Raw genomic sequence first — 66,624 nt, forward strand, 5'->3', positions numbered from 1 at the left:
ACAAAACTATTGAAAAACATTCAAGGCCACCTTTATTTATTTAATTTATTTATTTATTTATTTATCTGAGACAGAGTCTTGTTCTGTTGCCCAGGCTGGAGTGCAGTGGCACAATCTTCCCTTAATGCAACCTCTGCCTCCCGGGTTCAAGTGATTTTCCGGCCTCAGCCTCCCAAGTAGCTGGGATTACAGGTGTGCACCGCCACACCCAGCTAATTTTTGTATTTTTAATAGAGATGGGGTTTCACCATGTTGGCAGGCTGATCTTGAACTCTTGACCTCAAGGCCCACCTCAGTCTCCCAAAGTGCTGGGATTACACACTTGAGCCACCATACCCAGCTAAGACCTATTTATTTAGGTCTTGAATTTCTGTCAACAGTTCTGTAGTTTTCAATCTACAAGTGTTCGTAGATTGGAAAATTTATTATTAAAATGGTAACACTTCCCAGAGCAACCTATAGATTCCATACAATTCCTATTAAAATTCCATTATCCTTTTTTTTTGCAGAAATGGCCAAGAAAAATTCATAAGGAATTACAAAGATCATGAATAACAAAAACAATCTTGAAAAAGCTACAGTACTCAAGACAATGTGATAATGACATAGGCTAGACATAGAAATCAATGGGATAGAATTGAGAGTCTGGATATAAACCCAAGCAAATATGGTCAATTGGTTTTCAACAAGGGTGCCAAGACCATTCAATGGGGGAAAAATAGTCTTTTCAACAAATGGTGCTGGGACAACTTAGATATCCACATGCAAAGTAATAAATTAGGAACACTATCTCACGCTACGTAAAAATTAAAATGGATCAAAGGCCTAAATGTAAGCTAAAACTAAAAAGCTCTTAGAGCATAAGGAGAAATCTTTGTGACCTTGGATTAAGCAACAGTTTCTTAAATATGACACCAATGCACAAGCAAGCAAAAGAAATAAGTTGGTCTTCGTCAAAATTTAAAACTCTTGGCCGGGTGTGGTGGCTCACGCCTGTAATTCCAGCACTTTGGGAGCCAGAGGCAGGCAGATCATCTGAGGTCAGGAGTTTGAGACCAGCCTGGCCAACATGGTGAAACCCCATCTCTACCAAAAATATGAAAAATTAGCCAGGCGTGGTGGCATTTGCCTGTAATTCCAGCTACTCAGGAGGCTAAGGCCTGAGACTGACTAACAAATCTCGGCAAAGATATGGACAAATAAAAATCCTCACACATTGCTAGTGCGAATATGAAGTGGTGCAGCTGCTTTGGAAAAGCTTGGCAGTTCCTCAAATAGTTGAACATAAGAGTTATCAGGACCTAGCAATTCCACTACTAGGTGTATAACCAAGAGAATAAAAAAGAAATGTTCACACAAAAATTTGTACATGCATATTGATAGCAACAATATTTATAATAGCCAAGAAGTAGAAACACTCCAAACGTCCATCAACCAATAAATGGATAAACAAAATGTGGTTTATTCCTGTTAGATATGTTAACTATCTTGACCGTGGTAATAATTTTATTAATATATATATATGTCAAGCTTTATCGAATTGTGTATTTTAAATATGTGTGGTTTATTGCATGCCAATCATAACTCAATAAAGCTGTAAAAACATAAAATGTATATCCATCCAATGCAATATTATTCCGTCATAAAATGGAATGAAGTACTGATATTGCATGGATGAACCTTGAAAACATTATTCTAATTGAAAGAAGCCACACAGGTCACATATTATATGATTCCATTTATCCGAAATGTCCAGACTAGGCAAATTCATAGATACAGAAAGTAGATTAGTGGTTGCCAGTGGCTGGAGGAAGAGAGAGGGGAGTGATTGCTAATGGAGTCAAGGTTTCTTGGTGGGGTGATTAAAATGTTCCGGGATTAGCGGTAATGGTTGCATAATTTGTGAATATACTAAGAACCACAGAACCGTACACTTCATAAGGGTGAAAATGAATTACAGGCCAGGCACGGTGGCTTACGCCTGTAATCCCAGCATTTTGGGAGGCCAGGGCGGGTGAATCACTTGAGGCCAGGAGTTCAAGACCAGCCCGGCCAACATGGTGAAACCCTGTCTCTACTAAAAATACAAAAATTAGCTGGGCATGATGGCACATGCCTGTAATCCCAGCTAGTCAGGAGGCTGAAGCAGGAGAATGGCTTGAACCCAGGAGGCGGAGGTTGCAGTGAGCCAAGATCACACCACTGTACTCCAGCCTGGGCAACAGAGTAAGACCCTGTCTCAAAAAAACCAGACAAACAAACAAACAACAACAAAAAGAAAATGAATTATATCACAATAAAAATATACCAAGTTTTTGTAATATATATATATATATATATGGGGATCACTTGAACCCAGGAGTTTGAGAGTACAGTGAGATCTGATCATGTACTGCACTCCAGCCTGGGTGACAGAGCAAGATCCAGTCTCAAAAAAAGAAAGGAAATCAGAAATAATTTCAATAACTAAATGTCAAAGGGAAATAGAAAATATCAGGGAAAATGGAGGTGAATAGAAAATCATGATTAGAAAACCGCACTAATAATACTGCAGTCAAGATCCATGGATGAATGCTAAGATTAGTCGGGAAAATGATATTTGCATAGCCTCAAAAAACCTACCTCCAGATGTATAAATTTCTTTGATACCTCTCTCTTCTAGAGGTTTTCTTTCCTTCCCCTTGAGTATGGGCTGGACTTAGTGACCTGCTTCTAACAGAAGGTATGGCAAAAATACCTGGCAAATATCACTTTAACTTTAAAAGTGATCAAGGTTAACAACACCAGTTATAAGTTATGTTAATATCATATGCACCCAATAGGATGCAGTATGAAGGCACATCATCTCTTGAATTCATCCATTAAATCCATAATCTCAGCCTATTCATGAAAAAACAGAAAACAAAACCAAACTGAAGAACATTCTACGACATTCTTCACTCTTGTTGCCTAGGCTGGAGTGCAGTGATGTGATACTCGGGAGGCTGGGGCAGGAGGATCACTGAGCCCTAGAGGCATGGGTTGCGGTGAGCTGTGATTGCACCACCACGCTCCAGCTTGGGCAACAGACTGAGACCCTGTCTCAAGAATAAATAAATAAATAAATAAATTTATTTTTTAAAAGTGTCAAGATTTTGAAAAGACTGAAAATCTGTCACAGTTGGAGGAGACTGAGAAAACGCAATGACTAACTGCAATGTGGGATCCTGGATTGGCTTCTGGAACAAAACAAAGTCGTTAGCGGAAAAATTGGGCAAATCCAAATCCTGACTGTAATTTAATTAACATTTTTAAATTAACTTACTGGTAATTTAATTAACAAATGTTAATTTCCTAGTTTTGATAAATGTAGCATGGTTATGTAAGATGTTAACATTAGAAGAAGCTGGGTGAAGGGTATCGAGGAACACTTTGTACTATCTTTGCAACTCTTCTGTAAATCTTACATTTTTTTTTTATTTTTTAGAGACGGAATTTTGCTCTTGTTGCTGAGGCTGGAGTGCAATGGCGTGATCTCAGCTCACTGCAACCTCCGCCTCCCAAGTTCAAGCGATTCTACTGCCTCAGCCCCCAGAGTAGCTGGGATTACAGGTGCATGCCACCACGCCCAGCTAATTTTTATATTTTTAATAGAGACAGGGTTTCACCATGTTGGCCAGACTGGTCTTGAACCCCTGACCTCAGGTGATCTGCCCTCCTCAGCCTCCCAAAGTGCTGGGATTACAGGCTTGAGCCACTGCGCCCAGCCTAAATCTTACATTATTAAAAAAGGATTAAGAGCCATTCTAGTGGGAAAGCACCAACACAGATATGTTCTTTGGGGATGTCATCTGTGTATTGGCTCCTGGTTCTTCTTTCAGACACATCGTAGGATACTTCCTCCCCATCCCTTGACATTAGGTATGGCCACGTGACTTGCTTTGCTTGTATTTATTAAATATGAGTGGAAGTGATGTGTTTTATTTCGAAGTGGAAGATTGAAGAGTTACTCGCCACGTGAAGCACAGAGCTCAAAATATGCACAAAGTAGAGCAGGGCCTTCTTGCTGACCCTTAACGGGCCATGTGGCATGATTTAGAAATAAATCTTTGCTATTTTAAGTTGTTGAGATTTTGGGGTTGTTATGATAGCATAACTTTAATATTGTAACTGATAAAGAAACATACCCATCGTTCTGGATGAGAAGATTAGGTATTTGGAGGGTGGGAGGAGGGAGAAGATCAAGAAAAACAACTAATGGGTACTAGGCTTAATACCTGGGTGATGAAATAAACTGTACAACAAACCTCCATGACACAAGTTTACCTATGTAACAGACCTGCACTTGTACCCCTGAACTTAGAAAGAATACTAGTTTCACATTTTTTTGAAAACTAAAAAATTCGGTCCAGATTTTCTGATTGATTAAATATATACTAATAAATAAGACATTTATGAGAAAGAATAATGAGGTGATACTCGTACTGCTAGGTAACAAAAAGAACAGTCAAGTTAGCACTTATTGAATACTTACCACAAAAGTGTCACTGTTCTGTGTTTTACACCTTAACTCATTTAGTCCTTAAAACACTCCCATGAAGTAAGCACCATTATTATGGCTGTTGTACAAATGGGGGAAAGGAGGCATGAAGATTTGAACTCAGGCAGTCTTATTCCAAGTCCATGCTTTTTGCTGCTGTTACCCAGTCTCTCTAGAGTAGTGCTTCTCAAACCTTCTGAGATGAAGGACTAATTGTTCCTTTGTCTTTCTTTCTTCCTTCCTGCCTCCCTCCCGCCCTCCCTCTCTCTCTCTTTCTTTCTTTTTTTCTTTTTTTTGACCAAGTTTCATTCTTGTTGCCCAGCCTGGAGTGCAATGATGCGATCTCGGCTCACTGCAACCTCTGCCCCCCCGAGTTCAAGCGATTCTCCTGCCTCAGCCCCCCAAGTAGCTGGGATTACAGGTGCCTGCCACCATGCCCAGCTAATTTTTTGTATTTTTAGTAGAGACGGGGTTTCACCATATTGGCCAGGCTCGCCTCGAACTCCAGACCCCAGGTGATCCACCCGCCTCGGCCTTTCAAAGTGCTGGGATTATAGGCGTGAGCCACCGTGCCTGGCCTGTTTTAATTTCTTATCTGTCATGGAATAATACTTTTATAAAATATAATCAAAATGGATTATTAAGAAAATGAAATTAAAAAGCACACAAAATACAAGCCTCCATTTTTATTATTAAATTTGTCAGATATTACTTTTTAAATTCCTATACAGTTTCTAAATGGTTACTCTCAACTTCCGTACTTATCTCATTATAAAACATTAACAATTTGTGAACTGGCACTAGTCCATGAACCAAACTTTGAGTACCTCTGCTCTAGATTTCAAAAACAGATGTGGATATACGTGTAAAAATTTGGCATATAAAAAAGATGCTTTTCTAATGTCCTATGGTCTCACAATCCAGTGGTTATAACTGTAAAACTCATCCAGCCTTTGGGAGACACTGAAACTCCATTTAAAGATAAGAACTTGAAGGATGTTTAATGTAAACCTAAATTGATTTTCCCTTCAACTCCTTTTGGGTACATAATTACTTTTACCTAGAAGCTGTTCTTGACTTTACTCATAACAATTATACCATGACCTCACTGTCCTTCTCCAAGATGAAACAAAAAACCCTTCAAGTGGGCCTGGCCAACAAGACTGAATCTATTGAGCCTATTGGTAAGTTAGCCTTTGCTTAACTTTCCCCAACCCCTTCACTCCAGCCTTAGCTGGGATGCTTTTATATAATTTTCAGAGCATGGAAGACAGACAAATAGAGCTTCCTCCTGTAATTGGCCCAAGATTTTAGGGGAGCAAAAGGCAAAAGATTGAAATCAATGACTAGGATGATGCCATGCCATGGTTCGCTGCAGGATTTCTGGCAAGGATTATGGATCGTAAATTTCAAAATACCATAACTAGGACTTCTAGTCACAAGGTAGATGTGGAAATGATGGTCCAGAAGGTATATTTTGAGGCTTGGCATGAGGCACATAAGAGAAGACAGAAGCATGGCCTATCAGCTGATGTCATCATCCTCTGGTCAGGATGGAAACCAGGGCATTGGATAGAAATTAAGTCCCTCAGGTGATTTCTACATGTAAAACCTGGAATCAGGGTACAGTGAGAGCAAAACTCAGTGCCCTTTAACTCCCCAAGTCTTCAAAACTCATTTCTAGACCAGGGTGTAGTGGTATTTCTCCAAGAGAAACCTACCAAACCAGGACAAAATCCCTGTAATAGCCTTCACTTATCTCCTACAAATCCTTGAATTCTTGGCCACAGAAGACATTTCCTTCTTCTTTAACCCTCAGAAAGAAAGGGCCTGAGGAAACTAAAGTCACTGGTTTCAATCTTTTGCCTTTTGCTCTCCTAAAAGCATGGGCCAAGGGCAGGAGGAAGCTCTAGTTGTCTGTCTTCCATGCTCTGAAAATTCTACAAAACACCCCAGCTAAGGCTGGAGTAACAGAGAGGAGGAAAGTTAAGCAAAGGCTAACCTGCTCAATAGATTCTTCCATATGATTGAATTTTAGAAATATAATAAAGTTCTTTTATGGGCCGGGCATAATGGCTCACGCCTGTAATCCCAGAACTTTAAGAGGCTGAGGTGTGCAGATAACCTGAGGTCAGGAGTTTGAGACCCACCTGGCCAACATGGTGAAACTTCGTCTCTACTAAAATACAAAAATTAGCTGGGCGTGGTGGTGGGCACCTGTAATCCCAGCTACTCGGGAGGCTAAGGCAGGAGAATCGCTTGAACCCAGGAAGCAGAGGTTGCACTGAGCTGAGATTGCACCATTGCACTCCAGCCTAGGTGACAGAGCCAGACTCTGTCTCAAAAAAAAAAAAAAAAAAGGGTTTTTACTTAAGAAAATCAGAGTTCATGGCTATGATTGTGCCACCTCTCAATTAGTTTTAATCTTTGTGAATTTCAATTTGAGAGAGAGTAAGACACTTTCGTGATCTCTTCTGAGAATGCCAATTACCATATTGACTAAAGTTGAAAGTCGTGTCAGAAGTTGGGAAAACCAGAAGGTTTGTTCCGCTTTCAATGGCTTGGCTCCTCCCTCTCATCTGGGTAGTTCTTTTTTTTTTTTTAGACAGAGTCTCGCTCTGTCGCCCAGGCTGGAGTGCAGTGGTGTCTCGGCTCACTGCAAGCTCCGCCTCCTGGGTTCACGCCATCCTCCTGCCTCAGCCTCCCAAGTAGCTGGGACTACAGGTGCCCGCCGCCACACCTGGCTAACTTTTTGTATTTTTTAGTAGAGACAGGGTTTCACCAAGTTAGCCAGGATGGTCTTGATCTCCTGACCTCGTGATCTGCCCACCTCGGCCTCCCAAATTGCTGGGATTACAAGCGTGAGCCACCATGCCCGGCCTCCTCTGGGTAGTTCTGAGAAAAGGGCTGTCTCTGTGACAGAAACATAGCTCTTTCTAAATGCCCTGATGCATGACTGACTTATTCTCCCTCCCTCATTCTTTCCCGATGAACTGAAAGGTCTTCCATGCTCTGTTCAAATTGAATGTTGGCCAACATCACTCTCATTCCTCCTCCTGGCAAGAATGGCATCCTAGGGTCCTAGGGCCCGCGAGTGATGCAAGAATTCTAAAACCTAGTTTCAAAAGAGTACCTACTAAAGATTTCATTCACTTTCTTGTGGTTCTAGTAAGGATTAATGTTGAATAAGAAGAGACACACATTAGAATGTACATATACATACACATAGACTATCCTCCTGTTCTAAATCCACATGAGAACACAGGCAGGCCTACACTTGAGATTTTTTGACACTTCATTTTTATAATTATCAAGAAATTATTAATTTTATAATTATTAAAAGCTACCAGTGTCTTCAGGCTTTGCATCTCTAGCACAAGGGGTATCATTATTCCCGAGTGGCACATCTTCATTCCCAGTTCAGAAAGTACACATTGCCCTGCACGTCTCCCACGGCAAGCTGCAGGGTGGAGTTAGCGCCCAGCCAAGGTTCCAGGCAGCTCACTGACCCTTCGCATCGGAACAGGCCCAGCTACGATGGGAACAAAAATAGGGGAGGTCAGGGCTACAAGCCTCCTTACTAACTTATTTTTTCTCACATTAATGCCTTTTATTTAGAAACAGGTTAGTCATACATTGCAAGTGATTGAAGAAAACAGAATTTTGATCTTTTGCCCTTTCTTACTCTAAGTTTGCTGTCTTGTGACATCCCTCTGGAATAGGTGTGCATGCGCACGCACACACACACACACACACACACTTACCAGCTGCATACTGGGTCTCTCCCATAGCTTAACATCTCTGTCCTTCGAAGCTGTCACCAGCAACTCAGGTAGCACATGGAGGGCTGTGACAGAGCCCGAGTGAATCTCAAAGAGGAAAGGGGAGAGCAGGATGGTGAGTTCTCAGGGGCCCCTCTTCAGAGAAGCATCACAATGTGCTGTGTCAGACCTACAGCCCTCCTCCCTTAGTATTTCTTTTTTTTTTTTTGAGACGGAGTCTCGCTCTGTCGCCCAGGCTGGAGTGCAGTGGCGCAATCTCGGCTCACCGCAAGCTCCGCCTCCCGGGTTCACACCATTCTCCTGCCTCAGACTCCCGAGTAGCTGGGACTACAGGCACCCGCCACCACGCCCAGCTAATTTTTTGTATTTTTTAGTAGAGATGGGGTTTCACCGTGTTAGCCAGGATGGTCTTGATCTCCTGACCTCATTATCTGCCCGCCTCGGCCTCCCAAAGTGCTGGGATTATAGGCGTGAGCCACTGCTCCCAGCCCTCCCCTAGTATTTCTGACCCTTCCTTCAAACTCACCTTTCTACGCTGCCGTGTCTTTAGATGTGGTGTTGGCTCACTATCCATGCTGGCATGACTATCCATGCTGGCATCAGATTCCCAGCAGGTAGATGGGTCTGTCCCTGGAGTTTGGGTTTCTGGAGTGTTTGCTTTTTTCTGCCAGATGTTACCTGTGGTCCATTCTCCTTCTGGGCTGCATTTGGCCAGGTTCCATAGCATCCCATCAGAGCTGGCACACAAAAATGAGGACTCTGCCATTTTAAGGACAGAATTAGAGCCAAGTCTCAGGGATCTGCCATCCACCCTGGGCCATCTCCCGGCTCCTCAGGTCCTCCTGTTACCACTCACCAGATTCAGGTTTGGCTTGAGTTATCGATATTAGGGTCCTACTAGGATTCTCTAAGTTTATATCAAAGTTCAGCCTCTCTTCAAACTCTCCTGATTCCTTTTGCCTCTGTGAAAGAATAGGTAATTTTGTTTAGCCTACCCATATGAGTCAACTTGTACCAGACAAAACAACAGTTTTCTGCTCTGGGCTGGTCAGGAATTTTTTTTTTTTTTTTTTAACTATAACTTAGATACAATCAAGTGTGCAGATCTTTTTTTTTTTTTTTTTTTGAGACGGAGTCTCACTCTGTCGCCCAGGCTGGAGTACAGTGGCGCGATCTCGGTTCACTGCAACCTCTGCCTCCTGGGTTCAAGCGATTATCCTGCCTCAGCCTCCCAAGTAGCTGGGAACACCGGCGTGCGCCACCACACCCAGCTGATTTTTTTATTTTTAGTAAAGATGGGGTTTCACCATGTGGGCCAGGCTGGTCTCGAACTCCTGGCCTCAGGTGATCCACTGGCCTTGGCCTCCCAAAGTGCTGGGATTACAGGCGTAAGCCACTACACCTGGCTAAGTGCACAAATCTTAAATGTACATCGCGATGTATTTTTACATGTGCATCCACCCATGCAGTCACCCGACAGATCAAGATGTAGAGCATTTCCATCACCTCAGAAAATTGCCCTTATGTCCCTTTCCCATCAATACCAGACCATCACCACAAAAGCTAAAAATATTCTAATGTCTGTCAACTGAAATTAGTCTTGCTTGTTCTTGAAACTTCATTTAGGTGAAATCATATAGTATGTACTCCTTTGTAACTGGCTTCCTTTGCCCAGAATAATGTCTACGAGGTATGTCTGTATTATTCCATTCATCAGCATGCAGTATCACATTAATTTTTTTGCCATGTAGTATTCCATTGTATAGATATACCACAAATTATTTATCCCCTTTCTATTTATTAATATTTAGCTATGATGAATAAAGCTGCTATGAAGATTCTTGTACCCGGCTTTGCAGAATGTATGTACTCCTTTCTCTTAGGTATATATTTAGGAGTGGAATCACTGGGTCAAGCATAGGCTTTAGTAGGTAACTTTAGTGGGTAGCAGGTCAGGATTTAATAACCTTCCCAATAACAAGTGGCTCCCAGGAAACTGCATTTGAAGTGAACAGCTAGCTTTGGCACACTCAATACAAAAAGTGTTGAACATCTATTAAGTAACTGCTAAGTATGATGACAAAAACAAGATGGAGTCCTTGCCCTCAAGATGCTATTATTCATAGGGGCAAGACAAGAGAGACATGGGAAAAAATGCAATTGAGAAAACTTCTAGGTTTATGGTTTCCCATGGCTTTCTAAAACGGTAGAGTCCTTTCTTGTACCAGCGAAATCTTACATGGGAACCCAATACACAATGTCCTAAATTAGAACTGCTCCAGTTGAAGGAGGCTAAGAGGATTTGCAGCCAACTGCCTTTCCCTTCCCTATCCTCCATGACGGGCCCCAAGGTGTAAAAACACTGGTCCTAGACGAATGTTTGCTTTAGCACACACTCAAATAGGACTTACCAAGAAAGAAAGAACTCCAGGATCCTTGGGCTGCAGGACAAATATGCCATACTCCTTGTGGGTGGACAATATCATAGGATTTTCTGTATAGTTGCTCCTGGTTTGTGAGAAAGGAATAGGTTGAGCCCAGGATTTAAAGAGAGGTAAAGAGAAGAACACCTCTCTTTAAGACTCCAGAGTTTTCTTCTAAGTTAGACTCAACCTCAGGATAACCACTAACTCAGGTTTCCTTTTTCCCCAGCTCAGGAGGAAATGGCATTTTGGATCTTACCAGATTTCAGATGGAGCATCCCCGGGCTTCATGCAAAGTAACTTCAAATCTGCTTTGGCCAAGATGAGAAAGTGACCATCAGGAGCCCAATCCAGACTTGTCAGCACCCCTAAGTCCTCCTGTAGAATTCGGTTCAGGTGAAGACTAGCTCAAAAAAGTACATGGACAGAGAAAGATCCTATTTTAGTTAACCTTTCTCAGGCTCCTCAATCCCACATGAATTCCTCAGGAATGAAGTACAAAGCAAAACGTATCACCTTCCCTGAAAATCCTGTTCCACTTTCTGGTTTTTTTTTTTTAACAGTATTCATCAGTGCCATCCCATTACTTGCTCAAACTAGGAATCTCTAACATTCTTGGCTTTTCCTTCCCTCTCTACCTCCAACTCACCAGTAAGGCCTGTGGATGCAACACATGCCTAAATCCGTATCTCCCGTTCTCATCTCCACAGCCCAGGTCAGGCCCACATTACGTCTTTCCTAGGCTATAGCTACAGGTGTAAATGTGGTCTCCTTACCTTTAGTATCTCTCTACTACCATCCATCTTCCATACTGCCACCAGTTCTCTTTATAAAATCCAGATAATTATTCCACCCAAAATTCTTAGCACTGTGCCCTCTACAGCCTGACCCCAGTTTATCTATTCAATTACATTTCCCTTACTCCCACCAGGAATCCAAGGAGCTGGCTATACCCAGAATATACTACATACTCTCAACATCTCCATATCTTCTGTACATGTTCCTTCCTCTTCCTGAAACACTGTTCCCTTCTCTTACTGGTCCAGAAAACTCCTACTCATTCTGTAAGTGTCCAACCTTAAATACCAACTCCTTCCCACAATTTCTCAAATTTTGAAGCCCCAGGAATATGTGTGTGTGTGTGTGTGTGTGTGTGTGTGTATCTTCATTATAGCACTAGTCAGTCTGAATAGTGCTGCTGGTTTAAATATATGCACATTCCTCTACTGTGAGCTTCCTTAATTAAAGGATGAATTTGATCTGTAACTGGTTCATACTGCCTGGCCCAGAGCTTGGCATCAAGTAGGCACCTGAGAATTATTCATTTACATTGCCATGGACAGAAGCAGAAAATAATGTCCCTCTCAGTAACTAACATCCAATTGACCTAGTTCAGAAGCAGAAGTGCAGTAATTTGGGTAAAATGCCAGGAGTGAGGAGACTGCTGTTTCTATCCCATTAACCCATCAGCCTGTTTCACCTCAAATTTCCGGGTGCCGAACCCTTCCGCAGTTTCACTTGCCACTCGCTGATTTTCTCATCAGCACTGAGGACAAAAAAGGTGTGTGCCGAGGACCAGATCAGAGCACCAATGTGGCCTGGAGCCTGGTGTACACAACAAGTTCAATTCAGTGCTTCTGATGAGCCAGGATGCACCATCTTTTCCCTCCCAGGCACATATGCAACCTCTAACGCCCAGTAAATACACAGCCAGGGTAGAATTCACATAGACAAAGAACCAAGGGTACACCGACTCACCTGTGCTGTGGCCACAGCCTTAGCTTCCTGCCACAAGATTAGTTCCCCAGCTTGATTTCCAGATACTGCCATGGAACCATCTGGTGCCCAAGCCACAGCAGCGACGGCTGCAGAACTCCTTGGTATACATGTGTCATCTGGAGAAGAAAGGACGTGTTTCATTAGGAGCTGGGATCCTGCTGGGATAAGAGATATCAGGCCACCCTTGACCTTTTTTTGTGCCAGTAACACACCCTGTCTCTCTCCAAGCCTCACTCACCTGCTTCCTTAGGAACCTGCCAGAGCCGTACAGAACCATCCTCAGAGGCGGTCAGCATGAGGCCTGAGGTTTCTGAAACAGCAGCAGCACGGACTGGGCCACTGTGTCCCAGGAGGGTGTGGGTTTGGCACACCTAGGAGGAAGGGATGGAGATGGGCTCATGAGAGTGGGCACAACAGAAGGTTATTCCACATACCTTCCCCACCTCCCTTGACTCTGGTCCTTGCAGGAACTCACCAAGAGTGGATGCCATAACCGTGTGGCCCCATCTAGCCCGATGGTTACCACCAGAAGCTCTGACCCAGGCTGTCCAGCTGATAAGACACAGAGACTGAGTCAGAAGAAGGGACGGAGCAGGGGAGAAAAGAAGAGACAGCAGGGAAGGGGAGGTGGCTGACGTTTTGTTACCTGCACGGGGCTCCATGGCAGCTGCACAGTGGCTAATGGGTCCTGAGTGAGCAGGGATGCTGGTCAGCTCCACGCCTTGATGGTCCCACACTTTCAAGGTCCCATCCCGGCTCACAGACACCACGTGCTCCTCCTGCCCACAGAGCACAAGATCAGAGCAGAGTCATATTGAGCAGGACATGGGAAACAGAACTTCCTCCACAGAGGTGGGTGGAGCATTAGGAGCATGGAAGATGTCAATGAGGGAGGAGAACTCAGGAACAGTGGGGTTGGGTGGCTCAGGAGAGTGGGGTCGGGTGGCTCAGGACAGTGGGGTCGGGTGGCTCAAGTTCATGATACCAAGAGGCTGTGTTTTCATGCTCTCCTCTCTCCCTTTACACCAACCCTTAGCCTCAACACCATAATCCAATCCCAAGTATCTCATTTTCTTTTTCTCCTTTTTTTTTTTTTAAAGATAGGGTCTCACTCTGTTACACTGGAGGCTGGAGTGCAGTGGTTTGATCATAGCTCACTGTAGCCTTGAAATCCTGGGCTCAAGTGATCTCTCGCCTCAGCCTCCTGAGTAGCTAGAACTACAGGCATGTACCATGGTACCCAGCTAATTTTTATTTTTATTTTTTATAGAGATGGGGGGTCTTACTATGTTGCCTAATCTCCAGGTATCTCATTTTTATGCTCATTTTGCCTCTGGGATTAGATACTCCATGCACCGTCTCCCAAAGCCCCCTTAGCCCTTCCAGAGACCCCCCAGTGGGGTCTCCATTGCTTTCTCACCACAGCTGCCACAGCGCTCACAGCACTCTGATGACCCAGGAACTGACCAAGCCGCTGTCCCGACTCTGGGTCCCAGAGCCCCACAGAGCCATCACTGGAGCAGGATATCTGCAGAGTCAGAAGTCAGAGGAGTGGGATTATCGGCATCCCTCCAGCATTTTGGTATATCTGTAGTGTAGGGTGGAAGGCAGTAAGCCACGTAATTAAGGGCCTGGGTTCTCCTGGGTTCAAATCCTAGCTCTGTCACTCATTACTTTCTGCTTTGTGGTCTGTTTCTCTTTCTGAGCCTTGGGTTTCCCAACTATTTAATGAGTATAATGATAATGTACCTATCTGATATGGTGGTTGTGGGGCTGAGTGCGTCTACATAAAGGACTTAGGCTGGGCACGGTGGCTCATGCCTGTAATCCCAACACTTTGGGAGGCCGAGGCAGGTGGATCGCCTGAGGTCAGGAGTTCGAGACCAGCCTGGCCAACATGAGGAAACCCCATCTCTACTAAAAATACAAAAAATTAGCTGGGCATGGTGGCAGGTGCCTATAATCTCAGCTACTCAGGAGGCTGAGGCAGAAGAATCATTCGAACCTGGGAGGTGGAGATTGCAGTGAGCAGAGATTGCGCCACTGCACTCCAGCCTGGGCAACAAGAGCGAAACTCTGACTCAAAAAAAAAAAAAAAAAAGGACTTAGCATGCTGCCTGGCACACAGTGAGCATACAATAAATGGTAGCTATTGTCCATATTATTATTATTATTATTTTGAGATGGAGTTTCACTCTTGTTGCCCAGGCTGGAGTGCAATGGCGTGACCTCTGCCTCCCGGGTTCAAGTTAGTCTCCTGCCTCAGCCTCCTGAGTAGCTGGGATTACAGGCATGTGTCCCCATGCCTGGCTAATTTTGTATCTTTAGTAGAGACAGGGTTTCTCCACGTTGGTCAGCCTGGTCTTGAACTCCTGGCCTCGTGATCCACTCGCCTCGGCCTCCCAAAGTGCTAGGATTACAGGTGTGAGCCACCGTGCCCAGCCCTAGGCTTTCTTATTAGAGAGTTCCCTGGCTCAGCTTCATAAATGACCTTGGAAATGTTCTGAGTTCAATTTCCTTATCTGAAAAATAGAGATAAAAGGAGTATCTACTTTACAGGGTGTTGTAAAGATTAAGTGAAGCAATATATGAAAAGAGCTTAGTTCAATGCCTGGCACATATCAAGTTTGACAAATATTAGCTATCACTATTATTAATGGGTGCCAGAAAAAGGACGAGGTGGGGAGTGTTGTCTTGCCCCAGGAACCCAGCTGGGCTCTGTGCCACCCCTGGCCCTTTACTCACCAGTAGGTTATCTTTGGTCCAGGCACAGCCAGTGACCCAGTCACGGTGACAGGCAGGGAAGGAGTGGATCAAAACAGGGGTTTTGGGTGTCCTCACGTCCCAGCAGAGGAGACTCTGGATAGGCCCCAAGGAGAGGGAGCAATCAGGACCAAAGGAAGGATGGGAACCCTGGAGCCATTTCAGGCAGGAAATTTCAAGGAAAGAGGGGGCACAAGGAAGCACAGGCAGACAGATCTATACTAGATTTGGCAAAACAAAAAGCAGGAGGAAGCAATGGGAAATGGGTTGTTAAGAAATCTAGGAACTAGAGAGGCTATGGGACCCCAGGGTTGCATCCTTCTGCAGCTCACCCGATCCCGGCCCCCGGTGGCCAGGCTGCCTCCATCAGTGCTGAAACTACAGCAGCTCACAGGGCCCTCATGTCCCCGCAGCTCAGTGCCACAGGGAAAGTCTTCTGCCTTGTGTGGCCGCATCAGCAGCTGCCTTGGCCACAGCTGCACTGTGAAATCCTCTGCATTGGAAAAAGAGAGAGGGAACAGCTTCCTGAAAGAGGAAGCCAGACAGGCCCTGGGAGGCCAAAGACAGGAGCGGCCATGGGGGCTGAGGGTGACACCTGAGGCTCAGCTCCATGGGAGGGATGCAGGGAGTCACAAGGCTGTGGAGAGGCCCTGGGCAAGGGTCATCAGCGAGTGTGTACATAGGACGGGAACGTGCGGCACTCCCAGCTCCAGCTCCACAGCTCAGGCCGGGAACACAGTTCCTTGTCTCTGCTTCTCTAACTGTACTCCCACAGCAGCTGCTCCAGACCCCTCCTCTTCTCAAGTGTCCAGTGTCACTTCCACCTCGCGACCTGTAAGGACCAGGTCTCCCTCCTAGAGAGGGCCTAGGCCATTCTACATTTTCACCTCAACATCTCTCTCTCTCCTTCTAAGGGAAACCTATCCCTTTACACAGCAAAGTCTCCCACGGGGCAGAAACTCAAAGGATTACTGGGAGTTTAGAGGTCCCAGAATGAGGGTGAAGGAATGAGTGGAAACAGTCTAAACAGATTATGCAAGATAATTGCATTCAAAAGCACTTTGAAAGTTGTAAAACAAAATCGCACATGTGTATTTTCATACACATATACATACAACTTGGAGAAAGGTGTTAGTGTCTTTAAAAGGAACAGTGATTTGTGGGCCAGGCGCGATGGCTCACATCTGTAATCCCAGCACTTTGGGAGGCCGAGGTGGGCGGATCACCTTGGTGATCTCAGGAGATCGAGACCAGCATGACCAACATGGTGAAACCCCATCTCTACTAAAAATACAAAATTAGCCGGGCGTGGAGGCGCATGCCTGTAATCCCAGCTACTCGGGAGGCCGAGACAGGAGAATTGCTTGAACCCAGGAGGCAGAAGTTGCAGTGAGCCGAGACCGTACCACTGCACTCTAGCCTGGGCAACAAGAGTGAAGCTCTGTCTTAAAAAAAAAAAAAAAAGAAAGAAAAGAACAGTAATTTGTTAACCCTGCCCACTGTCTAGTAGTACCTGAGGCAGAAGCCAAGAGCTCCTGGGAAGTGGCCAGTCCTAGCACAGGCTTCTGGAATCTGGACAGGAGCCAGAGGGACTGAAGGGAGCATTCCTTGAGTGCCCAGCCCTGCAAGGACCCATCTTCTGCACCACTCACCAACACCTTGGGGCTTAGCCAGGCCAGGGCGGACACTGCCACATCCAGTGCCTGACCCTGAGCCCCCTGGGAACCTAGAGAATGAGAGAGAACAAGGGAGTAAGACACTTGGGAAGGGGTGGGGGGCAGGGGCTGCGCTCTTTCTAAAGGCTCAAAAACCCACCCATTCCCATTTCAGTACCTGAAGAGATTTTGTAGATCCTAATGCCATCCGCTCGATATCCAACAGCCACCCGATCACCATCTGGGCTGAGTGCCACAGAGAGGGCAGGAGAGAGAGAAAGGGAACCCAGGTGCCCACGGGGCCGACCCAGAGACCCTGACCACACCTGAACCTGGGAACCAAGAAAAGGGCTTAAGGATACCACCTCCACCACCCGGTCCTCCTCCCTGTTTTGAGTTACAGCCACCCCCATTAAAGTCCTCCTTCCAGAGACTCTTCTCATGAGAGCTGCCCCTGCACACAGCGGCACCCCTCTCCCCGTGGCTCCTGCAATCCAAGCTCCTCCACAGTCTCCTCGACAAAGGACCCCCACCCCCACCAAGATATTCTTTGCCTTTGCTACTCCTCCTCACAACCCACCACCAGCCCTCTGCAAGCTGACCTTGCCATCCTCTCCAGCCGTCAGTAACTGGCAACCCGCATGCAGGAAAAGCGCAGCAGCAACAAAGCCATGGTGGGCAGGGAAGGCAGCCAGCCGTGCCCCTTCTCGCCAGGCCCACAGCTCCACCATACTGTCCAGCCGGCCCACAGCCACAACCCCCCCAGGCATATTGAAGGCCAAGGTACGGATAGAGGCTCCGGGTGCCCCCAGGTCCTACACAGGGAGGTAGAAATGGAAACGTGAAGACCTGCTCTCAGCAAAATCTTAAGTGACCCAGAATGCTGCTGTCTGTTGTCTGCCACCCTCCACTCCTGTCCTCCTGTGCTTCCCCCAAGAGCTACGCTGGACCTTCTTACCTTGGTGACTTTGAGCCCATCCACCTGGAAGAAGCTGATGCTGCCAGCCCAGCTGCCTGTGGCTATTACCTGCCCCTCTGGGTGGAAGGCAACACAGTTCAGGGACTTGGGGTAGGTGTGCTGGAAGGCCAGCTGCCCACGGACTGTGTCCCACAGCTGAGGGAGAGAGAGGAGGAATCAGGATGCTGAACAGAGATGCCTGAACTTCTCAGTCCCAGACCTCCAGGAGCAACCTTGTCCAGTTACCCTGCCCTCAGCAGGGAAGGCCTTCTCTGGCCAGGGAGTCAGCAGCCTCTGCCGCACTGAGAGAACAAATTCACGAGGGTGAGTCATGGCTCAGGGCCACTCTGACCACTGCAGACCCCAAGTCTTACCTTTAGGCATCCTCCCAAGCACACGGTGGCTAGCAGCCGGCAGTCTGGGCTCAGGCAGCAGCCAGTGATTTGGTACTGGTGAGCCTTAGTCTGCAGCACCCTATCCCAGGAAGATGAAGTCAGTCCTCTGGACCCTGGCCATCAGCTCCCTCCTCATTTCCTTCTCCTGGGGCTTCCAAAAAATGGGGAAGGCCCTCATTCCAAGACAAATGGGGAGGACCCCTTACCGACAACCATGCTGCAGGTCCCAGAGCTCCAGGAGCCCGTCGAAGGCAGTAAGAAAGAGTGTATCATCGGAGAGGAACAAACAAGCAGAGATTCCATCACAGCCACTCACCACAGACTTCTCGTCCTGCGACAGTGGGTGAGGGAGTGCAGCTCAGGCCATCCCCTTGACCCTCCAAGTCCCACCACTCCAGGCCCCACCCAAAAAGAAGGCCAAGGCACAAAGGCCATGAGTCCTTGGCGCTCTATGTTCCAAGTCAAGCACACGTTCAAGTGGGGGCCTCGTGATCCAAGTGGGGCCACATTTTCTCCCCTACTCCAAACCCCATACCTATTCCCCAAGTTACAGAAAATTTTGATGGGTCTGAGAAAATGGGGTTACATGGGGTAGGGGATGACATGAGTGTAAAGAGGATAGAAAGAGGCTGTGGTTCTAGGACTCACCTCTCCAGCCTAATGTACTATTAGCCTCCCATAAGCACGCTGTGCTGCCATAATTCCCAGCGATTTACAAATTTACCAGGAACATTCCCCTCCTGTGTCTTTGCTCAGGTTCCTTGTTCAAACAAGAGTGCCTGCCCTTCTCTATCCTATGTCCTCCTATAGCTGCACAACTCACTCATGTCTTAATTAGATTACATGGCTATGTTTTGGTTCCTTTTTTACCTCGTATGTCTTATCTCCCAACAAAACTGACCACTTGGTGGGCAATGACAATGTCCCAAGTCCTGTGTTTCTTGCAACGCTTAGCACAGTGCCTTAAATGGAAGGTGTGCAGCAAATATTTGCTGTGTGATTGATTTTTTGACCAAGCCCTTTCAGCTGATGTGCAGGCAGTAAAGTTGCTGAATTAATCAGAGTGATAACAGGTGTGTTTGGCTCATCTAGGGCTTCAGGGCAGTCTGCACGGATTTTCAGAGGGTAAATTCTGCCCCTCCTTGATTGTCATACCTGCCAAGTTCTCAGGTCCAACAGGTAAACTGTCCCATTGGCAGTGCCCACAGCTGCTCTTTGCCCATTGGTGGAGAAGGCCACAGCAGTAGGGGATGAGGAAACTGCCAGAGACAGGCTGGAGCTAGAGAAAGAGTAGGAAGAAAGGGAGGAAATAAACGAGAGAATGCAAACAGGAGTTGATTTCTGTGCTTCTGTGCCTGGATCCCTCTCCAGTGTTTCTGGTCATCCTTATTCCTCAGTTTCAGAAAGAGCTGCAGCTTGCTCTCTGGTGGGCTTACTAGGGTCTGGGGTCAAGGTCTTACCTTTGCTGATTTTTCATGGTCTGGGGTTTATTAAGCCATCGTAGTGTGTGTTGGAGGTGCCATCTCTGGGAGAGCAGCGGGGCTTGGTGGCAAAGAGGTGAGTCCAGGGGCTGGTTGGCTGCCTGCTGGGGCAGGAGCCGGGGGTACTGGCTGAGGATTGAAGCCTGCTGCCTCAGGAAGGTGTGAAACACTGCAACGTCAGCCTCGGGGAGCTTTTGTTCCTCTTTGGGGACTGAAGAAGCTATAAAAGGGTGGCAGAATGTCACTGGGGAGCCAGCTGGACCCCATTAGCCCCAGCACCAAATAAAACCATATGGTGTGTCTACAATAGTAGTCTCAAAGTGTGGCCCTCTGGCCCTATATCAGGAATATCTCTTAAAAGTACAAAGCTTTGAGCCCCACTCCAAACCTAGGAAACCAGAATATGGAGACCCAAGGATCTGCAATTTGAACAAGTTTCCTAGATAGTTTTATGCTAACTAAATAAAGTTGAAGAATCTCTGGTCCAAGAGATCAAGGTGAAAGGTCTCCTGAGAGTCACGTGCTCACCCTCTCGGCATTTTCAACTCGAAATGGAAATTTGAATCTTTTTTCCCTGACACCCACACCCCTGCTCCAACCCTGAGCAGGGCCCCCATAAGCACACCCAGGAGTCCCATATCTCAGAGAAGAATCCAGCCAGTGACTCATCTCACCATAGAGGGCATGGGCCTCCAAGAGCCGAGAGACCAGACCCAATTCCAAGTGTGCAGCCACCACATGGAGGTTGGTAAGAAACTTCGAAAGAAGTCCACGGTTCCCGCTCTGGAGCTGAGAAGGTCAGATTGAATTCATTAGGGATATGAAGGGGCTGGTGAGAAGGGACAGTTTAGTCTCAGAACCTGGATACAGAGATAGGATCTGAGCTGGGACAAAGGACTTGAAGAAGAAGGGCAGGAAAACTGAAAGGAAAGAGGTCAAGGGAGTTTGGGAGGGGTAATGGCGGCGGTGATGGTGGAGATGGTAAGGGGGAGAGGGGTCTCAGAACAACCAAAGCACTCACTTTGGGAAAGGTGTCTATGGGGTCTAGGAACTAACCAGGTGGTAAGGCAGGTCTCCCAGAGCCTCAGGAGGGCAACTTCGGAAGGTGCCTGAGGCATCAGCGTCACATGTCTTCCAGAGCTGAGCTGCATGAACAGATATTGAGAAAGGCTCAGCTCTGCATCATTCCCAAGGGCAGTAGGTGAGCTGGCCAGCAGATGGGAGCACAGTGGGTGGTCCTGGCCTCCAGGCCCAAGCCCCACACTCAGTGCCCAGGCTGACTTGGGCTGCAATCACCTGCAATGAGGATGTGTGCCATGTCCTCTAGCCCTGGCCTCTTCCCATAGCGACGTTTAGCTGCTGTTCTCAGGGGCCCATCAGGGAGGCACAGCCGGGCACCAGGGCGCTCCAGAGGGCCCTCCCCTAGCAAACTGTCCTCGTGTGAGGAAGGGAGAGAGAAGGAAGAGGCCTGTCAGTGAGCATCCTGGCACACAGTGGGCTCCTATTCCCCCCTCAAATAGCGGAAACTGGAGCAGCTGGAGCAGTAGCTCATTCATGGTCTGGGAGCCAGTTGTTGAAGCTATACAGAGGGCCCCGGCTCAAAGAAGGGAAGGCACAGAGAGGTCAGCGGGAGCTCTGCTGGGGCACCTGTACCTGCGCAGACTCTGGACGAGGTAGGCAAACGGGCCCATGGGGTAGGGGTCTCCACTGTTACCAGCAGCCACTGCTTCTTCCCAGCTCTTAGTCCCCTTCGGTAGTGTCCGCCACACACTCAGCACTCCGTGCAGCTGGTCCACAGTCAAACCTGAAAACTCAAGCTCTCTGAGGCCCTCATCTAACCATACAGTGTCCCCGCCCCCACCACACCCAGTCTCTCCTTGAACTGCCTGCTGAGACCCCAAGGGAACCAATGTAATCCGAACCCTGGCCCTCAGCCTCCCAACCAACCCACCCCAAGCACTGACCACTCCGTGTGACCTCTAGGGCAGTCAAGGCCTGGGGAAGGACATCAGGCCCGTGCTCCTTCTCCAGTGTGCTCAGGATGTGCTGCAGCAGCAGGGGGACAGTGGCAGGCAGGGTCCGGAGTCTCTCAGACACCTAGGATGGCGGGAGGACAGCCTTGTTCAGTGCAGTGGGAGGAGAAGCAGCTTGGGTTGTGGGATAGGGAAGGGGCAGCAGGAGGACAGTGTGGAGGAATGAAAAAGTAAAGAACAACAGTAGGAGGGAAGTGAGGCGAGGTATGAGGCGAGGATAGGGAGTGGGTGATCACAAGACAGCAAAGGACGTGGGATGGGGATGAGACAAAGCAGCTGAAGAGAGAATGGGAAGTAGTGATTAGGACTTGGAAGGTGACGAGAACTGACCTGCTCATACAGCGTGAAGAGCCTCAGGTGATCGGTGACCAAGCGCAGGTAGAGCGGCCGGCCTGATTCCCGCTTCACCAGCAGCAGTCGCATCTGGCAAGACTCAGGACTCAGGGTGGGGTCCAGGAGGGCTGCCCGCAGCCAGCCCTCTGCCCCAGCACCAGCCCCTCTGCCAGGCAGCTCCTCCTCTGAGAGTCCCCAGCAGATGCCAGGTCCATGGCATCATCCCAGGACACAAACCATCCCTCTCCTACGCTGCTCTGCCCAGCCAGCCCTGCCAGAAAACCCCTGTGGCTCGGCCTACCCCACCAAAAACCACTTTACTCATCGCCTCACCCCGAGAGGCCCTGGAAAGGCCATTCACCGGGGGAAGAGGGCTGGGTGACATGATCAGGAATCACAATTTTCTTATTAACAACTTCCCATGGACAGAATTTCTGAGAAAACAAAGGAGCAGGTCTGTGCAAGGCAGCTAGCGGCCTCAGCACCCCAGGTCCTCATAGCTCCCAGATTCACCCCACACACCCACCGGCCCCGGCCTAGAACCCAACCTGGTTGTTAAATGGTGACTCCTCCAGCCGCTTCCCGTACAGGGCCAGCTCCTCTCTCACCAGCCGGGCCCGAGCAGAGGCCTCCAGAGGCCCCAAGGCCAGCACGTGGGCACCCTGGCTCTGCTCAAGGGTCTCCCCTAGGCCTGCATCACTAGACACACTCAGCACCAGGTGTACACACTGTGATATTTGGGCAAAGGGGCAGGAAGGTAGAAAGAAAAGGAGAACCACATTGGAGAGGCCCCTCTCCTCCGTGCCGTATCCCTCCTTCTCCCCAGCCTGCCTCCCGACACCCACCTCCTTCTCACACTCACCCGGGGAAGCTTCTTTGGGATCCAGTCTGAAATCAGCTGCCCATTCTGGTCCACTAACCTATCAGCCCCATCGATGATCAGGACCTGGATCTGGCCAGGATGCAGGGACTCAGCAGACTTGGGCAGCAGCCTCTGCTGCAGCTCCCACACCAGGCTTCTGTACATGGAGAGGAAGTCAGGGTCAGTGGGAGAGAAAAAAAAAGCAGGGGTGGTACATGGGCATCAACAAGGCTGGGCTCATTGGGGGATACCCACCGGTAGGTGCTGGGGAGGGCACCTGGCTCTTTTAGTTGGCCACGCAGATAGGTACAGAGGCGTCTGAGCAGAGTGAGGGCAAGACCCTGGTCAGGACGAGCCCCAGAAAAGTGGAAGAAGACTAATGGTGCCACCTTGGCCCCATCAGGAGCCTGCAGGGCTGACACAAGAGATGCCTGCATGGGACCGGAACAGAAAACATGGTCACATTTTACATGCCTGAGCTCCCTGTGCCTTACCTCCTTAGCCCACACAGCCTTCCCTCCCTCCTGCCCAGGCCCCTGAGACTCTGTACCAGGAAGGCTGTCTTGCCCTGTCCTGACTGCCCCGTCACCAGGCTCAGCCTTCCGTGGTGCAGCATCAGCTGTTGCACTGTGTCCTGAAGAAGGCGTGGCCGGGCAGGACTCGATGGCTTCTGCAGCTGCTGGAAGGTGGCCTGGACCAAGTCATCGTCTGGGATGGACACTGGCTGCTCCAGCAGGGCCCCAGGCTGAGGGTAAATGGGTCAATGACTATCCATGGTGCCATGCTCCTCAGCACTCCCAGGCTAAAGCTCACAGAGCCCCCGCCAAGCTACTTCCTCCCCAGGACAACCCAGACCACCCCATGTCCCTCTGCATGCCTCTGGTCACCAGTGCTTCTGCTGACCTGCAGGTAGAGCTTCTGGATCATATTCCATACATCCTGCAGAACCAACTGCCCAAACTCCTCCAGCCCGCCAACATAGGGCCGGCCAGCTGCCACACCCCCCCACTCACAGGGGTATCTGTGGGCAAATCAAGCACAACCAGGTCAGAGCAGGCCCGGCTCCTCTCACCACATCTCTGTACAGGTGCTCCCTACCTCCCTCAGCTCACCTGCGGCAGGTGATCCCTTTCTGTCTGCTTAGGTAGCTCTTCAGTTCTGAGATCCGACATGCAGCCTCTTCAGACTCAGAAACAAAGTCAGATTTCCAGGCATCTGGCACAGAGCTGACCACCAAAGACCCCAAAAGTTGGAATAGACTCAGACCCCAGCCAGCCTCCCTCCACCAACCACCAGACATAGCTGTAATTTCCTGAAGCTCCTCAAGTAGAGAGCTCCTGACTCCAGCACCAAGGCTGACGTGGGGCTGCAAAGGCATGCTGAGTCCTGTTTCTGCCTCATAGCACTCCCCTTCCATACTCTGAATACTGAGGAGAGAAGACTGGCCTGTCTGGCCTTTTGGGGAAGGAGCCCCAACCTGCAGGCAACAGACAGTACCTGAGGAAGCTGGAATCCCGGAAGTAGATGAGAGCTTGGGCAGAGGGCTGCAGACGTTGGTTCCGGTTCAGGAACTGCATCACCTCCATCTCTGTCACAGAGCGCCCTGAAGGGTACTGCTGGGCCTGCGGGGAGGGCAGAGACAGTGAGTTTAGTCCTAGGCCACAGTGACCCTCCCTCCAGACCTGCCAAGGCCCCAGGCCTCCTGTATCTCTGATGTTCCTCTCTCCTTCCCTCCAGGCACAAGCAATAAAATATAGCTAATAGCTAATGTTTTTTATTTATTTTTATTTTTTTTTCCTGGAACAAGGCACTAATAGCTAACATTCATTGAATGCCTGTAATGTATTGAGTATTCTGTTACAGACCTTTTATTTTTTTTATTTTTTTATTTTTTGTTTTTTTGAGACTGAGTTTTGTTCTTGTCACCCAGGCTGGAGTGCAATGGCGCAATCTTGGCTCACAGCAACCTCCGCCTCCTGGGTTCAAGCAATTCTCCTGCCTCAGCCTCCTGAGTAGCTGGGATTACAGGTGTCTACCACCAAGCCCAGATAATTTTTGTATTTTTAGTAGAGACAGGGTTTCACCATGTTGGCCAGGCTGGTCTCAAACTCCTGACCTCAGGTGATCCACCCGCCTTGGTCTCCCAAACTGCTGGGATTATAGGCTTGAGCCACTGCACCTGGCCCTGTTACAGACTTTCAATTCTCATAATAACCCTCCAATGTCAATGTCATTGCTTCTCTTTAATATAGGGAAATGGAGGCTAGGTCAGAGTAAGCTGCATCACACAAAGCCACACAACTTGTAGATGACAGAAGGGAGATCAGTACCCAGATCTATCTGATGGCAACACCTAAGCAGACCCACCCTCTTACTTTTGCTCTTGGCCAACCCCAGAGGCACTTCTCAAAGGACTTTTCTCATCTAGAGCATGGTCACTTGCAGTATCTTCAGCCTGTATTTCACTTCAAGTCTCAAGGACCTGCCTGTTCATAGTTGCAGGGTTTCTGACAGAGTGTGGCTTCTCCCAGCCTCTGCCCCAATCTTTGCTTCCTCCCCAGCCCTCCTCCAAACCTGTCTGCCTTACCCAGTGGAAGTGTGGATGGTCAGGAAGGTTGTAGCTGGGGGGAACGTATCCATAACGGGAGCCCAGAATCCCCACAAACAGCTGTGCGTTCTCCACCTCCCCAAGGCACACTTCCAGTTGTCTGTAGTCATGATGATAGGGACGTGTGGGAGTCACTGGGGGCATGGTATCAGGGAACATAGGCACAAACAGGGAGACGGGGCCCTGACTCGCAACTGAGTAAAGAAAAGGTAGGCTGCTCTTGTTAGTATCCAAGGAGCGACTCCCGCCTTCACCCTCATCCATTCTTGCAGCCCCAACCGTGCCCACCTCAGGTCCACCACTCAAGCCCCTCATCCCCGACCCAGCCCCTCTTCTCTGCAGCCCCCACACCTGTTCCTACGGGTCTCCTCCTCAGTGATGCCCCAGCGGAGGTCGATTCCGTGAAGGCTGATACGGTGAGGGGCCGCTCGGGCCTGCAGTGCTGGCAGCACAGACCTCAGCAGCAGGTCCCGCTCCCCGTGCATGTCTCGGAAAGTGGATGAAATGAAAAGCCGGATGCTGCGCCATCTGGGGATAAGCAGAGAGCTGGGCTCAGTCTAGGGATGATTCCCACCCCCCATCCATAGACACTGCTGTGATCACCCTTTAGCACTGAGCACAAGCCAGGTACGACAGACAGCAGATGGGTGCCCAGCAGGCCTTCAGAGAAGCACCTGCTAGTGGTCTCAACTGCAGGGCCCTGGAATTTAATGCCCACTTGCTATTTCTTGTACACCTCTCTTTTTTCTGGTAATCATTTTTATATACTTACTGTTTGTTCATGACAGCACTGTGAGGTAAGCACTATCATTATCTCCATTTTAGCAATCAAGAAACGATAACTTTTTTTTTTTTGAGACAGTTTTGCTCTTGTTGCCCAGGCTAGAGTAAAATGGCACGATCTTGGCTCACTGCAACTTCTGCCTCCAGGGTTCAAGCAATTCTCCCACCTCAGCCTCCCCAGTAACTGGGATTACAGGCATGAGCCACCACACCTGGCTAATTTTGTAATTTTAGTAGAGACAGGGTTTAGTCATGTTGGACAGGCTAACCTTGAACTCCCGACCTCAGGTGATCTGCCCGCCTCGACCTCCCAAAGTGCTGGGATTACAGGCATGAGCCACCGCGCCCAGCAAGAAACTATAGCTTTAAGAAATTAAGCAACTGGTCAGGCGCGGTGGCTCACGCCTGTAATCCCAGCACTTTGGGAGGTCGAGGCAGGCAGATCACCTAAGGTCGAAAGTTCAAGGTTAGCCTGTCCAACATGACGAAACCCTGTCTCTACTAAAAATACAAAAAAAAAATTAGCCGGGCATGGTGGCGGGCACCTGTAGTCCCAGCTACTCGGGAGGCTGAGGCAGAAGAATGGTGTGAACCCAGGAGGCAGAGCTTGCAGTGAGCCGAGATCGCACCACTGCACTCCAGCCTGGGCGACACAGCGAGACTCCGTCTCAAAAAAAAAAAAAAGAAATTAAGCAACTAAGCCAGATTCAAACTACTATTTAGCAAAGCCACAATGAAAAAGCCAGAACCTGTGCTCCTAAGCCCTCTGTCTATGCCCTGGCCATACGGCCATGATGTCTGCCGTCATCTTTGCATTCTGACTTCCTTTCTTCGGTAGAGAAAGGAAGGGCTTGCTCACAATCTGACAACTCCCTGTGGTAGAGAAACCTCCGCCTGAGAAAGAGGAAGCATGCCTTCATGAAGAGAACAAGCGGCACCTCACCAGCTAGAATTTCAGCCCCAGGGTTTCCCACAGTCTGACTGCAGCCCCTCCCAATTCACAAAGGCATAGAAACACAGACTGACCCTTGCTGGGAAATAGGAGCCAAGGGGCTTGGAGTGTCCTCTTCCAGTGGCCGGAGAGACTGGACCCCTGTCTTTCCTGGGGGTGGTGGAATCTTGAATATTTTGTCCATTTGGCCCACATGTTCCAGAAGATGGGAGGCCCCATGCTCTGCAATGAACCTGACATAAATAACAAGATAAATGAGAGTAGAATACCACAGGTCGAAATCAGTGAGGTCTTCCGAAAAGGGCAGGGGGAAAAAGATATGTCCAGGTTTGGTCACCAGTTAAGTCAAGCTCCTTAAGAAGAGGACCATAAGCAGTTTATGCAGACTTAAAATAAATGAGGATGCAGAATCACAGGAATGAAGGAAAAGAGAAGCCCAGCTCTAGCCCCTCCTGCTGTGCATGGTAATCACAAACTTGCTGTTGGGCCGGGGCAACGGGCTAGGGAAAGCCATCCCAGTCTGGGCTTGAGCAGCTCTGTGCCAGCCATAAAGGCCCCCTGGAGAAGGAGGAATGTGCCTGAGGCTTCCTCATAGGAGTTGAGGGAAATGGATGGTATCCAGAGGAAAAGCCAGGGGAGAAAACAAGTAAATAAGAAGGCAAAGGATGGAGAGACAGAGAAAAAAAACGTGAAAAGATTTCTATAATTTTAGCTTAAATAGACATAATTTTCTCTAGATCAAGAATTGAACAGAAGCCACAGTGACATGGCCAACTCTTGACAGTGAAATCTCCCATGTCCCCTTTCTTCTTTCCTACTGGATATAATACAAACTTGGCTGAATACCGAGATGGCTGGAGCTCAGGCAGACATATTGAATTATGAGGTAGAAGCTGAGTATTTGAGGATCATGGAGCAATAAGAGAGAAAGTGCCTGGGTCCCTGTGAGACTGTGTTGCTGCTATGCCTGGATGGCTGTAAAAGAGGAGTGAACTACCTTACTTTAAAAAAGAAGTGACTGGAGCCGGGTGCGGTGGCTCACGCCTGTAATCCCAGCACTTTGGGAGGCTGAGGCGGGTGGATCACAAGGTCAGGAGTTCAAGACCAGCCTGACCAACATGGTGAAACCCCGTCTCTACTAAAAATACAAAAATTAGCCGGGCATGGTGGCACATGTCTGTAGTCCCAGGTACTCGGGAGGCGGAGGCAGGAGGATCACTTGAACCCAGGAGATGGAGGTTGCAGTGAGCCAAGATTGTGCCAGTGCACTCCAGCCTGAGCGACAGAGTGAGATTCTGTCTTAAAAAAAAAAAAAAGTGACTGGAGCAGAGATAATCTCCTAAAAACTTTCCAACAAAGTATCCAACCCTTCAGTATCCATTCTGTACTCACTTCAGTATCGCATCAGTACAGCCTGAGAGTGTCACATCATTGGGATTCAAATCTGTTGACCTGGCAAAGGAAGAAGCAGTCATTAACCATCACAAACAATACCTGGAACACGGTCACTGCCCACTAACATCCCAAGATGAAAACCCCACTTCTGCACCTTTAATAGGGTTATGTGGTAGGCTAGGGCTAGGGTGGACTCTCCCGGAGGGGTACAGAGTTAGGCTAAAGTATCCACCTGAAGTGCAACAGAGGTAAGAAGGCAGAGTTGGGGAGATCCCTGCCAAGTGGGAGTGTCCTATGCTTTGGCAGGCGTAGAGAGGAAATGTAGACCACTGATTTCTGACACTGAGCAGGAAGTATAAGCACCCTTACAGGTATTGTACCCTTCTTAGGAGGATACCAACAAAGAGGCACTTGGAATTCACACGCTGCCAGTAAAGCTGTTTGGCCACATTTATCATTCCATCATCCATGCTTTGGCCAAGGAGGATGACTCTGTCCACCTGTAAGATGAAAAGGGAGAAGATGCTAGAGAAGGGATGCTAGACAGCCCAGGACATTAAGATATGAGCTTTCTGAGGATAGGAGGATTAGGAGAACTCTGAGAGGAGCACCTCTCCTGAGAGCACATAGAATGAGGGAAGCCACTGCCTTTTAACTTACAGGGGACACCAAAGTGGAGGTTGGAGTGGGGCAGTGGTATACTGCAGCTGGCTCATTCAGGCTCAAGAGAGCTGATTGTTAAGTTTTCAGGAAGTTTGTGGGCAGTTGTTAAAGATGGACATTATTAAATATTAAATTGTATACATTTAAAAAATTAAATCAGTTATATTTAAAACAAATGTGGCTGGGCATGTTGACACACACCAGTAGTCCCAGCTACTTGGGAGGCTGAGGCAGGAGAATCACTTGAGCCCAGGAGTTTTAGTCGCAGTGAGCTATAATCGAGCCACTTCACTCCAGCCTGGGCAACGGAGTGAGACCCTGTCTCAAAAAATAAAAATTAGAAAATAAAACAAATGTAATAAATACTCAAAATGTATAACTTCCTAATAATTTTACTACATTTTACTATTATCTACGCGTGCTTATTTACATCTACTGTATCAGGAGTGTGAGAATACTACACAGCAGTGTGCTCCTGAGCGTCTTTTCCCAACTCTATGTTCAGTAGCATCATGTCTATAGCTTGAAATCAGCCACGGTAGGACTGTTTACACCATGGAAATTTAGCAGATGCTACTGACCAAGGCTTATTTTTCTAGGCAGCTGGTTGTTAGATATTCAGCAGCACACCACTGGGTAGGGGGTTGTAGCCAGTAGAGCTGATCTGACTATTGTATGTGGTTGGAGAAGTCAGCTCTAAAGGTCAAGAAATGAAATATATCAGTTGCAGAGGAAAATGTGGGGGGAGGGAGAGGGTTTCTCAGGGATTAATACTCACAGGAACCCTTTGGCCAGCCAGAGACAGCAGGTATTTCCCAAAAGTATTCAGGGACCATCCATCATTTTCATCAAACTCCTGAAGGAAAGAGACTTCATGTTATGTGGTTGCACAGTAAGCGACAAACACTGCAGTCTTGCAGTCTGTTTGGGAAATCTTCAGAACTGTGTATTATCTGTGCCTTTACCAAATATCTGGGCTATTCCCAGGCCTGTGTCCTTCATGTATTTTTGGATGGTGGGTGTTGAGTGTCTGACCTGGACTTGAGCCTGGAGCTTGATGGCAGTCTTCAGGATGCCTTCTTCTGCCTTAAGCACTGCAGTCTTCAGAGTGTCACCTCCACACAGCACGACATCCACCTGCTCCGCCCTCGTGATCATCATCCCAATCAACAGCAGCGCATAGTTCAGCGGGGGCTGATTGGACAAGTGTCAGGGGAAATAAAGCTTCCCTGCTTTGGAATTCACCCTTGCCCAGCCAGCCCTGGAGGCCAAACCCTTCCATTGGTTAGAGGGAATAAGAAAAGGCATAAAATCCCAAGTTAGGAGGGGTCAGCTTCAGCAGCCCTCAGGAGGAGCTGACTGTGGAGGGAGGAAAAGAGGAGCCAGGATCCCTGCCCAAGTTCAACACCACGATGTAGCGAGGTGAAAGTGAGACATATTTTGGTGATGGAAATTTAGAGAGTACCAAGTACCAGCCAAAGGTGAAATGTTAGTATTATAATCCATAAACCTGGTCGAAACAACATCCTAGGAATTGCCCCTAGGAACCAAGGACTGATACTTGGAAGCAAATTCATATCATTTATTTCAGTCTGAGTGTTTGCCTGGGAAAACCAGCTCTGGGAACAGGATAGTGCTCAGGATCCCCAGCATTCTACCAACCCAACCCCTTGGAGGATGCTTTTTATTTTCTTACCCCTTGTGGGTTGCTCTTTGGACAGAGCCTGTCTGCATTAGCATCTATCAGATAGACCAAGACAGTGCGGCCTGGCAGCAGGGGCAGGCTGTGCTTCACAGAGAGGTTCATAGCTGTCTCTAGGGCCTGTCGGTACCTGTTCAGCATCTCACCATCATATTTCCACTGTCTACATGCAAGAAAGACACAGACACAGGGGCTCAGGGACTTATCTGCCCCTTAGAGGCAGACGGGGAGATGAGAAGTTGCCACTAAGTATTGAGTCTTCTCCCTCCCTCAAGCACCACACCCCCTTCCACAGTCCACTCCATTTCTGGTGTAGAGGACTGGGAGAGAGCTTCCCTCTGCCCCCATCCTATAGGATTCTTCTAATCCACACTCACGGTAGGAGAGGGGAAGTCACCTGTGGACCCACTAGCTACACTTACCACATGAATCCATTCTTACTTCATGAAGCAAGATTTAATGGCTACATAGTTTTAAATTGTATTTTAAAAAACAAATGCTAACTCCTTACTCTGAAAACTGGCAATTGAAGGAGAATAAATTGAATATTCATCCCACCTTTCCCATACAATCTATTTCCGGGTAACTAAATAAATATAGTTGATAAGGGAGGCTGTTTTTAAAATTCCAGTTAAAAAATATGCAGGAATGATAAAACCCTCATTCTGCAACCGCCAATGAAACAATTGGTTCACGTAAAGATCACCAATGGATGAGGCATTAACTACTGTGGAGAGATTAGGCTATTACTACCTAAAAGCGCTGATCAATGTTAGCATTACTGAGTAGTGGTCCCACTTAAATAGTATATATATAGGATCACCTATGAACTACTTGGCAAATCTAAATCTGTTCAAGGCTTTAGAGCTAATGCCCAGTGAACATGAAACAGAAAAACAAGTTAGATGACATCATGAGGAAGGAGGCAAATCCAGAATATGGGATATTCTTTGGGGTCCCTGAACCTGGTTTTCACAGTAGCTCAATGCCATAAGAACAATTAAAAGGTTAAAAGTGACATAACAGACTTAACAACCAAATGTAATGTGTATACCTTGTTTAGATCCTGATTTGAATAAAACTGTGAAATGATATTTTTAAACAATTGGAAAATTTGAATATGGACTAAATAACAGATGATTTCACCAAGGAATTATTTTTAGTTTTGTCAGGTATATTAATGACATTCTCATTGTATAAAAAATGTCCCTTTTTAAAGAAACACACACGAAATAAGGAAAGGTGAAATAAAATGTGTCTTATTATTTGACATTTGTTTTAAAAATATCTTCAAAAGAAAAGAAAAAGAAAAAAAGATCAGTAAAGAAAATGTAAGCCGGGCACGGTGGCTCATGCCTATAATCCCAGCACTTTGGGAGGCCGAGGCGGGCGGATCACAAGGAGATCGAGACCATCCTGACTCACATGGTGAAACCCCATCTCTACTAAAAAAAATACAAAAAAATTAGCCGGGCGTGGTGGTGGGTGCCTGCAGTCCCAGCTACTCGGGAGGCTGAAGCAGGAGAATGGTGTGAACCCAGGAGGTGGAGCTTGCAGTGAGCCGAGATTGTGCCACTGCACTCCAGCCTGGGCGACAGATCAAGACTCTGTCTCAAAAAAAAAAGAAAAGAAAAAAAAGAAAATGTAATAAAATCTAGATAATCACTGAATCTGACAGTTTTATGGAAGTCTATTATATTTTTATTACTTGTGTGCATATTTAAAGTTTTTTATACTAATTTTTTAATCTAGCAAAATCAGTAGTCTTCCCAGCACTATCCAATAGAATTCAATTACAATTAAATCAAATTAAACTTAAATTATACACATATAATTTTCTAATAGTCACATTTTAAACAGTAAAAATAAATTGGTGAAATTAACTTTTCTTTTCTTTAAGAGACAAGACAGGCATGGTGGCTCACGCCTGTAATCCCAGTACTTTGGGAGGCCGAGGTAGTTGGATCACTTGAGGTTGGGAGTTTGAGAGCAGCCTGGCCAACAGGGTGAAACCCTGTCTCTACTAAAAATACAAAAATTAGCGGGGTGTGGTGGCATGCACCTGTAATCCCAGCTACTTGGGAGTCTGAGGCACGAGAATCACTTGAACAGAGGAGGCAGAGGTTGCAGTGAGCTGAGATCACACCAGCCTGGGTGACAAAGTGGGACTTTGTCTCAATTAAAAAAAAAAAAGAGCCAGGGTCCTTAGCTAATGCCTATAATCTCAGCACTTTGGTTTGGGAGGCCAAGGTAGTTGGATCGCTTGAGCTCAGGGGTTTGAAACCAGCCTGGGTAACATGGTGAAACCCTAACTCTACAAAAAATACAAAAAATAGCTGGGTGCAGTGGTGTGTGCCTATAATCCCAGCTACTTGGGAGGCTGAGGCAGGAGAATCACTTGAGCCCGAGAGGTAGAGGTTGCAGTGAGCTGGGATTGTGCCATTGCACTCCAGCCTGGGTGATGGGAATAAAATCCTGTCTCAAAAAAAAAAGGGACAGGGTCTTCCTCTGTTGCCTAGTCTGTGCAGTGGCATGATCATAGCTCACTGCAGCCTCAAATTCCTGAGCTCAAGAGAGCCCAGCACCTCAGCCTCCCAAGTAGGTGGGACTACAAGTGCAAGCACCTGCACCTGGCTAAAATTAATTTAATACTGCATTTTATTTAACCCAATATATGAAAACATTTTCATGTCAGCCTGTAATTAATACAAAAATTATGAATATTTCACACTCTTTTTTCAGACTGCCTTCAAAACCTAGCATGTCTCAACTCAGACTTCACTAGCATATTTCAACTGCTAAATAGCCACATGTGGCTAGTGGCTACATTGGTCAGTACACAAATACCATTTGGACTGGCCCCTTGGGCTTTTTTTTTTTTTTTTTTTTGAGACAGAGTCTCACTCTTGTTGCCCAGGCTGGAGTGCAATGGCGCGATCTCGGCTCACAGCAACCTCCGCCTCCCGGGTTCAAGTGATTCTCCTGCCTTAGTCTCCCAAGTAACTGGGATTACAGGCACCCACCACCACACCCGGCTAATTTTTGTATTTTTAGTAGACAGGGGGTTTCACCATGTTGGCCAGGCTAGTCTCAAACTCCTGACCTCATGATCCGCCTGCCTTGTGATCCACCTGCCTCGGTCTCCCAAAGTTCTGGGATTACAGGCGTGAGCCACCACACCCGGCCAGGCTTGATTCTTAAATGGCCCTCTGTTTAGCTACTGATTCAGGAGATTCCTAGTTACTGAGCCCTCTAGAAAGTTAACTGAGTCCTGTGTTTGTTTTGAGTAAAAATAAGTGTAAGATACTGATGAACCACTTAAAAAGACAGCTGAGACTTCATCAAGCCTACAAAACAGATGGTACATCTGTCTTTGAGCCTGCTGATGGTAACTATCTTTGTGTGTATTTCAAAATACACACACACACAACAAAAACAAAAAAGATGAATGGGTCAAAAAATACAGAAAGATATAGAAACAAAAAGAAAAACAAACATGTCACAGAAAAGAAAAAGAAAACCATGAATCAGAGCAGAAGCAGAGAGGACACCAGCATACACCACCATACATCAGCATAACTAAAAGAAAGGAATCCACATAAACCAATAAAACAATCACAGATAATAGAGTGGAGGTCTAGGAGTAGACTTTGTTTCATGATCTCTCTTTAGGACAATGTTAAAGACAAGGTGTGTTGTGCAAGAAACCAGGCAATTCTGAGCCACTGCGATGACTGACAAGCAAACCTTTACAGAAAAACAGTTGGGCTTCCCAGATGACTTCCAACCTGTGCCAGGGTAGCCCCGATTGCCCACCCTTGGCTCCCAGACAGTGCATACATACCTGGCCTTGTGTACTCTCAGCTTCTCCCTCTTGAGCTGCTCATACAACACAGGTATCCTCATTGCCATCCGAAGCTGCTGACGGCTTAGGTGGTAAAGAAACCTCCGCCTGGGACGGTTCTTTTCATTTCTAGTTAGTATCCGCCTCATCAGTGTTATATTCGAAGGAAAGGGCAATGCTGTATGATGACAGGTAAATTTCCGAGTTAGGCAGCTTCTATTCCCTCATCTTTTCCTACCAGTAATGTGACCTGAGCCCCAACCCTTGGGGCTGGCAAGTGCCTGACCTCTGCCCCCCACCCCGACACACCCTGAGACTGCAAAGCAAGAGGCTAAAAATATTGGTGCTGCTGCTTCATTTATTGTCAGATGTGGGAGGCAAAGAGGAGTTGGAAGAAAGGGGAGAATACCGTGATTTCTGAGTTGAGCCTCAAGGGCATCAATGGCATCATGGGCGTTAAGAAATCTGAATGGAAACTGCCGACTGTGGATCACCGACTTCTAGAAAGCAAAGGAGGGAGGGGTCATGAGCACAGGAGCCGGGAGTATGGGGGGCTTCAGGGGTCCACTCTATTAGCTTTGTGGGAAGGTACAGAAGGACAAAATGAACTTAGACAAGAGATATAGAAAAGGAGTAATAAGAAGGAAGAAAAAAGTAATCATTTTAGGATGTGAGAAAAGGTAACAAAAGAAGAGAAAGTAACAGAAGGAGCCCTGTTTCTTTTAAGACTCCCTCTGGGCGGGGTGTGGTAGCTCACGCCTGTAATCCCAGCACTTTGGGAGCCTCAGGCAGGTGGACTGCCTGGGCTCAAGAGTTTGAGACCAGCCTTGCCAACATGGCAAAACCCCATCTCTATAAATAAAAAACAAAGACTCCTTCTGAAATCAGTTACATCACACAAGTGTCTCTTCCTCGTAAGTCACTGAGCTCAGAAAATTAAAATGAAAGTTCTTATACTCTACTGTAACTTCTCAAAGGATTTACTGAACCCCCAAACTTATCTCCCTCAACCTAGCTGTATTCCCAGATCTACTTACAGCCCACATGGAAACAGCTTGAGGGCCATACCTGCCTCTGCCACCTGAAAAAGCCTGGCCTCTAAAGCAGCAGTGGCCTCTCCACGTGCACATCTAGTTGCTGGGCCCCATGGCTACCAGCCCCTCACACATACCGCATGCTGGAGTCTCTGGAGAATGAGCTCATGGTGGCGGGAACTGATTCCAACCCGCAGCAGGTTGCACAGGTTCCGAAGCATGGCCATGAAGGGAAGCTTCCCATTTTCTGTGGAATGTGGGGCATAGAGTGAGAAAAACAAATGAGAAGGCCAGGCACAGTGGCATGCACCTATAATCTCAGCTACCAAGGAGGCTGAGACAGAAGGATCACTTGAGCCCAGAACCCGGGAATTAGAGTCCAGCCTGGGCAACATAGCAAGACTGTCTCAAAGAAAAAAAGCAAATGAGGGATGACTAGAGAGAGGTCAGAGACCAGAGCAAGAAGTTCAGAAACCAGGCATGTGGAAAGTCCAAGATAGAGGAAGTGAGGAATTCACATACAATCTACCCTACTCAAAATGTTTTAAAGGCTTGGAAAGATTAAAAACAGGGTTGGCCCGAAGTTTGGAACAAAATTTATGCAACACTGTTTATGGGATGGCTGTTATGTTACCACTTAATCTGTTGGCTCTAGCCCTAAGATTGGGTTCAACTGGCAAAATGTATTATCTAGTCTAGAGCAAAGGTTTCTAAACTTTTTAGATGGCCAAAACAGAAATTTCATAGTGTAAGTTGATTTATGAAGTATATACTAACGTAATGTAGTACATTCATTAGTTAATATTTCAAGGCACAATATCCATTTAAAAGAAGGTTCACCATTTATGAAACCCCGTCTCTACAAAAATACAAAAATTAGCCAGGCGTGGTGTCTGGTGCCTCTAATCCCAGCCACTCGGAAGGCTGAGTCAGGAGAATCGCTTGAAACCAAAAGGCGAAGGTTGCAGTGAACCGAGATCATGCCACTGCACTGCAGCCTGGGTGACAAAGCAAGACTCTGTCTCAAAAAAAAAAAAGTTCACCATTTATAATGATGAATGTATGTAAATCCATATTTGAAATAGTCTTCATAATTTGTAAGCTTCTTACCCAATTTCTTCTATTTGATTAGTCATTACTTTTTTTGCTTAAATATAGGTGAAAAAGATTTGCACTGGAGATAGAATTTCACCTCTGACCTCTGTCACTTCCTTATTGTTCCCTTGTCCCTGTGTTATTAATATTATCTTCAAGCCATAGTTTCTTTTCTTTTTTTTTTGAGACGGAGTCTCACTCTGTCACCCAGGCTAGAGTGTGGTGGTGCAATCTCAGCTCACTGCAACCTCTGCTTCCTGGATTCAAGCAATTCTCCTGCCTCAGCCTCCGAGTAGCTGGGATTACAAGTGCTCACCACCATGCCTGGCTAATTTTTGTATTTTTAGTAGAGACAGGGTTTCACCATGTTGGCCAGGCTGGTCTCGAACTCCCGATCTACAGTGATCTGCCCGCCTCGGCCTCCCAAATTGCTGGGATTACAGGCGTAAGCCACCATGCCCAGCCCATAGTTTCTTAATAATAATATTTTTAAGGTTTATATCAATTTTAGGCCGGGCGCAGTGGCTCACGCCTGTAATCCCAGCACTTTGGGAGGCCGACTCAGGCGGATCATGAGGTCAGGAGATCAAGACCATCCTCGCTAACACGGTGAAACCCCATCTCTACTAAAAATACAAAAATTAGCCGGGCGTGGTGGCGGTCGCCTGTAATCTCAGCTAATCAGGAGGCTGAAGCAGGAGAATCACTTGAACCTGGGAGGCGGAGGTTGCAGTGAGCCGAGGTCGCGCCATTGCACTCCAGCCTGGGCATCAAAGTGAGACTCCGCCCAAAAAAAAAAAAAGGTTATATCAATTTTAGACAGTTAATTTGGTTAATACTGAATAATATAATTCCAAATCCATCTACAATTGAAAGATAAATTGCTATAAGTCAAATTATATAGAAACCAAAATTTAAAAAAAAAAGAGTGAAGGGGTGCCATTAATGCCCTCAGATTGTGGATGCTCAGAAAACCTCAACTATTACACATAACACATAACACTGTATCATATGGATTCAGTGACTATGTGGGTTCAATCTGCATAGTAAATACTGGGAAAATTCTTTTCTTTTAGATAAAAGTAAACATAAATAGGAGGTGTGATTTTCTTTTCCTGGACAGAGGTGCATTCAAACCACTTTAGAGGCCAGGCCTGTCAGTCCGTCACCATGCCTTGTGCACCAGCCCACACCATCAGCAGCTTCATCAGGTAAATGCTGCTCCCTTTGTAAAGGGAATGTAAGTCTTATTTGAATTATAGCTGGAAGCTTTCAGCCCTCTGGAAGTCTTGGGATTCTCCAGTCATCATTCTTTTTTTTTTTATTTTTGAGATGGAGTCTGTCTCTGTCACTCAGTGGCACAATCTTGGCTCGCTGCAACCTCCACTTTCCAGGCTCAAGCAATCCTCCTGCCTCAACCTCCCAAGCAGCTGGGACCACAGACATCAACCACCATGCCCAGCTAATTTTTCTATTTTTGGTTAGAGACGGGGTTTCACCATGTTGCTCAGGCTGGTCTCAAACTCCTGAGCTCAAGTGATTTGCCCGCCCCAGCCTCCCAAAGTGCTGGGATTACAGGCGTGAGCCATGGTGCCTGGCCTCCAGTCATAATTCTGATTCACAAACTGTATGGAACAATTAGGTTGTATATGTACTATAAATGAACTATTGCATCCATTGTCGACTCAAGTTTTTTCCACTGTTACTATGTATAAAAGGTTTTCTAGATCATTTTTGATAAGAAATTAAGTCCAATATCATACTGGTGATATTAGAAAATAAACTGGACATTTATCCTTCAGATTGCAAAATTCACTAATTTCATTCCAAAAAACTGTTAATGAGTTATGGGATTAATGAGATCTGTGGTCTCCAAAAAGGGTTCTGTATACCCAATTACATTTTATCTTATATTTTATACTTATATCTTTTTTTATATTTCCTTTTATTTATTTATATTTATTTTTGGCTGGGCACAGTGGCTTACATCTGTAATCCCAGCAATTGGAGACCAGCCTTCGCAACAAAGTGAGGCCCTGTTTCTTAAAAAAAAAAAAAAAAAAAGTACATATACATATATTCTGGTGTATCCTAAAAATTGTTTTTGTAGTATATGATTAAAAAAAAGAAACACTAGCCACCATGGGATTAGACTATGGGCAATTGCCTCAACCAGGATAAATGACATTAAAAGAATAAATTTACATGTCCTTACATTTTCAGGGACAGTGGTTCTCAACCAGAGGGAGGAAGTGGAGATGGGTGCATATAGAATTATCTTCATATGGCTGGGCGTGGTGGCTCACGCCTATAATCCCAGCACTTTGGGAGGCCGAGGTGAGTGGATTACTGGAGGTCAGGAGTTCAAGACCAGCCAATATGGTGAAACCCCGTCTCTACTAAAAATACAAAATTAGCTGGGCATGGTGGCATGCACCTGTAATCCCAGCTACTTGGGAGACTGAGGCAGGAGGTAGAAGTTGCAGTGAGCCAAGATCGCGCCATTGCATTCCGGCCTGGGCAAAAAGAGCAAAACTCCGTCTCAAAAAAAAAAAAAAAAAAAAAAAAAGAATTATCTACATATACCGGCTTCTATCCAGGCCCCTTTATTCTACTCCACCCCAAGTGGTTTCAACCATCAGGGAAGAAGAGGCTGTCAACTGGGGGCAGGTGTGTGTGTGTATGTGTGTTTGTGTGTGGGTGCGTGTGTGTGTGTGTGTGCAGTGGCTCATGCCTATACTTCCAGCACTTTGGGAGGCCAAGGTAGGAGAAATGCTTGAGGCCATGAGTTTGAGACCAGCCTGGGCAACATTAGAAAGACCTTGTCTCTAAAATTTAAAAAAAAAAGTAAAAATTTTATAAAGTAAAAAACGAAAGAAAGAGCCTGCTATAGTTAAAAGTAGACCAAAAAAAAAAAAAAAAAAAAAACAGAGAAAGAGAAAACTGAAGATAACTTGGTCCTCCTCTATTTGATTTTTTTTTTTTTCTGTATCGATGTGGGCAAATTACCTAAAACTTCCATGTCCTAAATACAATATGAGGTTCTGTACAGATTCCAATATGCCATGTGCCAGTCCTACCTTTTTTGGAATGAGTTACAGAGATATTGATACGAGTACAATGAGAGAGAAGGTACTTTTGTCGTATGTTGATAAAAACTTGTGTATCACCTAACTACATCTAGTATAATGATCTATGATGCCAACATTACTCAAAGCAGGTACCACTGTTTACTTTGGTGTAGTCAATGGCAGACCTTATAAATCAAATCATTTTCAGTAATACAACAACCAGGCAAAGTAATAACTTCATCATTCCACAGAAATCTTCTAGTGAGGATCTCAAATGTGGAGGCATAAATGGGGAAGAGAAGGAGGGAATGTGATGGTCAAGGTCACTCTACCAATGAGTTCCTCCCAGACCGACGCTTTGTTCCCCCGTAGGCTCAGCTCCCGCTCCCAGGTCTCTGGCCTAGACAGCTTCATCCTCTTCCCAGCTCTGCTAGAATCCCAAGGCCCAGGAAGGCGACTTCGAGAAAAGAGCTGTAGGTTGGAGGGGTATCTGAGGATAGGGAAGAAAGAGGTCTATCATTTCAGAGTCAGCAAGAAAATAACTCAGAAAAGGAAAGGTGAGTCATGTTTACAGGGCATGTCTGCCCAAATATGCCTAAAAATAACTCAGAAAAGGAAAGGTGAGTCATGTTTACAGGTGAGTCAGAAAAGGAAAGGCAGCAATTGGAAAGGCAGTCATGTCTACAGGGCATGTCTGTCTAAAGTCATGTTGCTGGGTTTGAGAACTACTGGGATGGGGTCCACGGATGTTGAAAAGTTAAGGAATTACTTAGATGGAATGCATGCTCAGGGTGCAGCTTCTCACCTGTAACCCAGCAGGGCTTGAACGTGCTGGGCAGGCTTGTGGATGTGCAGTCGCTGAACCAGCTTCTTCAGGGTGAACCTTGGAGGATTCTTTTTCTCTGACACTGTATCACCGGCCTTCTCAAACTGTGGAAACATCCCCAAGTCCCACAGGGGTCCTTTCATCCATGACCATGGGAACTTTCTTCAATAAAGCAGATTGTAAGACCATCCGATCCCTATGTGGTAATTTCTTTCTTCAAAATAGATTTGGCCAAGGAGTAGGAATAGAGGGTACAAATCTCTGGCAACAAGAGCTCCCATGGTAAGCAGCACAGGATGGCAACTCTTTGGGGTCACTGTTTCATTCACACAAGCAGTTAACATGGGTTGACTGGCTTGTGAGAAACAAGGTGGGGATAGAATGAACACAGGACAGCTTTGTTTGTAGAGGAGGGGAAAGGGAAAATCAGCTCCGATTTAAATCACTAAGACTCTTAATAGATAAATAGAGAAACGAGCACAATGCAGGCTACGAGGAGTTTAAAAACTAAAAGTAGGCAGGGCGTGGTGGCTCATGCCTGTAATCCTAACACTTTGGGAGGCCAAGGCAGGTGGATCATTTGAATCCCAGCTACTCGGGAGGGAGGAGTAGGAGGTCAGGAGTTTGAGACCAGTCTGACCAACATGGTGAAACCCCGTCTCTACTAAAACTACAAAAAAATTAGCTGGGCATGGTGGTGGATGTCTGTACTCCCAGCTACTCGGGAGGCTGAGGCAGGAGAATTGCTTGAACCCAGGAGGTGGGGATTGCAGTAAGCCAAGACAGCACCACTGAACTCCAGCCTGGGCTACAGAGCAAGACTTCGTCTCAAAAATAAATAAATAAATAAAAACTAAAAGTAGGTAGCTTTCAGCATCTTCTATGGCAGAAGAACTAAATTTAGGATATATTAATAGGATGAAGAGAAAAGACGAGTTGACCAACTGAGAAAGCGTTTTTTCTTATAATGCTAATATATATTTTCCTAATCATCTGTTTTAATAATGATGATGGTAGTGATAGCTAACACTTATTTACTTCCAGGAATTGTTAGAAATACTTTAAATATAGTAACTTATTTAATCTTTATGACAACCTAACAATGTAGGTTCTGCTTTTATTCCCATTTAATACGTGAGAAAACTGAGGCAAGAGAGGTTAAATCATTTGACCAATGTCTCATAGCCAGTAAGGGGTGGATGGAAGATTCAAAGCCAGGTGACGTGAATCCAGATTCTATGCTCTTAAATGCTACGTACAATACCTTATTTGTCCGAAAGTAAAAAGATTTTGTTTGGTTTGTTTTTAAAACTTCCTGTGAAAGGTATATATTTCATAATGTTTTTAACTCACTTATCCAACTTTACTGACATGTCACCCGGCAGTAAAGTACAATACCAGCTGGGTGTGGTGGCTCACATCTGTAATTCCAGCACTTTGGGAGGTCAAGGCGGGTGGATCACGAGGTCAGGAGTTCGAGACCAGCCTGGCCAACATGGTGAAACTCCATCTCTACTAAAAACACAAAAATTAGCCGGGCGTGGTGGCACACGCCTGTAGTCCCAGCTATTCAGGAGGCTGAGGCAGGAGAATCGCTTGAGCCTGTGAGGTGGAGGTTGTAGTGAGCCAAGACCGTGCCACTGCAGCACCCCAGCCTGGGCCACAGTGCATAACTTCATCTCAAAAAAAAAAAAAATACAATACCAAGGAGAGTGAAGTGAAAAAAAATAAAACCACATGCCTTTCCCAGTGCTCTCAGAACCTTACCCACAATCACAGCCAAGAATCCCCAGGAAGAAAGTATTTTCAACCCTAATAGAATTTTGTTCCTAAATATTAGTCCAGAAGAGATTGTACATGCACATATACAACCCCAGAAGAAGGGACTCACCTTTCTCTGCTCTTCTCTAAGAAACCCTATGTGCCTTGGAAAACGTCTGTGAGAAAATGGAGGCTCCATCCTCTGTAGGGACAGGAGAAGCAGTTTCAAAAAAGGGAAATGGCTGTCCTTGAAGAGACCCAGTCAATAGCCCTGAAGGTGCATCTCTACCAAAAAGGAAGCCAACTAGAAAAGAAGACTGCCCTGCACCATATGCCCCTGAGCTCTACCCAGCTCCCCTGCATTTCTCTGACTCCCTTTGCTCCTAGTGTGGGACTCCCCCGCATCAGCATGCTCCCTTGTCCTGCCCTTCCTGGAGAAAAGGGGCGTGGGTCGAGGGCTGGGGCAGTGACTGACTGGAGAGCGGGGTGGCCGGTGGGGGTGTCTCTTGGCCCGGTGCTTCCGAGGGTTGTACTTAGCCAGCTGGTACTCATCAAACTGGGCAAATTTGTCCGTCATGGCAGTACGGAGACAGGCGGGCAGGGGCACCAGCTTATTCTTATCTCCCTCAGCCAGGCTCTGTCAAAGAGAGAGGAGAAACCACTAGAAGCAAGACCCAAACCAACCCTCCAAAACAAAACGAGATCACTTCATGGAGATACACGAGAGCACAGAGTAGCGAGCAAGTTCCCAGCCCTAGCTCCAAAATCACAATTTCTGTGGTACTGATTTTCATTTCTTCATTAGAAACATGAGGTCCTGGCTGGGCAGGGTGGCTCATCTTTACGCCTGTAATCCCAGCACTTAGGGAGGCCAAGGCCAGTGGATCACCTGAGGTCAGGCGTTCAAGACCAGCCTGGCCATCATGGTGAAACCCCATCACTACTAACAATATAAAAATTAGCCAGGCGTGGTGGCGCACGCCTGTAATCCCAGCTACTTGGGAGGCTGAGGAAGGAGAATCACTTGAACCTGGGAGGCGGAGGTTGCAGTGAGCCAAGATCACGCCATTGTACTCCAGCCTGGGCGACAAGAGTGAAACTCCGTCTCCAAAAAAAAAAAAAAAGCATGAGGTCCAGAATAAGACCATTTTTTTTTCTCAAACTTTGGTCCAGCCCTTCTCAATCACATTCTCCATGCTGGACAACCCAGCCTAGTGGAGGGAGAAGCTGTCCTGTCTGGGCACCAATGCTGAGGAAAGCTGAGGGGAAACCAAATTGCCTGAGAATTTTCTCCAAGGATGCAGTGAGCATAAGAGAAGGAATGAAGTGAAGGCCCAAGCTCAGGGAAATGAGCACCATACCTGGTAAAGCTCAGCCACCTGGATCCAGTCAGAAGGCAGCTGGACAATGGCACAGAAATATCGTCGCAGGTGGGGGCGACACGCCGGCAAGAAGGCAGCAATGGCCAAGATTTTATTGGCCACATTCCGGACGTTCAGCTGCTGCCTGGCATACAAAGATGCCTAGGACACAGGGTGAGAGGACTAGAATCTCAGTCACTCCTCCCGTAGCTTTCTGCCCTGAACTTACTTGCTGATTGAGTGTGCCTGTATGAAACCTTTCCTGAGCCCTCCACATTGTCCACAAAATACGAAGCCCAGGCCACCTGACTTGGCATTCTAAGTCCTCCATACTCTATCCCTTACTCAACTTTCCAGCATGTCTTCTTCTGAGTCTACTGACTGCCTTGCAAGTCAACCAGGCCTTTTCCTTCTTTGGAAGACCTCCTGCATCAATAGCTATCAAAAATTTATTCTGGGTTCAAATCATTGATTAAACCTGCCATTTTCCAAAGCATCATAGAAGATATTTCCCACCGTGCTCTTCTTTGCTTCAGAAATGTTCACTATCTAATATTCCAGCTGTATTTGTATGATATTTGGAAAAGTATTTTGCTTCCCTAACAATACTATAAGCTCCTTGAGAGAATGGGTACTTACTAAACAAACCAAGTCTAGTATACTCTTTCCCCACTCTTCACTGAACCACAGGGACTAGGCCGCAGACTCACCCAGAAATCCTTCCTAAGAGAAGCTCCTCCCACCCCCAACATGAGGCTAGTCACCACCCCGCCACACACCATAACCACACTCCCAGTCTACCAGCTTCACACCCCCATCCCCTCCTTCACACCTCAATACCTTGAGGATAAACTCAGGCTCCAGGAGGGCAAGTTCACGACAGATTTCAAAAATGGCAGCCAGGGTGGGGTCAGATGTATTGTTCACGTTTACTTCTGAGACCAGAGTAGAGCACAGCAAGCTCAGTAGAGCCATCTGGGAATTGAGAAAGAGGGAAGAAATGAGAAGAGAGGTAACAAGGACCAACTTAAGCATCCATGCAGACTAACTTACAAAGTCAAGGACAGAGAGAATGGACCCGAGATGTGGAGTCCAATTGAGAACTTACAAAAGGGGATTAGGGCCAGGCATGGTGGCTCACATCTGTAATCCCAGCACTCTGGGAGACTGAGGTGGGCAGACCACCTGAGGTCAGGAGTTCAAGAGCAGCCTGGCCCACATGGCGAAATCCCATCTCTATTGAAGACACAAAAATTAGCCAGGCATGGCAGTGCATGCCTGTAATTCCAGCTACTCAGGAGGCTGAGGCAGGAGAATAATGAACTCAGGAGGCAGAGGTTGCAATGAGCTGAGATTATGCCATTGCACTCCAACCTAGGTGGCAGAGTGAGACTCCATCTTAAAAAAAAAAAGAAAAGAAAAGGAAAAGAGAGAAAGAAAGGAAAGAAAAAAAGAAAAGGAAAATAAAAGAAAAAAGAAAAGGGGATTAGGAAGTGAGAAATAAGAGCTAGGTTGTATCCCTACCTTCCCCTTCCAACTGGGGAGGGGACCTGGTTCAAGTACTCCACCAACCTCCCCTCCACACCATTATTAACCTTTCCCCAACTCTTGAATTTTTACCTTCTTTTCCTGAAGGACATGGTCAGTAGGCTCTGGATGAGATTCAGAGTCTCCAGAGGTGAGCTTCACAGCCAGATCCTCCACCTCCTCCTCCTCTCCCAAGCTCAGACTATAAGAAGGCATTTGGGTCTCTGCCCCTTTCTTCTCTTCTGAATCAAACCAACGACCCTGGGGATAGTAGTGGCAGTTATGAATCACAGCAGGCATCCACAGCCCCTCAAAGCCAGATGGATCTGAAGGCAGCACCAGGCCACGGGAAAAGTCTACATCTCCATTAATAGCACCTCTAATGTTCTCTCCCTTCACACACCAGCACTGATGTGTCCTGTCTGACTTACTGCTCTCACACACCACCTTGCTCTACTCAACCTTCAGAGCCTTCGCCCACATGCTTCATGATCTGCCCCTGCTTTCATCTCTTCATTGACGTCACAACCTGGGAGCATGGGGCTCTTCACACACCTTTTAGGATATTAGTAAGATGTTTTGGGGGTCAGAAGAAAAAGGGCAAAGCCCCATATTAATCCCCCAGCAACCTTGGGCTGCTTAACCTCTCTGAACCTCAGCTTTCTCTCATTCACTACCACCTATCTGATAGGGCCACTGGGAAATTAAATGGAGTGTTATATATATGTATGACTCTTTGCAAAATGCAAAGCCCTAAATCAATGTAAGATGGCAGCAGTTGTAATCCTGATAACAACCCTGTGAAGTAGATTTTCATTAAATTCATTTTAAAGGTGAGGAAATTAAAGCTCTAAAGGGTTAAGAGGTTGCCCAAGGTTGCATAGTTTGTAATTGGCAGAGACAGAAGAGGGTTCAGATTAGCCTTGTCCCTCAACCCGAAACACAAGTATATACAGAAGCAATGTGTGTCTATCTAGTGATTCTGAACTGTATACTAAATGTAGGCATGTAGATGTGTAAAAGTGGACGTGTATTTGCACATGCACAGACAATTAAGTGGTCTCTGGTATAGGCCCTGATAGGGCTGTTGGAAAATTAATTAGCAGATGTATCTCATGCCTGATCTCAAAAGCACCTAACTGACTCTGCTATAGTAACATTAAGCTGGCTCATCTGAACAGAGGCTTCCTAAGGACAGGGACTGTTTTTTGTTGTGTCTTTTGGGCTTTCATTTTTTTGAGACACAGTCTCTCTCTGTTGCCCAGATTGGAGTGCAGTGACGCAATCTTGCCTCCCGGTTTAAGCAATTCTCGTGCCTCAGCCTCCCAAATAGCTGGGATTACAGATGCGTGCCACCACACCTGGCTAATTTTTGTATTTTTGGTAGAGACGGGGTTTCACCATGTTGCCCAGGCTGGTCTCGAACTCCTGGACTCAAGTGATCCGCCCGCCTTGGCCTCCCAAAGTGCTGGGATTACAGGCATGAGCCACCGCACCCAGCCAGGACAGGAATTGTTTTTGATCTATTGTACAATATCTCCAATGTAGATAATGCAATAAAAGTAATGATGCCAGTGAAGATGGTCCTGCAACAAAAGGCACCTTAGGAGAGGCTCTGAGGAGAGAAGATAGCCAGACACAGAGCAGCACAGAGGGAAACTGAGACACTGAAAGCTAGAGACAAGAGCATACAACAGACATGGCTGGAGTCAAGATGAGTGCCTGGAGCTATTACCAAAGTTGCTTCCTGAGCTGTCTCTGTGGCAGAGATGGATTTCAGGGCTATAGGGCAGGTTGAAAGGTCTAGTCCCTTAGAGAAATGCTGAGCCCTCCAACTTGGAGGCTGAGAGAGCAGGCAATTGCTGTTGTTCACACGGTACAAATCAGCTTGTGTCATATGAGATATCTGTAGACTCTGGAACAAGGGGCTGGCAGACACAGTGCTCTTTAGACTAGGGAGGGTGGCCAGGCACCGGTTCTCCAAGGAGAGGACGTCTGGGTGGGCAGAAACATGTCCATGTGGTTTCTCCATGGTCTTCAGGTCAGAAAGTGTGGCCAGGCACCGGTTCTCCAAGGAGAGGATGTCTGGGTGGGCAGACACATATCCATGTGGTTTTTCCATGGTCTTCAGGTCAGGAAGCGTGGCTAGGCACTGGTTCTTCAAGGAGAGGATATCTGAGTGGGTAGATACATGCTGATGTAGTTTCTCCAAGGGCTGTAAGTCAGGGAGCATAGCCAGGCACCGGTTCTCCAAGGAGAGGATGTCTGGATGGGCAGACACATGCCCATGGAGTTTTTCCATGGCTGAAACTCAGCTTGTATATGCCTAGAAGGAGAGAAAGACAGGAGATGAGCACCTGGCTGCACTGAGCGTGTATTTGCATGAGAGCATATCTTCCCCACAGCCCTCCTGATAATGCCAATGATTTGTGGGTAGAAAACAACCAATGTTGTTTTTCCCAGGACTGGGTTCATCCAGAGAATATTCTAAGAGAGAGGGATAGGGAAAAGGTAAGGCAGAGGCTTAAGAGCAGAGAAATTAAGAAAAGGCCAGGTGCAGTGGCTCATGCCTGTAATCCCAACACTTTGGGAGCTGAGGCAAGAGGATTCCTTGAGCCCAAGAGTTTGAGGCAAGCCTAGGCAACACGGTGAAACCTCATCTCTACAAAGTTTTAAAAAATAAAAAATATTTCTTAAAAAAACAAAACAAAACAAAAAGGAATGGCTGGAGAGGAAGGGACATGCCTTCTCATAAGAAGGTAAAGGAGACCCAACCCCCCTGACCCCCGCTGCAGGACTATCAGTTTGATCCCTACTTAGTAGAGAGGCCTCGCAATATAATCTGGACTGTGGGTTCATAGCTCCAGAGAAACAGGTACTTTAATCAAGTTGTCAATATTCACCACCCCAGCTTCCTTGCCTCCTATTCACTCTTTAACCAACTAAATGGGATTCTGTCCCCACCAGTCCACAAGTCCTCTTAGGTAACCAAGGAACTTTTTCTTACTCCCATAAATAAATACATCTTGGCCTTTATCTTATTTCACCCCTCAAGTAGAATATGACATTGTTGATTACTCTCTCATTAAAACTCTCTCTTCCTTTGCTTTCCATGATGCTGCTGTCCTGATTTTCTTCTTAAAACTATTCTGGCTAGATCTTCTGAGGGATTCTTTCTCTGCCATTTCTTAACATCAATGCTCCTTGCAATTCTATTCTAATCCTTTTACATACTTTCCTGGGGTGGTCTCACCCACTATGTGGCTCCAAATGACATTTCTATGCTGGCGACTCACAGATCTATTCCTGGACCTAGATTTCCCTTCTGAGCTTCATATTCACTTATCCATTTGCCCGTTGGACATCCCCACTGGATGACTCAAAGGTGCTCCAAATTCCACAGACCCTAAATGTATCATCTTTCTCCTTCTCATATCTCTGCCCCAAATCCATTCCCCTTCCTTTGCCCCCTTTGCCCACTGGAGTTGGAAGTGAGACAGACTTTACTTTGAATCCTCCTTTACCTTGGGATCTTGGTTGGATAAGATACTTAAATTCTCTGTGTCTCTAGCGTTTTCTCATTTATAAAATTAAGAAAAATGCTGGCCGGGCGCGGTGGCTCACGCCTGTAATCCCAGCACTTTGGGAGGCCGAGGCGGGCGGATCACAAGGTCAGGAGATCGAGACCATCCTGGCTAACACAGTGAAACCCCATCTCTACTAAAAAAATACAAAAAATTAGCCAGGCATGGTGGCGGGCACCTGTAGTCCCAGCTACTCGGGAGGCTGAGGCAGGAGAATGGCGTGAACCAGGGAGGCGGAGCTTGCAGTGAGCCCAGATTGGCCACTGCACTCCAGCCTGGGCGACAGAGCAAGACTCTGTCTCAAAAAAAAAAAAAAATATGCCTACCTCACAGAGTTGTTATAGAAATAAATGAGAAAAAAATATTAGGCACTTTGAGCATTGCCTGGCACTAAGTGTTCAATATAGAAGCTATTATTATTTGTTATTATTATCCAGTAAACTACTAAATTCTATTGATTCTACTCTCTCGGTGTCTCTCAGATCTATCCAATTCTCTCCCTTCCTCCTACCACCACCTTTGTTGAAACCCTCTAATCCATGTGGTGACATACTGTATATAGATTTGTCTAAAGGACCTCCCTGCTAGAGCCAGATGTGGTAGCCTGCAATCCCAGCGACTCTCAGAGGCTGAGGCAGGAGGATCACTTGAGCCCAGGAGTTTAAAACCAGCCTGAGCTACATAGTGAGACTCCTTTTTTTTTGAGACAGAGTCTTGCTCTGTCACCCAGGCTGGAGTGCAATGGCACGATCTTGGCTCACTGCAACCTCCGCCTCCCAGGTTCAATCCATTCTCCTGCCTCAGCCTCCCGAGTAGCTGGAATTACAGGCGCCCGCCACTATGCCCAGCTGATTTTTTTTTCTTTTTTTTTGTATTTTTAGTAGAGACAGGGTTCCACTATGCTGGCCAGGCTGGTCTCGAACTCCTGATCTTGTGATCCACCCACCTTGGCCTCCCAAAGTGCTGGGATTACAGGTGTGAGCCACTGTGCCTGGCGGACTCCTTTTTTTTTTTTTTTTTTTTAAGCATGTTTGCTTATTAGCCCACTTGCTAATTGTTTCTCCTTTGTTTTTTTTTGTTTTTTTTTTTTGCTTTTTGTTTTTTGAAACGGAGTCTCACTCTATTGCTAGGCTGGAGTGCAGTCGCACAGTCTCAGCTCACTGCAACCTCGACTTCCTGGGTTCAAGTAATTCTCCTGCCTCAGCCCCCCAAGTAGCTGGGATTACAAGTGCCTGCCACCACACCCAGCTAATTTTTGTATTTGTAGTAGAGACAGGGTTTCACCATGTTCATCAGGATGGTCTCAATCTCCCGACCTCATGATCCACCCACCTCAGCCTCCCAAAGTGCTAGGATTACAGGCGTGAGCCACCGCACCCAGCCTAATTGTTTCTCTTTACTGAAATAAAACTCCTTAAGGTAAGGGCTCCTTTGTCTTGCTCCCCTCTGCATCCTCAGCATCACACACAAAACCCGACTTCCGGTCACCTCCCAGCATCATCTCTCACTAACACCCCGATCTAACTCTCAGCACTCTAAGCTTCAATCATACCAATTTTATTTAGCTTATTAATTGCCAAGGTATCTCTTGACTATGGGCCTGTGCACAGGCAGATCCCTGGAACACTCTTTCTTCTACCAACACCACCCCTCCTTTACAAGGCCAAATGCTACTTTCCTCTCACTCTACAGGCTTCAGTTTCATCATCAACTCCTCCAAAAAGCCTGTGCTGACACCAAGCCCCAGTCTGATTTAGGTGGCCTTCTCCTTGTTTTCACAACACCCATACGTCCCCTATCATAGAGCACATCACCTGTTTGTCTTTCTTCCCAATAGACCATTAAGTTCCTGAAGAGAGAGACCCTTGTCAACCATTGTTCCCACAATTGCTGGTCAGCGGGATTCAGAGGCTTTTGAGAATGTGGTAAAAGCTATGGAGCTTTTTCACAGAAAAAAAAAGTATATACTGTTTTGTGCTCAATTTTCAGAGTGTCTATGAAGGCCATTTATGGACCTCCCAGGATCTCCATAAACTGAAAATTAGAAACCTCTGCCTAACAGAATGCTTGAATTATACCATCAGGAACCTATTTTCTGGCTGGGTGTGGTGGCTCACACCTGTAATCCTAGCATTTTGGGAGGCTGAGGTGGGAGAATCACTTGAGGTCAGGAGTTCAAGACCAGCCTGGGCAACATAGTGAGACCTCTATTTAAAAAAAAAAAGGAATGTATTTTCTTACTTATTTGGACAAAGGCTAATCTCTCATTCATATGTAAATATTTTGGGAATAATATTGTTAAGTCAACCACCTAAACTTAGTGTGAAAAAGCTTAGGGACAAAAGTACAGAACACTTCCAAGAAGACCTGAATGACTAACAATCCAGGGCCAAAAAGGACAACAATATCTCACTGGACGTCAGTGTGACAAACACATAAAAAATGATGGCTTCTGTGCCCAATACACTTTGCTCATGTCGTTGCCCTATATAAGCCCCCAAGGAAAGGAGTGGGGAAACTCAGAATTGACTCAGATTTTTTTTAAAAGAGATCTCAAGCCAAAGATAAACAGAAAAATAAGGACAGTTTATTTGAGCAACATAGTGAGACTGTCCTATCCTTAAAAGGACAGTCTCACTATTTTGCTCATTTTATTGTTTTGCACCCTGGAGTTTTTGAAAGGAGATTCGGCTGAACCACAAATGGAAAGTTAAAGTTCCATCCCCACTTCCATCTCTAGTTCCCTTCTCTGGAAGTAAACATTGCTAACAGTTTTATACTAACAGTTTCACAGTTTCTATGCATATGCAAATACATGCCTTCACCATCACCACTGCTTTTGCTTTTGCTTTACACAAACAGGATCATAAGTTAGACGCTATTCTGCACTTAGTATATCTCAGAGACCTTGCCCTGTTAACACATTAATACCCACCTCACTCTTTCCTTTTTTTTTTTTTTTTTTTTTGAGGCGGAGTCTGGCTCTGTTGTTCAGCTCACTGCAATCTCTGCCTGCCGAGTTCAAGCGATTCTCCTGCCTTAGCCTTCCGAGTAACTGGGATTACAGGCGCCCACCACCATGCCCGGCTAATTTTTTTGTATTTTCAGTAGAGGGTTTTCACCATGTTGGTCAGGCTGGTCTCAAACTCCTGACCTCAGGTGATCCCCAACCTCCGCCTCCCAAAGTGCTGGGATTACAGGCGTGAACCACCGCGCCCGGCCTCCACCTCACTCTTCAAGTGGCTGTATGGTAGTCTAGCACATTTAAGCACAGTCTGGGTTTCTATTATCACAAACGGTTCTCATACTACCATTTGTTGGTGACAGCCACTGTCCCCTTTCGATGGGCACACAGGGCAAGGAAGTAAGAGGGGATGATTCTTACGTGGTCTCTCTTCCTGTCCCTCCCTCTCCTTCAGCCTTCTCCTCCTCCTTTCTCACCTCCCCTTTCACGCAGTATACACTCCCTCCCCTTCCCGGAGCCGACGGGAGGAGCAGGGTGGATGCACCCCTAGCTGAGTCTCGGGTGGTTCCTAACCGGCCCCGCCAGGCACTTCCCACCCAGCTCTCAGCCTCAGAGCCCAGCGCCCTAGACCCAGGGCCAGGGCAAGTTCTGCCTGCGCTCGGACCCTACCTTAGACTGGGGCTGGAAACCCTGGGTGCCTGACCTGGGGCGTCCGATTCCCGCAGCAGGAAGCAGAAACTTCGCTCTGGATTCTGCCAGTGGGAAGAGTGGCAGCCGGGGGAGGAGCCGGATGCGGATCTGAGAAGAGACAGTGCGGGCGGAGACTCTCGGGCCCGGGCGGGGCGCTGCAGCTGCTGGAAGGGCAGCGAGCCGAGGGCCGGGCAAGACGACATGCCAGGGCTGCGACGCGAATGCCCAGGACCCCTGCAGCCTTTTCTGGGGCCCGAGTTTAGTTTGTTATTGTTTCTATTTTTTTCCCTTTCTGGTCCTATTTTCTCCTGTCCCTAGGGCTTCCCCCTCTACCAAATTCTTCTCCTCTGGCTAATTTTCGTCTTTTTTTCTCCCATTAACTCTTCAAACACCGTTTCCTGGAAAAGATTTTAGCATGTTCGCTGCCTAGCTGTACACCTCTCCTTCCTAATATCAAAGACGGTCAGACTCAATTCATCCTAAAGTTCCTTTGAGGAACTCCTTAAAAGGAGACGGAAAGCGGAAAGCAACGGCCTGTAACCAAGTGTAGACATCAGTCAATCAAAGTTCGCTGAACTGAGAGCAAGTGCCTCCCCTCCTGTTGATCAGAAGAGAGATCCGTGGATCACACAGAATGTATCTGGAGCCATCCTGAATGATTAATGCTGAACCCTTTCCAGGAAGATGGAACCAGGCTTAGGAAAGAGACAAGTGACCCTTAGGTTAATAATGCTAGCTTCATAAAGAGAGGACCAAACATAGTAGCAGGAGAAATACGCTTTCTGCCTTTATATAAAGCAGATTAGCTGTCTTCTGGAAAATATCATTGCTTTCCTTAGAGAGGTACCCTTGAGTCTCAGGTAACAGCTGAGCTTCCGCTCAGAATTGAGGGCATTCTGTCCTCTATTAACTGAGCCAGTACCCCTTTCCTTCCTTAGAAACCTCTATTGCCACCAGTCCCAACACTCCCTGCAATGGTCTTTATGTTTGTGTCTCCCCAAAATTTATATATTGAAACCCTAATCCCAATGCGATGGTATTTAGGGTGGGATGTCTGGGAGGTCATTAGGTCATGGAGTTTAGAATACTCATAAATGGGATTGGTGGCCTCATAAGGAGAGACGGAAGAGCTAGCTAGCTCTTTTTCCACGATATGAGGATACAGGAAAACAGCCATCTGCAATCCCAAGGAAGACCCTCATCTTCAGAGGCAGACCATGCTGGCAATCTGATCTTGGACTTCCATTCTCTAGAACTGTGAGAAATAATATTTGTTGTTTAAGCCACCCAGTCTACGGTAATTTGTTATAGCAATCTGAACTAAAACATTTCCTTTTTAGAACAAATATTTTAAGCTCTTTTTATTTTCCTGAAACATAATTCGTAAAGAATGTAACTTACCTCCACACACAATTTTAAACAAAAATTTAAAGACAAAAAGTAGAGACAGGGTTTTGCTATGTTGCCCAGGCTCTCTACCTCCAGGGCTCAAACAGTCCTCCTACCTTGGCCTCCCAAAGTGCTTGGATTACAGGCATAAGCCACCATGCCTGGCCAAAAAATTAGTAAAATCTCTTAAAGAGATATAAAGGAGTCTACAGCCATACCACCCTGAACGCGCCCAATCTCCTCTGATCTTGGAAGCTGAGCAGGGTTGGGCTTGGTTAGTACTTGGATGGGAGATAAAAGGAATACTAGAAAGAATATGACTTATAATTAAATACTATATGTTTAGATATGTAAATGTTTGTGCATAACATTCAAGAAGACACAATGTGGTACTCAGATATATGCATCTGTATATAAAATCACCTGGAATGTAACAGCTACAAATGCAGAATGATACAGGCATTATAATGGCGATTCAAATACCATGAACAGAATTACTGATGTGGTATGATTTTCCAGAATACTAAATAGCTTTTGGCAGATTTTCAAACAAAACAAGGTATGATCATCCCATGATTTTCATGGTAGTTGCATCCCTGGAAAGTTCAGTGTGTATTAAAACTATGCATAAAATGCCTTGTGTTTATATTTAAAATTAAATTATGGTCAGGCACGGTGGCTCACGCCTGTAATCCCAGCACTTTGGGAGGCCAAGGTGGGCAGATTACCTGAGGTCAGGAGTTTGAGACCAGCCTGGCCAACATGGTGAAACCTTGTCTCCACCAAAAATACAAAAATTAGCCAGGCATGGTGGCGGCCGCCTGTAATCCCAGCTACTTGGGAGGCTGAGGCAGGAGAATGGCTTGAACCCAGGAGGTGGAGGTTGCAGGGAGCCGAGACCACACCACTGCACTCCAGCCTGGGTGACAAGAGCAAAACTCCGACTCAAAAAAAAAAATAAAAAAATTAAGTTAGATCCTAATTAAAACAAGTTTTCAGCTACATGAATGACTGGCAAGTTATTCAAAGTTACAGATGCGGAAATGTCACTCATTGTGTGGTAGTGTCCTAAACAGTTCCTGAATGTTGAGCTATCCTGGGCCCTACCCATTTAAATGTGTAAAATCATCCTAATTATTGTGAAAGCCAAAAACACCCCCTAGAGGGCAGTGCCACTCACATCGAAAACCATCATTAGTGGTCTGTTTAGAGGAGAAAGAGAGGAGTTTGGTGAGGGAACACAAGAGCCAGGAAACCTGAAAGAAAGGGTTACGTGAGGTGACTACAGTGGGAGCATATTGAGGAGAAGGAAGTGAGGGGAGGGACTGAAGGAGTCCACACAGGGCCTTTCTTCTGAAGGCCAGCTTTATAAGGCCTCTTCCCCATAGAATATGCCTTAGATAATAATCCCAACCTCAAGACCTCGTAGTCTGTGACTCTCTGTGGGAAACACCTGCCCCACCAGTGAAAGAACAGCATATGCAAGCCCTTCCATCATATTCCCATAAATATCAGACCTGAGAAGACTGGCAATACAGGAGGGAAGGCAATTGGTGATGGCTTCCTGATTGGCTTTGAGGATCTAGTTTTACCTTCTGGTTTCCTGAAGCAGCAAAGAGATTCAAGGCCAGCAAGGCTTGTACACTGGAACTACCTGGAGATCTTTTAAAAATTCCAAAGTCCAGGCCACACCCCAGACCAATTAAATCGCAATCACCCAGAGTAGGACCCAGGCATCAGTAGTTTTTGAAGTTTCCTAGGTGCTATGGTCTGAATATGTCCCCCAAAATTCATGTTGAAACTCGATCTGCAATGTGATACTATTAAGGGTTGGGGTCTTTAGGAGGGATTAAGTCGTGAGAGCAGAGCCCTTATGAATGGAGTTTGCAGCCTTATAAAAGGGCTAGAAGAAACCAGCAATCACTCCTTTGTTTGCCCTTCCACCTTCTGCCATGAGAAGATGCAGCAAGAAGGTATGTTCTCACCAGACACCAAATGCTAGTGCCTTGATCTTGGACTTCCCCAGCCTCCAGAATTATGAGAAATAAATTTCTGTTATCTATAAAATTACCCAGTCTCAGGTATTCTGGTATAGCAGCACAAATGGATGGAGACATCAGGTGATACTAATGTGCAGAAAAGTTTAGGAACCTCTGCTCGAGGGTCTCACTAATCAAAGTATGGGATTGTGGACCACAACATCAACATCACCTTGTTAGAAATGCAGACTCTCAGGCTCTACCCCAGATCTACTGAATCAGAATCTTTTAACAATATTTTCAGGTTATTCCCACTCACATTAAAGTTTGAGAAACACTGATCCAGACAAGTGGGGTGGAACCTGAGAATCTATATTTCCAAACACTGCAGTCAGGGCCCAGTGATTTGTATTTTAACAAGCTGTCCAGTTGGTTTTGGTACATGCTTAAATTTAAGAACCCCTGATTAGGCAGGGTGTGGTGGCTCATGCCTATAATCCCAGCACTTTGGGAGGCCGAGCGGGCAGATCACTTGAGCTCAGGAGTTTGAGACCAGCCTGGGCAACATGGTGAAACCCTGTCTCTACAAAAGATGCCAAAAAAAAAAAAAAAAATTAGCTAGGCATGGTGGCGCACAGCTGTAGTCCTTGCTGCTTCTGGAGCTGAGGCAGGAGGATTGCTTAAGTCCAGGAAGTCGAGGCGGCAGTGAGCTGTGTTCGTGCCCTGGCAACCTGGGTGACAAAGCAAGACCCTGTCTCAAAAAAAAAAAAAAGCTCTGATTAAAACGAAGATTGTTGCTCATCTCTTTTGAAAATTTCTGACGGCGGGAGCGGCGCGCGAGTGGTCGGGCCTGGCGGCTGGACGGGCGCCCCTCGCTGCCCCGCACGCTCCCCGCCGCCCCCCATGAGCGCAGCCCCGCGGGGCCCGGGTCCGTAGGCGGCGGGGCGCCCCCCATGCTGCTGCAGCCCGCGCCGTGCGCCCCGAGCGCGGGCTTCCCGCGGCCCCTGGCCGCCCCCGGCGCCATGCACGGCTCGCAGAAGGACACCACGTTCACCAAGATCTTCGTGGGCGGCCTGCCGTACCACACTACCGACGCCTCGCTCAGGAAGTACTTCGAGGGCTTCGGCGACATCGAGGAGGCCGTGGTCATCACCGACCGCCAGACGGGCAAGTCCCGCGGCTACGGCTTCGTGACCATGGCCGACCGGGCGGCAGCTGAGAGGGCTTGCAAAGACCCGAACCCCATCATCGACGGCCGCAAGGCCAACGTGAACCTGGCATATCTGGGCGCCAAGCCGCGGAGCCTCCAGACGGGCTTTGCCATTGGGGTGCAGCAGCTGCACCCCACCTTGATCCAGCGGACTTACGGGCTGACCCCGCACTACATCTACCCACCAGCCATCGTGCAGCCCAGCGTGGTGATCCCAGCCGCCCCTGTCCCGTCGCTGTCCTCGCCCTACATTGAGTACACGCCGGCCAGCCCGGCCTACGCCCAGTACCCACCGGCCACCTATGACCAGTACCCATACGCCGCCTCGCCTGCCACGGCTGCCAGCTTCGTGGGCTACAGCTACCCGGCCGCCGTGCCCCAGGCCCTCTCAGCCGCAGCCCCCGCGGGCACCACCTTCGTGCAGTACCAGGCGCCGCAGCTGCAGCCTGACAGGATGCAGTGAGGGGCGTTCCTGCCCCGAGGACTGTGGCATTGTCACCTCCACAGCAGACAGAGCTGCCAGGCCATGATGGGCTGGCGACAGCCCGGCTGAGCTTCAGTGAGGTGCCACCAGCACCCGTACCTCCGAAGACCGCTCGAGCATTCCGCCTGCGCCCTGGGACAGTGGAGAGACGGCTTCTCTTTAATCTAGGTCCCATTGTGTCTTGAGGGAGGACTTTAAGAATGACTGAGAGCTATTTAAAGACGCAATCCCAGGGTCCTTGCACACCATGGCAGCCTCTCCTTGCACCTTCTCCTGCCTCTCCACACTCCAGGTTCCCTCAGGCTTGTGTCCCCACCGCTGCATCGTGGCGGGGTGTCACAGACCCTCTGCAGCCCCTGGCTGCCCTGGACTGTGCAGAGATGCCTGACTCCAGGGAAACCTGAGAGCAAGAAGTTAATGGACTGTTTATTGTAACTTGGTCCTCCCGAGCTGTGAGCGCAGTCTGAGGTGTGAGGACACGGCCTCCTGTTGGAGTCCCATTTTCTCCATCAGGGCACGTGGGCGGCTTCCTCAAGCCGGAAGGAGCTCCCAGGCGCACAGGGGCCGCCGGTAACAGGGGCAGCCGGCCAAAGGCCCCTTTCCAGTCATAGCACTGAAGTTGCAACTTTTTTCTTGTAATTGTTTTGCTACTAAGATAATTTCAGAAGTTCAGTCTATTTTTTCAGCGGATACTGCCGCCACCAAGAATCCAAAACCTATTTTTGACTTGGAGAGACTTGCTTTTGTTGATTCCGCCCGTGGAGACGACGATAGTGTTTCTGTATAATAAAGTGTCTGCCGGCTCGCGGGCCAGGATCCTCTCGGTGGGATGGGCACCACAGACAGGAGGCCCCTCAGGCCCGTGCGGGCCACTGTCTGCTGCCGCCTGCCGGGGTGGCAGAGTGAGTTGTCTCAGGACCCCGTCACTGCGACGTTGACACTCCTCTCCCTTCCCTTCCTCCCCAACTCCCCAAACACTGTGGAAGGGGAGAAGGAAGTGATCCACAGCATTCAGGCCACTTGGGGTCTAGACCATGGTGGTTCCAGCCTTTGGGGGCAGGGGCCCTCAGCTCTGCCCGCTGGAGCGGTTGAGTGCAGAAGGGTGCGCCTCTTCCCTCTACCCCCGCACTACCTGCTGTGTGCCAGCCTGAGACGGTTCCTGCCTGTCTTGGGGGTTGGTGGAGGGTGGAGGCAGTTCTGCCAGCCGTGGCAGGGCTGCTATGGGGCATCCAGGGCTGTGGGGGTCTGGAGGAGGGGACATGAGGTGAGAGGTATCCTGGCCGATAGCGGGGGTCTCCCTCCGGACCTACCTCAGGGAGCTGAGCGTGCAGGCGCTCCAGGGCAGGCCTGGGACAGAGTCAAGGCCCAGAGAATAAAGGTAGCTAATCTCATAATAATATTTTTATTAGAATGTTCTGATGATAAAAATAAAACTTGTTTTCTTTAAAGAAAAAAAAAAAAGAAAATTTCTGATTCAGTAGGTAGGTCTGAGATGGAACCTGAGAATTTGCACTTCCAGCAATTTCTCAGGTAATCATGACTCTTATCTCTGATCTGAGGTAAACATTTTAAAAACTATTAATCTAGGATGATTACCTAAACAGGAGCGATAGTTACTACCTACCACATGGCAGAGGTAGGTAGTAAATAATGCACCTGTCACACTTGAATTGCATATATAAATTAAAAATGTGGCCCAATTCCCAGATGTTCTGTTCCAATCACACAGCCACTGAATGCTCCCTAAAGGACATTTCAGCTGTGTTTTGAGGAGCCAGATAAACTATCTCTGCCTTGCAACAGAGAAAACCTTTCAACTGGCAAGATGTTCACAATGTTCAAATTCAGCTTTTCATACCCGTAGGAAGTGCTAGTCATATTGCCAATATTTGCTTCTTTGAGTCATGCTTTCTTAAGTTAGCCATTCCCTTGAGTTGAACCAATCTTTCTTCAGATGACTATCATTAGAATAAATCAGGAGTTTTGCCAATCAAATAACTATACCAGGGCTGGGAAGATGTGCCATTTCCCACTGGAATGAAATCACTTAACTCTCACAGAACCATCTTACATTCCTTATTTGCAAGTTCTTAAAGGACCATTCACTTTCTCCTGCATATAGGCCTACACCACCTTACTGTTGATCAGTAGCATTGAGCTGCAATGGCCAAATGATGGGTGTAGTATCCAGACTGATTTGTCTCTGGGACAAAGGAGTGCCAGCCCCTCAGTCTTCCCTTTTGGGAAGGGTCCTACCACCTGTTAAAATTGCTCACTTGTGGTCAGTTTTCTTGCATGTTCATTGTCCTCCTCTACTTTGATCAACAAACATCTGCTAATCCCCTGTCAAAGAATAGTGCTAGTACATGGGTAAAATGTATACAACATGCCTTCTTCTCAAGACTTCATCATCTTGTAGAGACAGACACATGTAGACATCACAAAAATACAAGGCAGATAAAGAGAAGTGCTATAATGGACTAAGAAACAAACTATAGGGTTATATAGGTGAGAGCAAGGATCTCAAGCAACTCCCTGGAGAGATGGACTTTGAACTGGGAAGGGCAGGCCTCTGATAAGCTGGGAGGGGAGTGACCAGTAGGAAGTGGAAAGGCCATTGGTTTTACCTGATTTTTTTCTTCTTTGTGAATGATTACCTTTAGATTCACAGTATATGTTTGTTTGACCTAACCATCACAACTTAAAGCATCACACAAGCCGTGATATGTGGACAAGCACACACTTACTGGATAGCCACTTGTCACCTCAGACAAGCCCTTCTGGGCCATCTGAAAGCAGATTACAAGAACCTCAGTGTCTTCTCCCTTCTGACTCTTCTGAATCAAAACAACCCTGCATTTGGCCTCTGGTCTGTGGACATTTGCCAATATCTTTCTTCATCTTTCTTTTTTTTTTTTTCTTTTTGAGGCAGGGTCTTGCTGTGTCGCCCAGGCTGGAGTGCAGTGGCACGATCTCGGTTCACTACAACCTCTGCCTCCTGGGTTCAAGCAATTCTCCTGTCTCAGCCTCCCAAGTAGCTGGGATTACAGGCACCCACCGCCATGCCCAGCTCATTGTTTGTATTTTTAGTAGAGACAAGGTTTCACCATCTTGGCCAGGCTGGTCTCAAACTCCTGACCTCAGGTGATCCGCCCACCTCGACTTCCCAAAGTGCTGGGATTACAGACATGAGCCACCGTGCCCGACCTCTTTCTTCATCTTTCTTCAAGGACATTCCTCGCTGACTAGTCTCCCTAATCGGGTATGGTAATTAAAATAGGCCACAAATTCTTTGCTTCCTCTCCCATTGAGAGGCAGAGTCTAATTCCTTCTTGAAACTGGGCTGACCTGGTCACTTGCTTGACCAATATAATGTGGCAGCAGTTGCATTCTGGGACTTCTGAAGCTAGGTCAAAGGAAACTTGCACTTCCTCCAGGACTCTGGAACACTCCCTTGGGAAGCCCTGAGCTGCCATGTGAGTCCAACTACCATAAGACTGCCACTCTAAAGAGGCCACATGCAGGTGTTTCAATTAACACACTCAACTGAGCTCAGCCTTCTAGCCATCTCCACCAGGGCACCAGACATGTGCCCTGTCTGGTGCCCTGGTGGAGAAAGAAGCAGTCTTAAGTCCTTCAGATCAGTTCATCTACCAATTGTCTATTATCAAGTAGCTTCCACTAATGACACATGAAACAGAAGAATCATCTAGTGGAAGCCTGCCTAAATTTAGTGAAGTCAGTTACACATAAAATTGTGAGATATGATTAAACGGTTGTTGTTTTAAGTCACAAAGTTTTGGGCAGCAAATGATAACTGGTACACTAGGCCTGCAAAATATAAGACAGTTTACATCAGGGTACTCTGTAATCATCCTACTTTTTTTTTTTTTTTTTTTTGAGACAAAAACAGTACACCTGATCTCGAAAAGGATTTGAGTCCTGCTTTTGGATGGGATGAGGCAGAGGTAATTGGAAGTAAAATTTGGATCTCAAAATAGTGAACTTGGTGCCGGGCACAGTGGCTCACACCTGTAATCCCAGCACTTTGGAAGGCAGAGGCAGGCAGATCACCTGAGGTCAGGAGTTCAAGACCTGCCTGGCCAACATGGTAAAACCTCGTCTGCACTAAAAATACAAAATTAGCCAGGTATGGGGGCGTGCACCTGTAATCCCAGCTACTTGGGAGGCTGAGACTGAAGAATTGCTTGAACCTGGGAGGTGGAGGTTGCAGTGAGCCAAGATCACGCCACTGCACTCCAGCCTAGGCAACAAGAGTGAAACTCTGTGTCAAAAAAAAAAAAAAAAAGAAAAAGAAAAAGAAAAAAAAGGCCGGGCATGGTGGCTCATGCCTGTAATCCCAACACTTTGGGAGGCTGAGGTGGGCGGATCCCGAGGTCAAGAGATCAAGACCATCCTGGCCAACATGGTGAAACACCATCTCTACTAAAAATACAAAAACTAGCTGGGCATGGTGGCATGCACCTGTAGTCCCAGCTACTCGAGAGGCTGAGACAGGAGAATTTCTTGAACCTGGGAACGCGGAGGTTGCAGTGAGCTGAGATTGTGCCACTGCACTCCAGCCTGGTGACAGAGAGAGACTCCGTCCCCCCCCCCCCAAAAAAAATAGTGAACTTGGAACATTTTAATGACTCGTAGGAAGAATTAAAAAAATATGGGAATTCAGATAATCAGGGAAGAACTGGAGTGCTTGGCTGCAATCCAAGATATGGGTGAAGATAGTATATTACATATATATATATATATATATATATATATTTTTTTTTTTTTTTTTTTTTTTTTGAGATGGAATTTTGCTTTTGTTGCCCAGGCTGGAGTGCAGTGGCATAATCTCAGCTCACTGCAACCTCTGCCTCCTGGGTTCAAGCAATTCTCCTGCCTCAGCCTCCCAAGTAGCTGGGATTACAGGCACCTGCCACCACCGCTGGCTAATTTTTTGTCTTTTTAGTAGAGACAAGGTTTCACCATATTGTCCTGGCTGGCCTTGAACTCCTGACCTCAGGTGATCCGCCTACCTCTGCCTCCCAAAGTGCTGGGATTACAGGAGTGAGCCACCACACCCAGCCAGATAATATATTATATATTAAATATGGTTGTTTAAACATGAACTCTGGAGTCCAACAGATCTGGGTTTATTTTTTATTTTTTATTTTTATTTTTTGAGACAAAGGTCTTGAAACATGTGCCACCACACCTGGTCCAATGGATCTGTGTTTAAATCCTCCTCTGCTACTGACTAGCAGTGTGACCTAAGCTGTAGAAGAAAATAAGGTTAATAATCTCAACCCTCAATGGGGCCAGAGAGTGGTCCTTGAGTCTGCAGTAAGATCACAGGATGCTGATGTGGCAAAGGGGTCAGGCTAGGTTCTCCGTTTGAAAAGTCTCACCTCCTGTCTCATTTTCATAACAATCCCCAGCTCAATACATCCTAATAAGTGAAAAAAACTGTTGGAAGGAAGAACCCACCGCCCCTTTCTCTGGCTGAGCGTCTTTTAAATTCACAGCTATTTGCATTACAGCAATTGGATGTTAATTTTTCAAGACCATGTCTCCAAACCTCCAGTGGCACTTATACTCGCTCATTGCTCCTACTTGTAGAGCCCATGTATGAGATTCATGGATAAAGCTTGCCACTCAAGTGGAGATGGAGCTACATTAGAGAGGGGGCATAATAAAGTCCTTCTACCAGTTTAAATACATGCTCAACATTTACAAACTCCTCTAATCTTCCAGTTTTCTCATCTATAAAGTGGGAATAATAATAGCACCCGCTTTTTATGGACTGTATTGTCATTCAAATTAGATAATATACATAAAGCGCTTAGCATACCACCTGGCATATAGCTAGCACAAACAATGATAACTATAATCTAAAACAAGCAGTTCTAGGCTGGGCATGGTGGCTCACACCTGTAATCCCAGCACTTTGGGAGGCTGAGGCAGGTGGATCACCTGAGGTCGGGAGTTCAAGACTAGCTTGGACAAGATGGTAAAATCCCATCTCTACTAAAAATACAAAAATTAGCCAGGCATAGTGGCAGACTTCTGTAATCCCAGCTACTCTGGAGGCTGAGGCAGGAGAATCACTTGAATCTGGGAGGCGGAGGTTGCAGTGAGCCAAGATCGCACCACTGCACTCCAGCCTGGGCGACAGAGTGAGACTCTGTCTCAAAAAAATAAAAAATAAAACAAGCAGTTCTTACTCTGTAATGAAAGAGTTGGCTTTCATCAGTGACAGCTTGCTTGAAAAGTGTGTATTGGGGCTCAGATTGCCTACCTGGCAATTAGTCAAACTGATATATAGGCCGGGTGCGGTGGCTCACTCTTGTAATCCCAGCACTTTGGGAGGCTGAGGTGGGCAGATCACTTGAGGTCAGGAGTTCAAGACCAGCCTGGCCAACATGATGAAACCCTGTCTCTACTAAAAATACAAAAATTAGCCAGGCATGTGCCTATAATCCCAGCTACTCGGGAGGCTGAGGTAGGAGAATCGCTTGAACCCGGAAAGTGGAGTTTGCAGTGAGCGGAGACTGCGCCACTGCACTCCAGCCTGGGAGACAGAGCAAGACTCTGTCTCAAACAAAACAAAACACCAACTAACTGATACATAGCTCTCTAACTATATGCCTTGGCCTCATTTGGAATCCAGATGAATCTGCTTGCCTGTCTCAGGAGTACATCAGGCTGGAGTAGCTTATAACCTTGTGTACGGTACTCATGGCCTCAGGAGCCTGTCACTACAGTACACTGGCCTCCTTGTTTGGCATCATTTAGCTCTCTGATCTAAAAGGATATGTCCTAGGAACTTGATTTATAGATTACCAAGGCACACTTTTCCAAATGTGCCTAGAGGTCCTTAGGACTGTCCCAAGCTCTGGGGTTCATGAGCTATAATGACACTGTGGTGTTTACAATACCATTATGGTGCTTATTGTATGGGGTACGAACTTGGAATTCAAACTGGTTAAAGGACTTACTCATAATTACCAAAGCAACAATTGAATTGAAACTTGAAGCCAAGTTACTGAATCTAGCTCAGTACACTTTCAAGGCTATACTTTTTTTCATCATTCTTCTAATACTGTATTTGTCTGTTCTCACATTACTATAAAGAAATACCCGAGACTGGGTAATTTATAAAGAAAAGAGGTTTAATTGTCTCATGGTTCTGCAGGCTATACAGGAAGCATGGCAGCATCTGCTTCTGGGGAGGCCTCAGGAAGTCTCCAATTATGGCAGAAGGCAAAGGAGGCATGAAACGTCTTACATGGCAGGAGCAGGAGCAAGAAAGAGAGCGAGGCAGAAGGTGCTACACACTTGTAAACAACAAGATCTCACGAAAACTCACTACCAGAAGAACACCACCAAGGGAATGGGGCTAAACCCGCCATGGAAACCACTCCCATGACCCATCACCGCCCACCAGGCCCCACCTCTGACACTGGGGATTACAATTTGACATGAGATATGTGCAGGGACACAGATCCAAAACATATCAAACACGAAATATAGATTATTATATTCTGAATCAGCTACAGTAATAATACCATGATCATTTCTCTCTCAGAGAAAACAGACTATAATCTCACCACTAATGATATATATGTATGTATGTATGTGTATACACATAAATATCTATCTATCTATAATTTTTTTGGTAGGTGTTTTACCAGAAGCTGTGATGAATTCACACGTTTTCACTTAGGGCTCCTTGATCTCAAGGGCTAGACAGGATTTAGGATATAGTCTATGATGCTGAAAGAGTAATTATGACTGTCCTGTCTATAGACCTCGTCTGTGATGTTTGTCTTAGCCTGCCTGTTGGTCCTAATGTATGTGAGAGACTAGTTTCATGAAAAGCCTTCCTCTTCATTATCTAGACTGTGTACCACATAACTTTATTTCCTAAGCTGTGTAACAAAAGGTTTGAATTACATGATCTCTGAAACCTCTCCATTCTATAATTCTATTAAATAATCTTTCTATGCATTTTTTCTTTTATTCCTTTTTTTTTCAAGATGGGGTCTCACTATGTTATCCAGGCTGGACTCGAACTCCTGAGCTAAAGCGATCCTCCCACCTCAGCCTTCTGAGGAGCTGGAACTATGGGCATGTAGCACAGTGCCTGGCAGTTTTTCATTCTTTTGATTGAACGTTGTTGCTGCTACAACCCAGAGTGTCTGTCTGGGTAAGTAATAATTCTTGGTTTCACAGCTAGTGAAATTTTCATATAAATTTGCTCTTCTATTTTTTTAAACCTTCCTTGCTATCAATTTTCCATATATCATTATTATTATTAATTTGAGACAGAGTCTCACTCTGTCACCCAGGCTGGAGTGCAGTGGTGCAATCTCAGCTCACTGCAACCTCCGTCTCCCGGGTTCAAACAATTCTCGTGCCTCAGCCTCCCATGTAGCTGGGATTACAGGTATGTCACCACACCTGGCTAAAAATTTTCCGTATATATTATATTCAACATAGAAAAGATTGGGAGAAGACACTAAGTCAGTTTTTCTTTGGGTAGTCCAGTATTACATGATGAGTCAAGTAAAGAAGAAAAGATAAAGGAAAATAAGCTCAAGAGGATTCCAAAGCTTCAGGTCCAGGAAATAGGAGAAATGATAGTGCCAATAAAGCATGAGGAATCTGAACTAATGATGCTAGCACATCTAAATGGAGGTGAGAATCACTGAAAAA

At 46.7% G+C, this 66,624-nt stretch overlaps 2 protein-coding genes across 6 annotated transcripts; one reads left to right on the forward strand and one right to left on the reverse strand.

Moving 5' to 3' along the window:
• Positions 1-5,190: 5,190 nt before the first annotated feature.
• On the reverse strand, positions 5,191-53,268 carry TEP1 (telomerase associated protein 1). 5 transcript variants are annotated; one of them, XM_014347503.4, is made up of 55 exons: positions 52,858-53,246; positions 47,341-47,931; positions 45,699-45,866; positions 44,919-45,053; positions 44,079-44,240; positions 43,193-43,354; positions 42,848-42,919; positions 40,936-41,060; positions 40,463-40,620; positions 36,102-36,211; positions 35,340-35,430; positions 34,931-35,108; positions 31,081-31,249; positions 30,420-30,578; positions 30,163-30,240; positions 29,091-29,221; positions 28,719-28,778; positions 27,401-27,559; positions 25,943-26,119; positions 25,571-25,691; positions 24,481-24,605; positions 24,096-24,209; positions 23,887-24,004; positions 23,534-23,728; positions 23,239-23,414; positions 22,984-23,140; positions 22,670-22,849; positions 22,119-22,211; positions 21,720-21,852; positions 21,409-21,559; positions 21,052-21,185; positions 20,812-20,900; positions 20,430-20,544; positions 19,735-19,975; positions 19,430-19,553; positions 18,481-18,605; positions 18,254-18,353; positions 17,880-18,035; positions 17,524-17,736; positions 17,100-17,253; positions 16,780-16,992; positions 15,599-15,759; positions 15,249-15,362; positions 13,924-14,031; positions 13,150-13,282; positions 12,979-13,055; positions 12,742-12,874; positions 12,483-12,619; positions 12,205-12,329; positions 10,984-11,127; positions 10,713-10,809; positions 9,158-9,263; positions 8,828-9,060; positions 8,284-8,388; positions 5,191-8,051 (listed from the first exon to the last, which is right to left on the reverse strand). In XM_014347503.4, exons 2-55 carry the CDS (start codon positions 47,905-47,907, stop codon positions 7,929-7,931), a joined length of 7,884 nt encoding a protein of 2,627 aa, XP_014202989.3. In that variant the 5' UTR covers positions 47,908-47,931; positions 52,858-53,246; the 3' UTR covers positions 5,191-7,928. The 5 variants fall into 5 exon arrangements, with proteins under 5 accessions (XP_014202989.3, XP_034793123.2, XP_054953207.1 ...); XM_034937232.3 differs by having other exon boundaries at positions 52,824-53,246; XM_055097232.2 differs by lacking the exon at positions 52,858-53,246 and adding an exon at positions 52,125-52,791.
• A 3,447-nt stretch (positions 53,269-56,715) lies between these two features.
• LOC100970521 (RNA-binding protein 38) lies at positions 56,716-58,029 on the forward strand. The gene has a single exon (XM_008964111.4). It carries the CDS (start codon positions 57,166-57,168, stop codon positions 57,883-57,885), a length of 720 nt encoding a protein of 239 aa, XP_008962359.2. The 5' UTR covers positions 56,716-57,165; the 3' UTR covers positions 57,886-58,029.
• The last annotated feature ends 8,595 nt before the right edge of the window (positions 58,030-66,624 follow it).

Source organism: Pan paniscus, chromosome 15, assembly GCF_029289425.2.
Source record: "Pan paniscus chromosome 15, NHGRI_mPanPan1-v2.0_pri, whole genome shotgun sequence".
Taxonomy (NCBI): Eukaryota; Metazoa; Chordata; class Mammalia; order Primates; family Hominidae; genus Pan; species Pan paniscus.

Excerpts from the sequence above, each read along its gene's own strand:
- TEP1 (XM_014347503.4), bottom strand. The coding sequence starts at position 47,907 with ATGGAAAAACTCCATGGGCATGTGTCTGCCCATCCAGACATCCTCTCC. Across the intron at positions 35,431-36,101 it reads TCCAGAGACTCCAGCATGCG|AAGTCGGTGATCCACAGTCG; the intron begins GTATGTGTGAGG and ends TTTGCTTTCTAG. Across the intron at positions 22,850-22,983 it reads TCCCAAAGAAGCTTCCCCGG|TGTGTACACCTGGTGCTGAG; the intron begins GTGAGTGTGAGA and ends CAAATATCACAG.
- LOC100970521 (XM_008964111.4), top strand. The coding sequence starts at position 57,166 with ATGCTGCTGCAGCCCGCGCCGTGCGCCCCGAGCGCGGGCTTCCCGCGG.